The sequence below is a fragment of the Panicum virgatum genome, chromosome 1K (assembly GCF_016808335.1).
Source record: "Panicum virgatum strain AP13 chromosome 1K, P.virgatum_v5, whole genome shotgun sequence".
Taxonomy (NCBI): Eukaryota; Viridiplantae; Streptophyta; class Magnoliopsida; order Poales; family Poaceae; genus Panicum; species Panicum virgatum.
The window spans coordinates 14,997,109-15,058,056 of NC_053136.1; the positions used below are offsets into that span (position 1 = coordinate 14,997,109).

Genomic DNA, 60,948 nt, shown 5'->3' on the forward strand with positions numbered 1-60,948 from the left:
GGTTGCGGCGTCAGGGGGAAGGGGGCTCCTTACCTGGGGCGCGAATGGCGGGGCGGGACGGGGATGGGGAGAGGAGCGGGGAGGCGGCGGCGCGGGGGCGGAAGAAATAGAGGAAGGGGAGCAGGAGTGGCGGGCGCCGCGCCACGCCGGTGGACGGTGGGGGTGGGGGTGTATTCTCTTTTCTCTGCAACCCCTGCGTCGCCCCTCTCTCTTCCCCTCTTTCCTTTTTGTGGGGGTCTCTAGGAATCTGTGCTCTGTTTGCGGCGGGGAGGAGAGGAGATGGAGAGCATCGTGTGGATACGTGGAGGAATAGAGGCCGTCGGATGGTGAATGGGGTTCCTCGAATGAAAATTTTTGCAAAGGTTTTTCTTGCGAAACCATCAAGGTAGGTAGGGGGGACTCTAGTTTGCAGTCGCACACGAGCAGCCTTGCGTACCGTCAATTTCCGACCGGCTGTCGTCTTTCACAGCAGCCTCTTTTCCCGATTCGTTAATTTCAAAAGATATATACATATAAATATTATATCCAAAATATTTTAAACACAAAAACTATGTTGCAAATTATTCATACAAATTTATTGAAACAGAAAAAATTTTGCGTATACATTTTTTTGAAACACAAAATTTTGTAGAAAAAAGGAAACAAAAACAAATCGCGGATAAACTTTTTCAAATTAGGAGAACAAAAAATTGGGAGCAAAATAAATTTTGGAGAAAAACTCTTCAAATAAAAGGACGAAAAAAAACTGGAAACAAAAATTAGGATCAGACTCAAAAAAAAAAGTGCAGAGCCAAAAATTTCAAAGAAAAATATGAACAAACAAAATTTATGAAACAGCAAAAGTTTTATGTACAACTTTTACAAAAAGAAAATATAAAATAGTAAAGAGAAAAAAAATTAGCTAGTCGCTGCCGTGCTCACCGGCATGGCGGACGAGCGTAGCGCCGTCGCAGCTGCTTTGGGCTATGCCGCTATCGCCCACCGTTGGAGCCGCCGCGCCCATGCATTGATCTTTGCCTCCTCGCTCCCTGTGGGCTTGCGCCTGCTCGCATCAAGCTTCGCCTCCTCGCTCGTTGCAGGCTCGCGCCTACTCACATCCTCCGTAAGCTTGGATCCAGCAAAGAGAAGAGAGAGCGAAGAGGAAAAGGAAACAGAGAAGAGAAGGTCTAGATGGATGAGGACGGAGGACGATGGGAGGAGATGTCGTGGTGTGGGACCAACCTTGTGATTTGGCTCTGCGCCTCCGCGGACTGCGCGGATTGGGTGGATCGACCGGCGGTTCGCTTCCGAACGGGCGACTGTAGAAACAGTATTGGGTAGGGGATCCTGTTTGATTTGTGCTAGACTAAAGTTTAGGGGAATATATCTAGGGAAAACCCATGCAAACTACGGTAAAAAGTCATCTAAATTCAAAAAAAACCACACATCTAAATAATATAATGATACATAACCTTATAAAATATTTTGTCCAAACTCGACTTCGTCTGTGAGATATAAAAAGAACAAATTTCAAGCCAAAAGTTGTCCAGATAATTTGCTAGAAATTTGTTATTTTATATCTTATAGACGAAGTCGAGTTTGGACAAGATATTTTACAATATTGTGTATCATCATATCATCTAGATGCGTGATTTTTTTGTGAATTTAGATGACTTTTTTCCTGTGGTTTGCACGGGTTTTCACGAAGTTGTGGTTTGTACTAAATATGTTCCCAAAGTTTAGCACAACTTTGATCGTTAATTATGGTGTCAAACAAAACTAATTTAAAAAACCAACTCCAGAACCCTGCGCTAGGAACCCTAAATAATATAATGAGATTTTTGACCGCGTGTTTAGAGGATGGTTACTGTAGTATCACTGTAGTCAATCATCAATTAATTATCGTTATTAGATTCGTCGTGAAAAATTACACTCATCTTTGAAAAAGTTTTGCAAATAGACTTCATTTAATACTCCATACATATGAGATTCTCTTCTCGGTAAGGACATTCTAGAATGGGGTAGCGCGATCCAAATAAGGCCATTGGTACGTTGGTCAGATACAACAACAGTTTGATTGGTTGTATATTTATGATTAGACAGATCATGATAGATGGGATTACCAACATGAGAATATATTGTATAAGTGCGAAGAATATTAGGGGACGTATCTTCTCTTTCTTCTTCCTCCTCCACTTTGTCTTCCTCCTTTTCAACCATAGCTGGAAAAGTGTAGAGAGAGTTGGAGCCCAATCAGCCCCCTAGTGGATCCGTCCTAGATAAAATGCTAAAAACAATTGTGGTTTCATGTTATTTTGTATAGAGATATTTTAGTAGCTCTTAATTTACCTCATTAAACCTTAATTATCTTGAAACACTAATATCACTTATTAATATTAATACCATCATTGATGTCGTCTAATAGCTAGTGTCACGTAAGTTTAAAACAACTTATTAGACAACTTATATAATAGATTGTTTTATAGGTTGTCTCGTAGAAACTCTTTAATTTCTTAATTTGTGTAAATAAAAAAAAATGTTGTATGTTGCAAGACAACTAAAACTCATACAATGGTGGTCTAACTATCTCATAGTTCTAAAATTTTAGCTTATGAGGCGGCTGTCTCGCGAAACAACGACCTCTTTCTCTCACCTCGCTCTCTCTCCTCCACATCACTAAAAATTCTATGTGGCATTGCATGAGACGAGCTATAAAACTACTGACGTGTAGCTGTGGGACCACTAAGTGACCCAAAAACTGCGGGAAACAAACTTCATTCATGTTTCATGAGTCAAGCGCAGTGCTGCTTTTTGCATTTGCCGGACCACGCCAGGCTAGGTCAATCTGTAGGGAACCAAACATCCACAAGCTGCAGCAAAAACGAACCATCAGTGCTACTGCGAGATTCCTAGTAAAAACGTATCCAAGTAAAAAACGTGAAAAGAACATCATATTAGATTCCTAATAAACTTGCTTTTATTCTAGAAGTGAGCTTTCGCTTGACATGAAAAATAAATAATGTAAAAATCCAACAACACACTTATTGAATCTATCCTAAATAACTTATTTTAAAAAAAAAAGTGAGCTACGTGTTCACGGGGTCCTTTTATTTTCCTTTTCATTCTTCTTCGTTTTATACTAGTGGTGGATGTAGTTTCACACAAGTCCTGACTTAAATGCAAAATATTTGTCATCTATCTCTGTTAAGTTCGTGGCAAAATAAAAGTTAACTGCTCAGCACCAACGATGCTCAACGTGCGTTGACCTCATGTAAGATATGAGTGAGGCCGTTGTTGCCTATTTGCTCGCATACCGTGAGTGGTAATATACGCGCTGGATCATTCTTGCTACAATGCTGGAAGAGGAAACCATTGCAAAGAAGAAATAATCTGCCACAATCTAATAAACAGTTGTGTAACCCTAGCAATAACCAGCAACCGTGTACTCTTCTGCACATTCAGCAAAGATCGCACTCTTCTGTATTAAATCCACCATCTGCACATTCAGCAAGTTCAGCAAAGATAGAAGAAACTTTTGCTATCCTTTACATGTGGGATCAACAGCAATCCACCAAATTGAGAAGCAGGGACTGCAAAGCCGCGTGATCCGCGTGCTGCGGCATTTCCTCATGTGGCAGCATGCCAACAACCGCAACAACTCCAAGGGAGGGACGAAGGCAAGTCACCCAGTAGTAGGGATGAAAGCAGAAATGATAATTTTTGATTTTCGATGATCGTTTTCGAAGTTTTATTGACTTTTAAGGCTAAACTAAAATGAAAATAATTACCGAAAAAACAAAAACGAAAATGGTAAAATAATATGAAAGTGAAAACGAAAATGATTTAAGCATCTTCCGATCGTTTTCGTAAAATATCATATTTTTGCAGTATTCTACTGTATTTTACCGATAGAAATATTGTATTTATGTACATTACCAGTGCACCTTACTATCTATATTATATTTTTAGAATGTCATATCTATATTTTTAGAGAGTCAAGACTCATTCATCCTAACTCTAAATCATAACCTAGTGATCTGAATTTATGGGACTATGGATAGTTTTATGGATGCCGAGATTAATGTCTAAACTTTACATGTCACAGATGGATGTATACTTGGATTAATATCGTCTTAACAAGCAGTACTTGCGTATGAAATGTGTCAAGTCATATGGTTAGTGTTGTGCTATATGGTTTGCCATATTTATCGTTTTTTAAAATATCGTTTCCATGAGTTTTGATCGTTATCAATGTGTTCTCGATCGTATATTTTCGTTTTCGAAATTACTGTAATGCTGATGCCGTTTTCATTTAGGATAATATCGTATCGCTTTCGTTTCAAATAAAAAATTGCGAAAGTGAAAGTGATGGAGCCTTTTGCCGATCATTTCCGACCGTTTTCATCCCTACCCAGTAGAGATTGTAGTAGTTTAATTAGATTCTTACCAAGTGCGTACCTTCTTCGTAATCCCAAAGTGTGGAACATTCAGAGAGCCTGTTCGTTTCAGCAGCAGGAGCTCATCATTCGATCAACGTCACCATGCGAATAACAAATCAAGCCATCAACTAAGGGCTCATTTGGCATAGCTTCAGCTTCTTCTAAAGTAGCTTCTGAAGCAGCTTTGTTGGTGAAGCAGCTTCTCTGGTGAAGCTGAAGCTGTTTTGAAAATCGTTTGGCAAAAGAGCTTATTCCTGTTTTTCTTGAATGGATTGGAAATGTCAAATGTTTGGATACATGCTATAGTAACCATCCGCTAATTATGCATTAATCATGGATTAATTAGGCTCATTAGATTCGTCTCGTGATTTACAACTTATCCGTGTAAAAAAATTTATAAATAGATTTTATTTAATACTACTAAATAGCAAGATTCTCTTTTAAAAAATCTAGCAAAGTTTCCTAAACACAGCCTAATAATCATTTCTTTGTTATATTAGTGGGGAAGTTACGCTGGAGAAGCATGTCGAAGCTAGGATTCCAGGCTTCACCTTCCCAGTGCATTTTGGAGGTTGCTTCAACATTAGCTTCTTGCATGAAGTTGTGGCCAAAAAATGTGTTTGGCACAGCTTCGGCTGAAGCTGCCCACGAAGCACTTCACACAGCTATGCCAAACGAGCCCTAACTCTCATGAGAATATATGCAGACAACTTTATTTGCAATAGCCTCTTTATTCTAGGGAATATGTATCTATCAGTCTTGATTATTTTCTGCTTTCGTTCTGTTATCTACCCATGACGTAAGGATTGATTCCTACTGTTATGTTTTTTATTGAAAAAAACCATCTTTGAAAGCCCCACCTTGACTTTGAGGCTAAGGCCTTGCGGAATTGAAGTATTATGTTAAAATTCCTGTACAACTCATACATTCCACTCCATGTGGTTACAGTCTCACAAAATCACCTGACTCATGGCAAAGAGAATGGATTCTTCAGATTTGATTGCACTTCCCCAAACCTGTTCAAGCCCTTGTTTGGATGGCGAACCAAAGGAGTATCAAAGAAGTGTGATCAAGGGATAGGATAGCAAAAAAGAGATTATTCCCAAAAGTGAAGCACCCTAAAAAAGGAGATGCTCCCATGGAGAGGGGATTGGGGGGGGGGGGGGGGGGGGGGAGAGATTGCAGGAAAAATAGACTATCTCTCTCAAAGCTCGATGGAGGAATAAAGCACAAAGTTTCGGCATCTTAGAAGAGACCACTAAGATAAGCTGAACAATTAACACTATCTGTAGCTGTCTACCAAAGGCATATGTGGTCTGAAGCTTGGCAGAAATTTGACTTTTGTACATGCCGTTCTTTTGTACCACTAGGCTATCAACCGAGCACGAGATACTTAGAATTATTATAACCTCTTTCATCTATTAAATGTTCTAACACAAACTCTAAAATATGTATTTATCATTATCTAGTTGCAATATATTTAATTTTTCATCACAACTCCATGTGTGTTTAATATATTAATTGAACTATTTGTTTGTGAATTGGTATTCTTATCCCTTCCATCATATATGAATATATGATTACACATATCATGAGTAGTAATTTTATATAAATAATAACATAAATAATATATTAATAATGATAGAAATAGTAATCTAAAATATTATAATGGTGCATTTTAATATTTTATTATAATTATATAAATTATATTTAGGGGTTACTTTAACTTTTAATAATGAAATAATTGGATAATTTATATGAAAATTTAGTGTGTTATTTCTGTTATTTTTTATAGTGGTATAGGTGGGTAATTAACACAAAAAATTGATGGTTACTTTAGATTTTTTTTACAATGGCGGTGGGTAACTTAGATACATGTTTAGGAGTTACTTTAGTTTATTTTTAATAATGGTAGAGATAGGTAATTTATTAGAAAAGATAACAAATTCAACGACTATTATGATTAGAGTTGTCATATTGATGGCCGGATGTTTCTGATTTTTGTGAGAATTTCTATGATTTCTCTACATTATGGAGTGTCCACCTATGATTATAGGTGGCTTCATGTGAAGGCTTTAAAAGATCTTGCAACTAGTAATGTGAAGGCTTAAAAAGAGCCTGCAATTAGTAATAGTAAGATAAGATGTCATTCACATCTGACATAACCAAGATCAGATGTGTGGTCCAAAGATTCCGACATTAGGTTATTCCTTAATGCCATACAACTATACAGGAACGCTAATGCATAGCATTTTATCCTCTCAGCGTGAACTTCAAAATCCAATGGATGAATATGTTTGTGAGAGAGTTAACACGACTTGATGTTCCATCCATTCTAAATTATAAGTTTTTTTTTACCTTTGTTCTAAGTCAACTTTTTCTAATTTTGACCAACTTCATAGGGAAAAAATATATTAGCATCTATGATATCAAATGAATGCACTTGAGAGGCAGTGGAGGCCTGCTCCTTGGTGTGATGAGTGATTGCCAACACGTGGAGTGGACTAACTGTGTGTAGTCGCGACTCTGTGGAGATTGCGCCAGTTCTTGGTCTGTGGTGTGCAGGTACACGGATGGCGCGGTGGCAGCGAGATGGTTTGGACAAGAGCGAGGCACGTGCCGATGCACCATGCGGCGGCGTTGCGGTGGCAGGGAGCTCGACGACCATGCGGAGGCGGGAGACCTTGCGGTGGCGTTGGAGGCCCGACCGGATGACCGTGCGGTGGAGAAGGGCGGCCCAGATGCTTGGGCCACTGCTGGGCCGCGTTGCGATCCACTCCTGGTGCCAAGGCGGGACGGCGTGGAGTTTGTTGGTAGCTCGGGAAAAACCAACGGCTGGGATGCGTCGACGTCGGCCGAGTCGGAGAGAGGGCGATGGCATCATGGATGACGAAGGCGCTAGGGTTCCGGCGGGAGGTCGGACACGTGGCGACATCGGGCTTGGCGGGTGTGCCGGAAACATCGCGCGGGAAGGCTTGGCGGGTCCTCCAAAACCGCCCCCGAACTTGGATTCGGCAGTTTTCCCAAAACTGCCCCTGTGAAGATTCCAGAAGGATGCGTGGCGACATCGGGAAGATTGCGTCGGGTCGAAGCAAATATCTCCAAGTCGTCGCAGCCGTCGGATGGTCTTCCATGTATCTTTTCCGGTTTTGCCCCTAAGGGCCCTCTAGTTTAATTCTAGCACTTAGGGGTAGTTTAGTCTTTTAGTGGAAGACTTAGAGGAGAAGCATTGGGAGTGGGTGGCGTGACCTGGAGGTCACAAAAGGGCTGGCGCCCTCCCCTGGCTGGTGGTGCGCTGGACAGAACAGAACAAAGCAAGCCAGGCGCCATCTTCTCCCTTTCTCTCTCTCAAGTTCTCCCTCTCCTTCTCTAAGGTTTTAGGGATGAATTCTTGAAGTTTTGTACTGAATTTGTGTGGGAAAGGAGGCCCTTTCCTCCTTGTGCCCTCGTGGCTTTTGGATTGAAATCGATCTTGTGTTCGTTTGGAGCTCGTGGTGCATGAATTCCTCGATTTCTTGAGTTCCTTGGTTTCGGGTTTCTTCCACTTGTTTGCTGTGGTACTTGATGCTCTTTTGTGCAACTAGAATCATCCTAACCAAGAGCTAAAACTCATCTAGGTCGCGAGCCATCAAGAACTCAGTTTTTGGAAAATCCTGAAAACCCCGCTTTTGCTCGGTTTTTCGTCGATTCCTGTCAAACCATGGAGTGAATCGTCGTTTCCTTCAGTAGGTAGGTTCACAAGGTCTTTGTGATCATGCCTACAAAATTTGGTAAGGTTTGTACTTGATTTAGTCCCTTGAACCTTGTGTTTTGGATTGAGCCGAGAGGAAAACAGAGTTTCTGCGCTTGGGCTGAATTTCTACCTAACACCGGCTAAACCGACGCTCGAGTTCGTGCTCGTCGGTTCAACTGGTGAGTAGGTTTCTCGCTCATTGGGGTTTTCTGCGTGTTGATGGATTGCACCGGTGCTTTCTCTCTCTAGTGCATCGGTTCATCCGGTGTTATTTCTCTGTGTGCTTCTTTGGCCTGTTTAACCGGCGTATCGAATTTTCTTAGCGCCGGTTGAACCGGTGCTCTGCACTCGGCTTTGTCAGTTGTTGCACGTCGGTTGAACCGACGAAGTGCCTCTGTGCACGTCGGTTTAACCGGTGCACACTGCGCGGATTTGGTGCGTTTTGTTGCCCCTCTGGACAACTGCACCGACGTCAGTTTCTGATTTTGTCGGTTAAACCGGCGTCGCTCACCGGTTGAACCGACGCTATTCAAACCAGGGCGTCGGATCAACCGGTGCTTGCTGTCTGCTGCTGCCAGCTCTGTATCACCGGATAGACCGACGTATTTAAGCTGTATACGTCGGTTCAACCGGTGATAGTATACCGCGCTGTTATCGAGCTGATTTTGTGTGTTTGCTTCCGCGCTCGATTTCACTTGTCCCTAAGGTTTTTAGTGTTCGTGTAGCTCTTCTATAGCTACTCTGCACTACGCCTAGGACTCTAGGGTTGGGGTGCGCTTTTGGATCTTGAGCCGAAGTTTTCGATTGCGATAATTTTCGAAGGCTCCCATTCACCCCCCCCCCCCTCTGGTCGCATTTCTCGGTCCTACAATTTGTATCAGAGCCGGGACGGTTTCTCTATAGCCTTCTCCGGTTCGAAACCATTGTGCGACCATGGGTTCACCGGGCAAACCCCCGATCTTCGATGGATCCGATTACGACTATTGGAAGGTGCGCATGCGTGCCTATCTTTTGAGTCTAGGTTCCGAGGTCTGGGAGATTTGTGTGGACCCTGATTATGTGAACCTTGCGGTCCGCACGACCGATCTTCAGGTTAGTTGACATGAGGTCAATAGCAAGGCGTACAACGCTCTCATAGCCTGTCTCTCTCGTCCTGAGTTCGATCGTGTCAGCGACCTTCTCACAGCCCGGGAGATCTGGACACGGTTGGCCAATTTCCATGAAGGAACCAACCATGTCAAGTCGAGGCTGTATGAGACTCACTGGCGGGAGTACGAGAACTTTTCTCAATTGCCGGGTGAGAGCATCGACACCATGTTCAGTCGTTTTCAGTCGATTGTGAACAAGGTGCATGCGAACCAGCCACAGGGCACCCAGGCCTACTCCGATCATGAGAAGGCTATGAAGCTTCTCTATGCTCTTGATCGCAAGGTCTGGGAGGTGAAGGTCCAGACTATCATAGAGTCTGCTAGCTATGAGACCCTCACCGTGGATGAGCTGTTCAGTAAGCTCAAGGCTTCGGAGGTGGAGAAGCTCTCCCGAGCTAAGATGGAAGGCAATCATGGTGATGCCTCCGCCTCCAAGTCTATGGCCCTGGTAGGCAACTCTGGAGCTAACTCTGACCCCTCTCTTGGAGGTTTTTGCTTGTCTTCACTTGTGTCTGTGACAGATGAGCAGTTGGAGGTGCTTGGGAACGAGGAGCTTGCATTGATCATCCACAAGTTCCAGCGTGCCTTCAACAATAGACAAGCACGAGCGAAGACCTGCTTCAACTGCGGCAAGACCGGCCACTTCGCCGCTGAGTGCCCCAAGAAGAAGGGTTACAGGGATGATGATGACTGCTCCAGGCACGAGGAGTACCGCGAGCACCGCCACAAGCACAAGAGTGGGGACTCCCACAAGAAGAAGGGAGGACGCTCCAAGCGGCACCCCGAGCGAAAGAAGAAGAATGTCGGCAAGTACAAGAGCAAGCAGGCGTTCGTCGCCCAGAGTGAGGATCACTCCTCCACCAGTCAGAGCTCGATGTCTTCGTCTTCATCCAGCTCCAGCGACTCCGACTCACACCACCGCAGTGAGAAGAAGCGGAGCACCAAGAAGAAGGCCACGGAAGGCTTCACTGGCCTTTGCCTCCACACTGGGAAGGCGGCCGGTTTCTGCACCATGGCCAATGACTCCGACGCCGACGGAACTCCTTCCACCACTGTAGAGCCTGCACCTTAGCCAGAGCCAAGCTCTGAGGTACGTCCTGAGCACCCCACTCCTGAGGAGTTGGAGGATCTTTACACTGCTTTAGATAATCAGGACTTGATCATTAAGGATGCTAAGAGGGAGTTTAGAGCTTTGAGACAGGAGCTGAAGGAAGTTAAACTAGCTTTAGAGATTGCTCAGTCTGCACCTATTGTGGAGGATTGTGTTGAGGAGGATGAGTGCAGTCAGTGCATCGGATTGATGTCTGGCCTTTCCGAGCTCAGGAGCAAGTATGATGAGAACTTGCTCAAGCTCGAGGAGGGCAAGAAGGCCTTGGACGAGCTCAAGTCCCGACCTACCCTCTTGGGTGCTTGTAAGGAATGCCCAGTGCTTAGAGAAGAGCTTAAGGAGAAGAATGCTGCTTTGAGGAAGTTGGAGAAATCCGCAGTTCCTAGCTCTTGCTCCGCTGATTGTACTGTGTGCCCAAGCCTGATCTCTGAGCTTGAGGAGGCACGGAAGGACAAGACCCGGATGGAGGAGGAGAATTCCCATCTTCGGGAGATTCTCAGTTGGGTGTCCGCCCGCGAGCCTCAGTTGGGCATGATGGTTCAGCAGTTTAAGCGTCCTGATGGTGTTGGGGTTGGTTTTGCTTTTACTCCTGCTGATTTTGTCCAACCCTATGACAAGATTGGTAAGATGCTTGAGCCGAGTGTGAGTGCACTTTCTTCTTCCACAGCTCCACCAATTCCTAAGCCAGCACCAGTTAAGGATGGAATCCTCACTGAGCCACCCAAAGCTCCACCTAAGAATCCAGTGTGGGTTCCCAAGCCTAACCATCTCAGGAACCGACTGGATACACTCCCTTCTAGTGGTAAGCCAATTCCTAAGCCCAAGGTGAGGACTCAGCCCTCCAGAGTACCTCAGAGAGCCCCAGCACCTACACCACAGCCTACACACAAGAGAGAGTCTTACCAGTGTGAGTGGTGCGAAAGGGAGGGTCACTTGGCCGAATTTTGCTTCCGGAGGTTGAGGTTTGAGCGCAGGCAGTCTGAGAGGCGCGCTCCGGAGGTGTTCCACCAGCCTACAGGTGGACACACTCCAGCTCGACGTGGGCAGAGGCGGGATGCCAGGCCACGTCGTGTAGGTGGAGGAGGGGGAGGCGGTGGTGGTTACCGCGCTCCTGTTGGTGGTTTCACCGACCCTGTTCCACACCGTGCTTTCGGTGGTGGTCAGCGTGGCCGAAGCTTTGGTGGCGGAGGCGCACCACGTTTTCCTCAGCGTGGTGGTCGCCAGCCACAGTTTTCGTTTGAGGATACTTACCCTGCTTTCGAGCAGATGGCACGACACTGGTTTGCTTCTTTCTGTGCTAACCACAGTGTCGGGCTATTTGCCAGCTCTTTCTCTTCTTACTGAGCAGGACACTCGAGGCCTGGAGGGCATATGGCTCATGGACTCCGGTTGTTCGCGCCACATGACCGGAAGTCACAGATGGTTCTCCAGCCTCACCCCGATGAAGGACAAAGAGTACATCACCTTCGGGGATAACAGCAGAGGAAAGGTACGTGGAGTTGGCGCTATTCGGATTTCAGATGACTTCACCTTGAGAGAAGTTGCTCTGTTGATAAGCTGGGTTTTAATCTGCTCTCTGTTTCACAACTTCTTGATGATGGGTTTGAAGTGAGTTTTAAGAGAGGTTGCTCGCGTGTTCTTGATTCCAGAGGAGAGTTTGTGTGCGGCATTGTTCCTTTTGGCCGTGTGTTTCGCATTGACTTTTCTGGATCTTCTTCTAGCACCTCTCACTGTCTGGTGACTGGTCAGTCTTCTGAGCTCTGGAAGTGGCATAGGAGGCTTGGTCACTTGAGTTTTGACCTACTAGTTAGGCTCAGCTCACTTGATTTGATCCGAGGATTGCCCAAGCTCAAGTTGGACAAGGACCTTGTTTGTCACCTGTGTCGTCACGGTAAGATGGTTTCCCTTCCGCACCCACCTGTGAATCAGGTGATGACATCGCACCCAGGCGAGCTTCTTCACATGGACACCGTTGGTCCAGCTCGTGTGCGCTCTGTCGGTGGGAAGTGGTACATTCTTGTGATCGTTGACGACTTCTCTCGATACTCTTGGGTTTTCTTCTTGGAAACTAAGGATGAGGCTTTTCAGTACTTTCGAGACCTTGCTTTGAGGTTACAGAACGAGCTTCCACAGGCCATGAGGGCTATTCGCAGTGATAATGGTACTGAATTTAAGAATGCTCGTTTTGATGACTTCTGTCGTAGCTTTGGTCTCGATCACCAGTACTCCTCTCCTTATGTTCCTCCACAGAATGGCATGGTTGAACGCAAGAACCGGACCCTAGTGGAGATGGCCAGGACGATGCTCGATGAGCATAGGACTCCTAGGCGTTTTTGGGCCGAGGCGATCAACACCGCATGCTATGTTGCCAACCGCATCTTTCTTCGCTCTTTCATGAAAAAGACTTCTTATGAGTTGCGGTTTGGTCGACAGCCCAGAGTGTCCCACCTGCGTGCTTTCGGTTGCAGATGCTTTGTTCTGAAGGAGGGAAATCTTGATAAGTTCGAGTCTAGGAGCTCTGATGGCATTCTTCTTGGCTATGCTCTTCAATCTAGAGGCTATCGTGTTCTTATTCTTGAGACTAACCGGATCATCGAAACTTGTAATGTAACCTTCGACGAGTCTACTCCTTCTTTGTCTGCTTCTTTGGAATGTGCAGGTGATGATGAGTTTGGCCAGGACATCTTCGAGGATGAGGATGAGCCTGAGGCCTTTGAGGGTGATGGTGGTGTCCCTGCGCCGGCTGTAGGCCCACTTCCTGGAGATTCGAGTTCTGACGACGATGGCGGCCCGCTCCCCACAGCTTCGACTACGGCCGATCCACGTCCAGCTCAAGGTTCTTCCTCCGGGACCCATGTTGAGGGCGGTGGCGAGGCGACTTCGTCAAGAGAAGCACCACGACACATTCAGCGTCGTCATCCACCTCAACAAATGTTAGGTGACCTCAACGAGCGAACCACGAGGTCCAAGGTAACAAGTATCGCTGGCTTTGCTCATTCAGTATTTGTTGCCTCCTTTGAGCCCAAAGATGTTGGACATGCTTTATCTGATTCTAACTGGGTCAATGCCATGCATGAGGAGCTAGAAAACTTTGAGCGAAACCAAGTCTGGGTCCTTGTAGAGCCTCCACCAGATTGCCATCCTATACGTACCAAATGGGTTTTCAAGAACAAATAGGGTGAGGATGGGATGGTTGTGAGGAACAAGGCTAGGTTAGTAGCTCAGGGTTACAGCCAGCAGGAGGGGATAAATTATGAGGAGACCTTTGCACCTGTAGCTCGTTTAGAGGCCATCAGGATCTTTTTAGCCTTTGCAGCTTCGAAGGGGTTCAAGCTGTATCAGATGGATGTTAAGAGTGCCTTTTTGAACGGGTTTATAGAGGAGGAGGTCTATGTGAAGCAGCCTCCTGGCTTTGAGAGTCCCAAGTTTCCAGACCGAGTCTTCAAGCTTCAGAAGGCTTTGTATGGTCTGAAGCAAGCCCCTAGAGCCTGGTATGCGAGGTTGAGAGCCTTTTTGCTTAAACAGGGGTTTGTCATGGGATCGGTAGGTAAGACTCTGTTTCTCCTCAGGCGTGGTACTGATTTTCTGTTGGTTCAGATTTACGTGGATGAAATCATCTTTGGTGGCTCCTCTCACTCTCTTGTTTCTAGCTTTTCTGATGATATGAGCAGGGAGTTTGAGATGTCGATGATGGGTGAGCTTCAGTTCTTCCTCGGGTTGCACATCAAGCAAACCCGAGATGGCACCTTCGTCCACCAGGCCAAGTACACCAAGGACATGCTCAAGAAGTTCGACTTCGGGGACCTCAGTCCCATGCCGACTCCTATGAGCACTTCTACGGCGCTGGATGAGGACACTGAAGGTGTTGCAGTGGACCAGAAGGAGTACAGGAGCATGATCGGCTCGCTCCTGTACCTGACGGCCACCAGACCTGACATCCAGTTCGCGGTCTGTCTCTGCGCGAGGTTCCAGGCTTCTCCGCGCACATCTCACAGGAACGTTGTGAAGAGGATCTTCAGGTACCTTCGATACACTCCAGAGTTTGGCTTATGGTACTCTGCTTCCTCTTCTCTTGCGTTGGTTGGCTTTTCTGATGCTGATCATGGTGGGTGTCGGATTGATCGCAAGTCGACTTCAGGCACCTGTCAGTTTCTTGGAACTTCTCTTGTGGCTTGGTCTGCCCGCAAGCAAACTAGTGTAGCTCTTTCCACCACAGAAGCCGAATACATAGCTGCTGCTAGTTGCTGCTCCCAGATCCTTTGGATGAGACACACTCTCAGCGATTTTGGCCTAACCTATGGCAGAGTTCCCATTTTCATTGACATCACCTCAGCCATTAGTTTAGCCAAGAACCCCGTCCTACACTCTCGCTCCAAGCATATAGACGTGAGGTTCCACTTCCTGAGAGATCACTATGAGAAGGGTGATGTCGAGCTGACCCATGTGTCCACTGATAATCAAGTAGCCGACATCTTGACCAAGCCCCTGGAACTAGCCACCTATGCTCGCTTGCGGGGAGAGCTTGGCGTGTGCTACCCATTTTGAGTTGGGTAGTTGTTTTTGTAGTTTAGGATTTGTTTTTCCTTCTTTTTGCTTTTTCTTGCATTTTGTGTACATACCATCTTGCATTGCATTTGCTCATATGCTTTACACTTGTACTAAGCTTCTCATGTATGATATCTGCATTTGCTTGTGCCTTGTGCTATGCTATGAGATGTATATATGCTTTGACCATGTGTAGCTAGCTCCTTTGAATATGTTGTATATTGGCTCTGAGCTTAGCTGTTTTATTCCTTGAAAATCATAAACCATGGTCACCTTCAGGATCTGCTACTAGCATGTGTAGGCTTGTATGCATGTGCTATCTTTTTCATGCTTAGTGGGTAGGTCCTTGTTTCATGCAACATGATGCCCTTTTTCCTGTTGGAATAGTTTAATTGGTATCTAATTTCAAAAAGTCCAACAATCTGGTATATCTTGGGTTGCTTTGAGTGAAAAGATCCAGGTCGGATTGCTTGCACCACTGATCTTGATCCGAGACTGCTCCTCTGGAGAACTTGGACAAGGCTGTGGATGACTGAGAGTGGTGTCTTAAGCTTCTGATGGTCTTTGACCTAGGCTTGGCACATTCGCTAAGTTAAGCACTTGCAAGTTTTCAACCCCTGGCACCAATTCTTTGTGTTTGAGAAATTTTCAATTGGCATCAATGTTGGTTGAGTGGCGGTTGCTATGATATGCTTTGGATAGCTCACCGGTATGTTCTTGCTAGCACTAGCATGCTTGCTTACCTTCTAGTATGCTAAGTCCTTTATGGTGATGCTTTTCTCTTACAAATGACAAATGCTTGCTCATGATCTGTATAGATATATTCTTATGAGCTTCTTCATGCATTGTCTTTGTATATGCACCCTCATATGCTATGCTGTTTCGACCCTTGCAAATGCTTTTGTTCTGTACCTGGAAGCTTTTAGGCACGCATGCACTGCATTTCATGGCATATTTCCAGGGGGAGCATCTAGGCAGGGGGAGTTTCCTTGACGTGTGCTTTGTCAACAAGGGGGAGAGATTGTTGGTTAGTGTCTCACCTTAGGTTGTTGGTTGGAGTCTCACCTTAGGGGTTAGGGGGAGAATTTCTTGATCCTTGTCCTAAGGGGGAGAGATTTTTTTTTGGTCTCAGGGAGAGATTCAGACTTTGAGTGTGCACACATCGGGGGAGAGTTGCATAGTGAGGGGGAGCTGCATTTCAGGGGGAGCTTTTGAGCTTTCTCATGCTCTTTGCTGGTTGCGTTGAGCTTTGCCTCTTTCTGGAGGGACCAGCTTTGCACATGCTTGGCTGTGTTGAGCCTTGCCTCTTTCTTGAGGGGTCAAGCATGTTTTGGAGTCAGTGCGTCGAGCCGTTGCCCTTGTCTTGGGGGCTGACTCTTTTGGCTTTGCTATCTTCAAGTGATCCTTTCTGGCTTTCATTCGCTTTTGATCACTTGAGTTAGCTCCCTTTGTTTTCTATTTCTTTTTCGGTTATCCTTTTCTTTCACCAATGCCCGTGTGGGGTGTGGTGTTGACAATGCACTCATGAAGGGGGAGATTGAGAGGCAGTGGAGGCCTGCTCCTTGGTGTGATGAGTGATTGCCAACACGTGGAGTGGACTAACTGTGTGTAGTCGCGACTCTGTGGAGATTGCGCCAGTTCTTGGTCTGTGGTGTGCAGGTACACGGATGGCGCGGTGGCAGCGAGATGGTTTGGACAAGAGCGAGGCACGTGCCGATGCACCATGCGGCGGCGTTGCGGTGGCAGGGAGCTCGACGACCATGCGGAGGCGGGAGACCTTGCGGTGGCGTTGGAGGCCCGACCGGATGACCGTGCAGTGGAGAAGAGCGGCCCAGATGCTTGGGCCACTGCTGGGCCGCGTTGCGATCCACTCCTGGTGCCAAGGCGGGACGGCGTGGAGTTTGTTGGTAGCTCGGGAAAAACCAACGGCTGGGATGCGTCGACGTCGGCCGAGTCGGAGAGAGGGCGATGGCATCATGGATGACCAAGGCGCTAGGGTTCCGGCGGGAGGTCGGACGCGTGGCGACATCGGTCTTGGCGGGTGTGCCGGAAACATCGTGCGGGAAGGCTTGGCGGGTCCTCCAAAACCGCCCCCGAACTTGGTTTCGGCAGTTTTCCCAAAACTGCCCCTGTGAAGATTCCAGAAGGATGCGTGGCGACATCGGGAAGATTGCGTCGGGTCGAAGCAAATATCTCCAAGTCGTCGCAGCCGTCGGATGGTCTTCAATGTATCTTTTCCGGTTTTGCCCCTAAGGGCCCTCTAGTTTAATTCTAGCACTTAGGGGTAGTTTAGTCTTTTAGTGGAAGACTTAGAGGAGAAGCATTGGGAGTGGGTGGCGTGACCTGGAGGTCACAAAAGGGCTGGCGCCCTCCCCTGGCTGGTGGTGCGCTGGACAGAACAGAACAAAGCAAGCCAGGCGCCATCTTCTCCCTTTTCTCTCTCTCTCAAGTTCTCCCTCTCCTTCTCTAAGGTTTTAGGGATGAATTCTTGAAGTTTTGTACTGAATTTGTGTGGGAAAGGAGGCCCTTTCCTCCTTGTGCCCTCGTGGCTTTTGGATTGAAATCGATCTTGTGTTCGTTTGGAGCTCGTGGTGCATGAATTCCTCGATTTCTTGAGTTCCTTGGTTTCGGGTTTCTTCCACTTGTTGCTGTGGTACTTGATGCTCTTTTGTGCGACTAGAATCATCCTAACCAAGAGCTAAAACTCATCTAGGTCGCGAGCCATCAAGAACTTAGTTTTTGGAAAATCCTGAAAACCCCGCTTTTGCTCGGTTTTTCGTCGATTCCTGTCAAACCATGGAGTGAATCGTCGTTTCCTTCAGTAGGTAGGTTCACAAGGTCTTTGTGATCATGCCTACAAAATTTGGTAAGGTTTGGACTTGATTTAATCCCTTGAACCTTGTGTTTTGGATCGAGCCGAGAGGAAAACAGAGTTTCTGCGCTTGGGCTGAATTTCTACCTAACACCGGCTAAACCGACGCTCGAGTTCGTGCTCGTCGGTTCAACCGGTGAGTAGGTTTCTTGCTCATTGGGGTTTTCTGCGTGTTGATGGATTGCACCAGTGCTTTCTCTCTCTAGTGCATCGGTTCATCCGGTGTTATTTCTCTGTGTGCTTCTTTGGCCTGTTTAACCGGCGTATCGAATTTTCTTAGCGCCGGTTGAACCGGTGCTCTGCACTCGGCTTTGTCAGTTGTTGCACGTCGGTTGAACCGACGAAGTGCTTCTGTGCACGTCAGTTTAACCGGTGCACACTGCGCGGATTTGGTGCGTTTTGTTGCCCCTCTGGACAACTGCACCGACGTCAGTTTCTGATTTTGTCGGTTAAACCGGCGTCGCTCACCGGTTGAACCGACGCTATTCAAACCAGGGCGTCGGATCAACCGGTGCTTGCTGTCTGCTGCTGCCAGCTCTGTATCACCGGATAGACCGACGTATTTAAGCTGTATACGTCGGTTCAACCGGTGATAGTATACCGCGCTGTTATCGAGCTGATTTTGTGTGTTTGCTTCCGCGCTCGATTTCACTTGTCCCTAAGGTTTTTAGTGTTCGTGTAGCTCTTCTATAGCTACTCTGCACTACGCCTAGGACTCTAGGGTTGGGGTGCGCTTTTGGATCTTGAGCCGAAGTTTTCGATTGCGATAATTTTCGAAGGCTCCCATTCACCCCCCCTCTGGTCGCATTTCTCGGTCCTACAGCACTATCATTCTATCAATACATATACTATATAGCTCGCCTAATGGAAACTAGTTTGATATTGATGTAGATATTTCTGTATTTTTCTATAAATCAAAATGACTTACAGTTTAGAATGTACGGAATAGCATTTACAGTGTCTTTAGTTTTCAAAGTTCACAAGTGGTAGGATTGCAGAGTGGAAGTGGAATGCATATAATTTGGTACATTGTATAGAGCCCTTGCCAATGTCATAGAAGCATCAGCCCATTTGGTGACTATGTACAACATCTAGAGATGGTAAATGGCCTTAAAATTTAGCCGGGGTCAAAAAACGCCAGGCTTTTATATTATACAATTTTAAGTTAAAAATATATAAAGGTAAAGTTGGATCGTGAAGAGAGCATTAGGGCCATATGATCCATTACCACCCTAACAGCATCCAGTTCAGACCACATATTAACAAGCACATCACCTGAGGGTTGTAACAAATTACAGGTTGCCTGAGATGAACGTTGTTTAACAACAGCGCACGGAAAAGATCACTCTTCTTCAGTGAAAAAGTTGGGTTCTGCTGGCTTCAGCAGCAGCCTTGAAGGCACCTTTCCAAGCAAACGGACCTTTCTGGCGGCACTTCTCCGTAAGATCCGCACCATGTTACAGGCGAAATGTGCGGCATAGAGCGCTGCACCAAGACTGCAAGAAGTAGAGCCGTCACTCACAATGGCCGCTTGGAACCTCATCTTCTTTTCATACAAACTATCCTCCATCTTCTTCCTGCAGTACCTGTGCCAAGCTGCCTGTATGAAGCAAGCAGCCCAGGTCCTCCACTGCTGTGAGTAAAATCTGAAGGTGTGCCGGAGCTGTTTGCTGTGGAGCCTCCGGTACTGGGTGGCCACAAACCTCAAGTGATCAGCCCTTAGGGAGAAACCTTCGACTTCCGACAGCGTCTTCACTGTCCTGGTGGAGCTGGGAAGGTTTGAGCCTGATGTGGGATCCAGAGCCCAAGTGAGGAGCTCCTCGCCGCAGAAGTCGCCGCCTCTGAGAACATTGGAGTTGAAGAAGCCCATTCGCCCACCATCTGTAGTCATGCTCTCAAGCGTTCCTCTCATGAGGAAGAACATCTCATTCACTGGGCCGCCTTCGTGAATGATGCAGCTTCCTTCTGTGTAGAGCATGGGCTTTAGACGATCACACATGGCGTCCAAGAGCTGGTCATCCATCTTTTCAAACATTGGGACCTGCAAAAGTAGTTGGAACTAGTGCTAGTTAACTAAATTAATTAATTAAGGGATAATATGTATCGATGAAAGCACAAAACTGATAGAAAGTTGTAGCTATGGACTGCGCATGAAAATTTAGATCTCCTTAGAATCCATATAAACCTCCATCGGAATATATATGTATTTCACACGTGAGCTTCCAAAAGTTATTAACTGCCATTCAACTTCATAGTGTTAATTATTAATCGAAAAGAAAAACTTCGTCGGATAAGTATATATACTGAAAAGGAAGAAAATTTCATAGGGTTAATTAAGTAAATCAAAGCAGATTCTTTAAATTTTCTAAAATACATACAGGAACTTAAACAGATATAGAAGGGAACCAACATTACTATGAAAGCACCTGACTTCGTTGAATAACTTGATTTTCATATTACCCAAACTGTCCTAGAAAAATTTAAGGGAACAAGGTTTATTTGACTGTCTGATCTATGTTTGCTTAGCATATAGTATATAATAGAGTTCAGATATCAAGATCGGGGGATAGAGTCTCAAGGGTTCCTTTTTCCATATATCTTCGGATGGGACAAGAAGCAAATAAATGACCATTCCTTCTCACTATGGGTACAACCTAAAGGTATAGGAAAATACCCTCATGAGAAGTGATAGACAAAGATGACGCTTTACATCTCTCCTGAGATCCTTAGGAAGTTTTGTAAGAAGGTCCTCTTCATCAACCCCTTGCGTCTCCTGCCATTTATATCGATCGTGATGCAGTATTCGTTCCTTGATATGCTCAGGAAGTAGTCTGTGTGCCATCCATTGCTGCATGTCACGTCTTTTCACTCTCATTTCTTCTATATGCCCAGAGGCTGATTGTAAATAGGTCTGCAATAATTCAACCAATAAAATTGGAAAAATTGATCAAGTCACACATCTCCACTGATTATGTAATTCAATTTATGATTCCTACTTTCATAATAAACAATAAGCTCTTGGGTTGATATACAGCATAAATACATTGAAGTACTAAACACATGGAAAAGTTTTATGGGTAAAATCTTATATGATAATTCATATAGATAAAACTGATTGCCATTGCTCGTGAATGTCAAAGGTTGACGCTACTAGGAGCAGCAGCATCTCTAGTCAGTAGCAAATACAAGCCTATAATATATGAGTTTAATTAGCTGTTTGGTGCTAATGCCAATATTGTTTTGTGAAGCCAGGATGGTGGTCCTGCAATGTGTTTTTCATTTTCAGAGTTTTTAGTGTAACTACTGTTTTTCTTCATGCGAATCTATTTCCTCTAGAACATCAATATCTAACTACAACAGAATTAAGTAAACAATGTACAATGTTGTGGCCATCTAGCTATATGGTCTTCAATGTTCAAATCTTACGCTACTAGTTCTACGATGTGCTAGTAAAAAATATATTAGGCAATGACATTGTGAAAGTACTTTTTAGGACAAATATTATAACATTTTTGGATAACTCATACAAATGGCTCACTGTATTTTAGTGGTCAAAGCTGGAGAGGTTTACTTTTCATTTTTCAAGGGAAATGACTCCTGTTGAAGGGCTGCTTTCATTTCACATTGTTGAATCAATTGGAGTTCTGTTTTACAAAAACAATACTATAAATCTGCAGGTGCACAATTTGCACCTCCAGAAAAATAAATCCTTGGCGCATATTGTACTTATAAATAAATTGCCACTTAATCTAACAGGACATATAGCAATAAATTGCACACATGCTTAAAACTGTACCTGCACATTACCAATAAGGAGCGCCAATAATACTAAACCTGAAGTTGAGACAAAAACAGCAAACAGATTCTCCCATATATAAGTGCTTGTTTTCAGGTTTTGACCATAAGAACTGCAATACAAAAAGTAACACATGAATACAGGACCCAGGTACTATTCTTTGGTGAGGAAAAAATGGTTTCAATTACAGACGCACCATAGACTTTGTAGCCCCCACCAAAAGCAGTAGAATAATTTTTCGAAGAAACCTGTCGACTGTGAAACATTCTGGAGAACTGGTAGGTAAATTCCATAGATTGGATCTATATCGGCATCACCATCTGTTGGGCAAGCATCTTGTAAGAAAGTATTATTTCCATATACAGTACTTCCACAATATAAAGATGCATGTTCACAATCATCTTGGCCATTACAAGCTTCGATCCAACAGGTTTCTTCTCGTTGAATGGCAAGAATGTACCAGAGAGCTCCAATGACCTATGAGAAGTCAATGCTTCGGTTATAATAAACTAATGTTTTGACCGTGCACAATGATATGTGGCAAATTAATTGTATTAATTGAGATTAGCTTGTGTGGATCAAGAATAGACAAAAAGAAAACAGTTTCAGAGATGGAAAGCACGAGATCTAAAACTTATACTCTCGTATCAACAAATGAATGGAGGACTTACATGGCTAGCAAGTATATAAACTAGAAGGTTAAAGGCAGCACCCGGCCATGCTGTATCCATAACTGTACCAGCTGATCTTGTGATTTGAATGTAGAGTGGTATTATTCGGATCAGTCGAGGCACATATTGACATATGACTATTAGCAATAGTACATTTTTCTCTGTCATAACCTTCGAACCTAGGAGATGGGGTCGCACTAGCAGTACAAACACCTGATAATCAAACATATCAATGTCAGCTACAAACTTACAATACTATAAGACAAGGAATCATTGAAATGAAAATAATGGTTTGCAATAGTTCTAATTTAAGAACAGTGACTCCTATACATGAAAAATCAGGTTTTCGTGTATCCTAGGAAAACCATCAGAATTACAAGGTTTGCATGATGTAGATTCAGAGCTCCATACTTGAAGGTTAACTAAGTAAAGTGGCATAAAAAATACCTGAGGGAGGGGCAGAACAGCTAAGAAATCAATCAGAAAATATGTTGTCAAATACCGCTTTGCTATTTCAAATGTGTCCTCAACCAATACACCACGACCAAACACTCTAGAGGAGGAAGCAATAAAGCCTGTCCTGAACTGAAAAATTATACGGAGTAAATAGAAGATATCCGTAAGAGAACGCAGGATGCTTGCTATATTTTCCAATTTATGATCCAGGTACAAGCAGTTGTCGTCACCATCAATCGCTGGGGCGTAGAAAAACAGTGAGTCCACAGAAACTGAAATAAGACATGATATCATAAATATCTTGTTCCATGTCTGCAGGAATTGCCCCTGAGGATCAAGAACCCTCCCCTTGGACCCCATTCGGACCGAAGCTTATTTGTTCAGAGTTTTAGAATGACATGTGTATTACTATCCTCCAGGCTCCAGCTAGCCGAAGTTGTTAAAACAATGTTATCTGATCCAATACATTGCTCTGATAGTCTGATCTCCAGTCTGATGAGTGCAATACATGTTATACGTTTTCGCATTGATTCATACTGTGGTGACTTATGGGTTCAATCGGATGGACTTGATCAAGCTGGCATCACACTATTTCCAATGAAGCAGGCTTTCCTCTGAAAAAGATACAAGTTTTTATTCAAGAAAAAGATACCACCACTGTAATGTGTGATGTGTGTAGCGTCTGCAGTACACTTTTGAGCCTTGCAATACATAGCTATGTGTTTCATGTGAGCTATGTCATTTACAATGCGAGGATAGAAGGACAAGCTTGAAGAGCTTACCTCTCTGACTGTGACTGGTTCCGGCCACGACGCAGACACAGTTAATCTGTTCTTGGGTGCGCCATGGCAGCATCAACCTAGCTCTCCGATAAGCAATAGAACTGGTTTTGTTTGCCCGGCAGGAATTAAGCAAGAATGCCGCCCGGCTACCACCGCTAATCGAAAAGGGCACAAAGCTCCTTGTCGGATCGTGAAATCGTGAGGAGGAGGCGGCGGCGGCGCGGCGTGGCGGGCGAGGAGGTGGAGACGGGAACGACAAGGGTGAGTGAGAGGATCGATGTGGATTGATATTTACGAGGGTCGAGGAGGTGGCGGAGAAGGCCAAGCGCAGCTGCGAGCTTGGAGACTCCGCTTGGTCCGGCATATGGTCGAGTGGTGGACTCGATTCAATAGGGTACCCAAGCCGGTGGGAATAAATTGGGGGGTAGACCTACCATCTTTTATGTTGACATTTGAGATTTTTACTTTAAAATAAATATTTATATATTTAATATATAATTCTTGGCCAGCTATGTATATTTTTTATTTTTAAATTATTCCTTAGACTTTAAAAAGATCTAGATGAGTGTATACTGTACATAATAATTATAATTTGGTTTTGAATTTGAATCGAAACATTAATAAGAATTGGATGCGCCCTCTCAAATCACGTATCTAAATGTCTCTTTTATTTTCTTTGTTCTCCAAGTTCCAATTGCTACATCTCCATACATACAGCTTTTCTTGTCTCATAGTTGCAGCACTTTTTCCTCACTGAGAATCGTGCACCACCACCAACAATTTTGTTGTTACACTTGCAAAAAAAAACTCTCATCTAGACACTTCACATTTGTAGTCTATACCTTCCCAAATACCCAATTACAGCCCTATCATTTATCATTTGTTCTCTAAATTTTTCGTTCTCGGACAACCATTGATCACAATTCTATGCAGGAAGACATCACCGTCTCACCGCTTTTCATTATTATTAGTGGTAATCACCATACCTCAATGGCAATGACAGTGCATACTAAGTTAGGGTGATAGTCGTCCCAACAACTATGTTGGATCATGTCGTAGTTATGATGTAGTGCTATCATTTGATTTTTATCTCCGTAACTTTGTAGATCGAAGTCTCTTCTTAGTTGTTGTTGCTTTTCCTTCTATTTGTTGTGTATTTATTTTCTATTTCCTCATATGAAGCTACACTTCTTAGCAAAGCGAACCTATGATTCGTAGTTGACATCACCTTCTTAGAATAATATGACTAATTCTACCTTTTTTTTCTCTCCCTTTGTTTTGGTAATACTTTTTCTCTGTAAGTTTTTGTTATTAAGTTATGATGCTTTTATCCATGGTTGTCCTGATTCTCTCTAAATTGCACACTATCCTATTTTTTTTAGTTTAGAATTACTCCACGAAAAGCTAGATCGCCATCAATCTAACTACAGTTAGAGTCATTTCTTTGCGGCATCACCATCCGCAGTGGTGTTTGAGATATTAACATTATGATGAAGGGCACATCTAGGCTCAGCAGACGCTATGGTTTAGCTGCTACTTTGCTGCCAATCCAAACTGAATTATTTGTAACATTTATTCTTCATTTATTTGTCGGTAGCTTGATCAGAAGAAAAACCATGCATCTTTGCACTGTTCTTCAAATTCACAATTTAGTAAATTGTAACACTCGTGTTTTGTTTCATATGTTTGTTTTAGCTTGAGCTGTTTGATGTTGCACCCGCATGTGAAGGTCTTTAGCTTGCTACTTCCAGTCCTGATGTTGGACATCACTATCTAGTGAATTCCTCTACCATAAAGGTGAAAATTTTTATGCAGTTTGTTGTTTTCTGCGACACCAACAACTACTCATGCAAGACTAGACCTATGCGGTAAACTGAATATAAAAGCAGCAAAATAAGGTGCACCAGTAGTAGTTGTGCCCGAAGATATGGAAGTGCAAATAGGGTGACGTGGTTGCTGTAAGGATCACCGGGGTGTCCGACCCTAGAGGGGGAGGGGGTGAATAGGGTCGCTAATCGCTTTCTATCCTAGGGCTTAATCTATTTGCATAAGATAAACCTAACACGTCCTATACATGCTAGTTATGACTAAGGTTTATCTATGCTACTCTCTACTTACCCCTAAAAGATTTGCAACCTAGCCAATCCTAATCAAACTAACTAGGAAAGTAAAGGCACGCAAGATAGAGTAAATGCGGAAATGTAATATGGTAAGTAAAGAGGTAAAGGAGAGAATATGCAAACTCCCGTGAAGACACCAAGACACACGATTTAACGTGGTTCGGTTAGGACACCAAGTCCCTCCCTACGTCCACGGCCACTTGTCCAACACGAACAAGTGTGATGCCAAGTCTCTTCGCTTGATCACCGTCTTGCGTTCGCCACCAAAGCTCCCGGCAAGCAAAGGCTAAGTGACCCCAAGTCACCAAGACAAGGCCACCGCCACCGTCTCTCTCGAAGCATCACCACGCGCACTGTCTTCACTATCGGAGCTTCTCACCAAGAGGGGTCTCCTTCCCCGCACAAAGTGTTGTTGCCGCTCCACACCAAGTCGGAGGGTCACACGACGAGTACACAAGATGCTTGCCGCAGCAAGACTTTCTCTCAAGCTAGTTCTCTCAAGAACTAAGCCTAAACAAGCACTAAGCACTCTCACAAGTGTGCTTAAGCCTATATGATGTACAATGAAGCTCTATGGTGGTTGGAGATGATCTTGAACTCTTGTATGCTTGCTTAGTCTCCAGCAACCTCAAATGACCCGGCCTTGGGGGTATATATAGGCAGCCCAAGCAAATATAGCCGTTGGAGAAAAGCTGCCAGAAAAACAATTAACGCCGGTTAATCTGACGTACCTCCAAATGCCATCGTCGGTTCAACCGGTGATACTAAACTGCCCTTCTCAAAAACTAGCCGTTATGTGCACGGGCAATCAACCGATGCTGCGTCGGTTTAACCGGTGAGTGCAGTTGTCCTGTGAACTCTGAAAAACAAACTCTCTGGACAACTGCACCGACGTTCACCAAGACCCTATCGTCGGTTTATCCGGTGTATAGAATTTCCTCTGTCTTCATATGTCAATGCACCGACGTATGCAATTTCTTCAACGTCGGTTCAACCGGTGTAAAACCCTAGCCTGGTGTGCTCCAAGTCAATGCACCGACGTATGTAATTTCTTCAGCGTCGGTTCAACCAGTGTAAAACCCTAGCCCGCAGGCCTTCTCTGTTATTGCACCGGTGAGTTCATTTTGCCCTACGTCGGTTCAACCGGTGATAGCAAAATGCCTCTGTTTTGATTTCTTTGACTTGGATTTCTTCACGGTCTCTTCAATTCTTGTCCTTTGGACCGAAGAGGCTTCAGGGCGCTGCCCTAAGACCCCCGAGGGGCGGCTTCCCCTCGACCCCCGTCCGCTAATCGGTTAGCGGAACCACCGTAGGGGCGGCCCTTCGGGCCTAGCTACGCCTTTCTTCTCTTTGTCATCACTTGAACCTAAAAGCCTAAGAATGATAATCTTAACAATCATATTAGTCCAAGTGTTGTGTTGTCTATATCAATCATCAAAACATTATATTGAAATATGGCATGAGAGGCCATTTTCGCTACAGTTGCCCTATTCTTTGAGCACATTATTGTAAACATCGGACTAGATGCATATGACACTTTGATTACACCATTGCCACATCTCTATTTCATGTTACTTTGCTAGATCATCGGTACGCCGTATCCTAGATCCATGTTATTTGAATAGGTGGACAGACTAATGGCTCTGTATTCTTGTCAGCCGGCCATATGCATGTCATATATAGATGGAGATACATGCATACATTTCATCAATTGGCTATTGCCACTATATACATAGATCAAAAGTGTATCATGTAGAGAATTATTGGCTAGGCTAGTTCTAACAACTCTAGTGAGGCAACAATATGTGCTTTGCTTTAACTGCTTGCAGCCTACTTTGAACACTTTTGCATTGGGGTTTCCAAGCTCTATGGTTCGATATACAATTTTTTAACTTTTCTCCTATGCATTTACTTGCAATTCAGCGGCATCGAAGCCTGCTAAAATATAGTAGCAGGTGATATTGATAAAAAGAATAATGGTAGGTGATATCTAGTCCTATCGGATCTCCTCAACATGGAAAGTAATCTGATTAGAAACTAAGTTTATATAATTGCATGCCTCCTCTCTCATCATCAACGTGGAATGTAATCTAATTAGAAAATAATCTTTACATAATTTCTAGTCTCTCTCCTGTTGTTGTAACGGACATGTACCTTTTATTTCTTTTTCTTCTAATTTATAAATATTTAGTAGAATTCCTTATTATATATTTATCAGTTTTATTTGACATCAACTCTTTAGATTAATCTAGACCGTTAGATATTTATTAGTTTTATTTGACATCAACTCTTTAGATTAATCTAGACCGTTAGATCTTCATAAAATCCAACGGTGTATATTCTTCTCTTTTTTAGATTAACGTGAGAATTTCTAGAACTTCTTGACGAACGTGGTGGTTTATTTTAACACTATTGTATTAAGATAAGAGATGGAAGTAACATTGTGGTATCATGAGCATTAAATTTGCTAACATGATAGAGTTAGGGATACTCAAAATGTGAGACAAGTTGTCGGGTACTCCCTCCATTCAGTTTTGATTGATATATTTCCATATGACACAATGACCAAGGACACCACAAGTGAGCTTATCAATCTAATAAATGTAATAGACTTTTTTGTTGGTCCCCTAATATTTTAACTGGGAACTTCTTGTAACTAGTGCTAATTATTGCCACATCTCATGCCAATAGTAAATATAGCTATCATTTTTTAACATTCAAGTTTTTGAAATATAGCTATCAAAAGTGAATGAAGGGAATATAATATTAGAGATACTCAAAGACGCAACTCGGTTAAACTAAAAGGCGATCGCGCTAAGACGGATGGTACAACCTCTGTGAAAAGACTCGGCCTCGCTCGACCAGCGGGAGGAGGCTCCGCCTCACCCGATCGATGACCAGCGAAGGAAATGCGCCCGACCAACGGGAAGGCCCACCACGGCCTGCACCGCACGGAGACTAACAACAACTTGGGCGGACAGGCAACAAGATGAGCCCTAACATGACAAACAGTGGAACGCACCCCGTCGTGGCCTATGACGGCATAGGCCGTAGGGTAGGGGCATGCTGAGCCACAGCAGGGGCGTCCCCACGTTCTCCGCTCCGCAGACCGCGCGATGGGACAGACCCGGCCGCGGAGGAGGAGTGTGGCGATGATAGGCTCGGGAGGGCCCATGGCGACTCGAGCCTAGGAAGCTCACCGAGACTCTCTCTATCTCTCTCTCTATCTCTATCTCTGTTGTAATTCGTCCCCTTCCTTGTCGTATAAAAGGGAGAGGACTGCCCCCCTGCAGGGGGGACTCTCTCTTTTGGAACCTAGACACTCCTCTCTAGAAAGGGCGCCACGGAACTCTGGCTAGTTGGGGACGTGCGGCTGTCCCAACCAGACAAGCGCTTAGTTTTCCACATTTGCACACACTAGATATTTGGGGCACCCATCCCTCTCTCTACCGTTTGTACACCCCTATTGCAAACTGATGCAAGATACACGAGCCACCGCGAACTGCACATAGGGTGTTACGCTTCCGTGCGGCCCGAACCAGTATAATTCTTGTGTCATCTCGCATACTATCCGTCCCTAAACGCGCAATCCACGAGAATCACTAGCTGGTGGTAAAAAAACAACGACAGTTGGCGCGCCAGGTAGGGAACTTTGTGCATTTCATTCGTCTCTTCACCAGGTGGCGGATGGCCATCGACGCTGGAGGATGGGTCCCGGGCGCGCTCGTGCGCTTCGGTGACCTGCGCTTCATCACCAACCCAGAGTGCGGACTGGAGCGGGTCTGCGCTCCTGTTCGGCCCACCGACATCACCTGTACCGACCTCGCCGTTAACTCCTTGCATGGACTATGGCTGGACGCGCCGGAAGCCGCCGCCCCCACACGCCCAGTGACCCGCCGTCAATCACGGGAGCATGGAGCAGCAGCTCGGCGCATTTCTGGGTAACCGACCAGTACAGGATGGCTTGCGTTCTGTTCTCTTCTATTTCACCAACATCATGGTGCAACTCTCCGAAAGAGAACTGATCTCCCCAGGGATTCTCGCCAGGGGCGCCCCAACAGTGTTCCTCTTTGGCCCGCACGATGCTGCTCGTAGCCTCCGAGCCAGTGGACATTCAGTTCATAGGCATGGTAGATTATGTGTTCGAATCCATCCATGACCTCCTCGCCGGAGCGTCGGAGAGTCTCTCTAACTCCGGTTCCAGTTAGGCAAGTCACCACTCATCGCGCAAGTGTTTCGTGGTGAACACTCCCAATGGGCACGTGAGTGACAACAAAGGGGAGGCTACTCCCCTGGGCAACTCTAGCGATGAGGCTAGAGGAGGCGCCAACGCACTGTCGGTTCCATGGCTTAACCAAATGCGAGACTGGCAAAAGGAAATTGACGAGGCCCTGCGCTAGCTGGAGCAGGAACGCGCCGAAATCGGTCGTCAATTGGGACACCATGGGGACTGCAGGCGCACACGCCGACACCCATGAGGTGAACTAGTGCATCACAGACGACCATGGAGGTCTCCCCAACTTCGATCAGGCAAGCCAGAACATCGCCACAGCGGCGGCGGTGCTCGCCGGGCTCCCCGAGCTCGCAACGTCGGAGGAACGTTGTGACCGCGATAAACTGAGCATCTTCCTAGAACGCGTGGCACTGCGATAGGCTGAGAGCTTGATCTAACGTTGTGCCCTGAGCTAGGCCCTGCGCCCAGGCTAGGATCCAGGAGCATCACCGTCAACCAGGTGCAGCCCAACAACCAGGTGCCTCCGAAGGCGCCGGTCAAAGTCCACCTCGGTTCGGACTGCAGCGTAACGCACGCCACACCATTGATGCCCGCAGACGCGGACGCGAGCAGGACGATCCGACAATGTAGAGGACCGGAGGTCAAGCACCGATGCGTCGGGGGCCGAGGGTGTTCAGTTCGCGAATCTGCAACGCCACATTCCCGCAGCGGTACCAAACGCCGACTAACATCATGAGGTATGCCGGGAGCCGAACTCCGGCCTTTGGCTCGAAGACTACCGGCTCACCTGCCGAGCCGGTGGCATGGATAATGACTACTTAATCATCCGCAACCTGCCACTGGTCCTGGCCGACACGGCGCGAACGTGGCTCAAGCATCTTCTTGCCGATCGGATCCAGAACTAGTCGGACCTCAAGGAGGTGTCGGCGGGGAACTTTTAGGGCACATACGAATGCCCTGGCAATCCCTGAGATCTTAGAAGCTGTAGGCAGAAGCACGGGGAGTCTCTACGCGAGTACATCCGACGATGCTTGGAGTACATCCGACGATTCTCCAAGTAGTGCAATGTGCTGCCCGACATCACCGATGCCGATGTCATTGGAGCTTTCCTGTCTGGGACCACTTGCAAGTCTTTGGTTCACAAACTCGGACAGAAAAATCTGAGGACCACCAAGAAGCTCCTTTACATTGCCACGAGTCAAGCGTCGGGCAAGGAAGTAGTCGGAGCCATCTTCGACCGTAAGAAGGGCAAGGATAATGCACTGCAGCACTACAAAGTTATTGCAGAGTTGACATTGGTACATATATATGAAGCCATGTTTAATTTTCTACTAATGATTATTATCCACACTTCATTGTGCATTACATATATGTTCTTGCGCTATGCATGCAGGGACTGTATTGGGAAATAGGAAAGGAAATCCCAGAGAATGCATTGCAATGCCTATCACCTGCCCAAGCAATTGTGAGTATTTATATCGCTTTCTTGCATTCTGACTCAAGGACATCTCTCTGTACAGGTAGAAAATATAGAAAATATTAGGAAACATTTATTCTAATGCTGAATATTTTGCAAGATATATTCTTACAGTTGGGCAACCGTGTGCATACATAGTCCCTTGGAAGCTAACTGTAACTTTGCGGTATTCAAAATGGATACACACAGTGCAGTAGTAAGGAAGTGGCCTCATGTTGATTCTTTCATAGCATCTAGACATAATTTGCATTAGTTCAGATCATATGGTCAGATAGATAGATCTCATGGCTCCAATTTGAACTAGTTTTAGTAGTCTGTCTTAGGTGCTAGGGGGTAAGTCTACAATAACTTATTGTTCTCAGTTGCACATACCGTTTCATAATTTTTGGAGAACTGTTTCACACTAGTCACGATAAAAAATGTTAGTTAGAAATTACCATTCAGCTTATATATCTCATTCACGTGCAGGCAACTGCTTCATCTCATATTGGCTCGGAGTCCACTAATAATAGTATTGATGATGATGATGATGATGATGATGATGATGATGATGATGATGATGATGATGATGATGATGATGATGATGATGATGATGATGATGATGGCCATGATGTTGAGAACCTCAGCGGAACACATTGACAACAACATTGATGCGAGCAACCAGCAGAGCAGAAACAATGCATCTGTGTGATGGTGCGCTTGTTTTCTTTTGTAGAGTTGACAACTTCATCTCTTGTAGAGTTGTGCATATTATTAATTAGTAGGAGAATGATAGTATGACTCCATTTAGCCATCTCTGGCTAGTGTTGTGCTAGAAGTTTATGGTGATAATTTTGTGGGCTCCTTATTAGGTTGGTAGGAATATGGTAGTATGACCCAGTTTACTCATCTCTAACTATGCTAGAAGTTCAATATTGTGTTAGGTCACTGCTTAAAATAGCGGGCTAAAGCATTTAACAGTTGGTGTTTGTAGAGGCTAGAAAAGGCTATAGCCCTAGCTAACCCATTTAGCGGTTATATAAATACCATGTGTTCAGAAATCACCCACTAATCTTGACACCAACTTTTTTTTGGACATTATACCCACACTATACTAAAGAAACCTTCGCATAGATACTAATATGAGAGACCAACTCCATATGGGAACTCAAGTCTTTATTCACCATAAATTACTACAATGCAAGACTCTTGCTCTCTTTATCTGGCTACCCTACCATGACACTACTGTACTACATGGCAACCTTGTCATCTCCTACTTGAGACCTCTTATGCCATTATGTGGTAACAGGGGAGGGGAGCATCCCTATTTGTAGGACTCTATGCCTCATATGGTTTTACCATGTATCTATTTTCTACACACTTTTTTACAAAATATCTACCTCTAAAATTTTCTCGTACTTATCTAATCATACAAATATCTAATTTTTAGAGTATTTCATATTTCACCATGAAGCATGGTAACCATGGTTCATGCTATAGATGTTCAGAAAGCACGAGGACCGATAGCACGGCATGAAGCACGACTTTTTGGCTACCGTCTCAGCCTGTCGGCGACACGGGCCCGGCCCGATTAAAAAGAACAGGCCCGAACATGGCCCGTTAATTTCTCAAACAGGTAACAGCCCACATAAGCGTCCGGCCCACAAACTCACTAACTCACCTTTTGCCCTAAATCCTAATGCACGCACGCCACCTGGCCACGGAATTCCTATCCATCTTCCGGTAGATTTTTGCCTATCCACCTACCAGTGTTTGAGATTCGTGCAAATGAACTACAACCCTTGGATCCCACGCAAACCCTAACCTCCCACTCCTTCTTCCTTCTCCCTCCTCCCACCCACCCCACTACCCGCCGCCACCTGCCACCGGTGGCCGCGTCGCCGCCCGCAGCCCTGACGGTCGTTCGCCGCCAACCCGCAGCCCCGACGGCCCTGCGCCACCGCGTCCACGGCCCTGACGGCCGCCGCTTCCATCTCCCTCCTTGCTTCCACTGCCCGCCGCCACAAGTCGACAGTGGCCGCACCGCCGCCCCCGACCCCAAAGGCCATGTGCTGCTGCGTCCGCGGCCTTTACGGCCGCCGCTTCCTTCTCCCTCCTTCCTCCCACGGCCCGCCGCCTCCCATCTCTGCCCGCCGCCACCTGCAGCCGATGGCCGCGCCGCCGCCCCGACGGCCGTGCGTCGACGCGCCTGCGGCCCCGCCGGGGAAGATGCTCATCAAAGGAGCTGCGGACAGTTCAACATTTCGATTTTACTATTTCAATATTTTGTTATTCTAGTTTCAACATTTTATCTTCACAATTTCAACATTTTGAACATTAAATGTTGAACGTATTTAATAAAAATGTTGAATCAATTCTATCAAATTGTTAAAACTAATTGGGTAGATAGGAAGCCCCACCCGGCCACCAGCACCAGGCAGGTAGGCACCACGCCGCCGCTCGCACCCCCTCCCTCGACTCTTCCCTGTTCCCTCACGAGTCCCCATCCTTCCCCTTCTTCGGTCCTCCCCCTCCTCCGGTCCAACCCTCCCCTAGAATTCGAGCTCTGGCGAGCAGACGCAGGTGGCGGTGGTCCGCGGGCGCAATTGGCAGGAGGAGTAGGGCACGGCGCCGACGGGCCCAACACGCGGGAGGCGCGGGGACGGCACCGGCGGGGCTGCAGCGGGAGGAGCGCGAGATGGCCAGCACGCGCGGCGGCGGGGCCAGGTGTGGCCGCCGCTTGGGTGGCGCTGCGGCGGCGACAGACGCGGCTCCAGGGAGCATGCGGGCGGCGGGCGGCACGGACACGACGGAATCCACAGGCTTTTCGGACCGGCACGGCACGAAATGGGCCTGTGGGCTCGTGCTTGGGCCGAGGATGCGGCACAACGGGCAGCACGGCACAACCCGTTAGTCCGGTCGTGCCGGCCTGGACCCGATCGGTTCGGGTTCGGGCCCGAACCAACCCGGGCTCGAGCTCGAGCCGGGCCGGGCAGCCCAAATGTCTATCTATAGTTCATGCATACTCTTTAATCTTCTAGAAGCCCTGAATATCCATCTATAGTTCATGCATACTCTTTAATCTTCTAGAAGCTTCTCACAGTTATGCATTTCTACTTCAACACCATGCTAGAATCTATGAATAATTTTACATATAAACATGAAATAAAGAAAAATTTATATATTGAAGTACGTCTTGGACTTCATTCCCTCGTCACATCATCGACAAAATACTAAATTTTATAAATGACGAAGTTCAATACTAAACTAACAATAAATAAAGAATAATTTATATGGTTTAGCTGGCTAAATAACTCTTAATTTAGCAGCTATAGCGGAATATAGCTGTCTATTAGCATATTTAGCATTTTAGAGCTAAGAGATGGATATCCTAGCTTTCTCCTCTCTCAAAAGCTATAGTAGGCTATAGCCGGTTATTTAGAACTTTATTGGTTGAGGTCTTATTTTGCTAACTTTATGGATGATATTTGGAACTGATATTTGCTAACCTTGCGATTTGATTCTGAACATGGATGTGGTTTGAAATTTGTATCAAATTCAATTTGATTTGGTTTGTGATCAATTTTCCCGTCGGCTAGATAATAGTGACAGGAAATTAACTCGACAGAAAAATTCTCATTTCCCCGTCAGAACATGCATTTTTGTGTCAGTTTACTTTTGACAGGAAAGTATTTTTGTTTTGACGGGGTGTGCTTGACAGAATATTTTTTGACAGAAAAATGCTTTTCTCTGTGGGGAAACTTAGCTTTTTCTGTCAGGAAGGTATGATAGGAATATGAAAACCCGTGTCAGAGTTTCTAATTCCCCGTCAGGTTTTCACGCAAAGGAAAATCATGTTTTCAAGTAGTGCATGGCGGAGGTGGGCACCATCGGCCGCACCCACGACGTCAACCTGGTCCGCGCGCCTCTTCTTCGACGACGCCGTGCGTGCGCTGGTCATATGGAAGGCGGCGCGCTCGACGCGTACCTCCTGGTGGGCCGCAGCGCTGCCGCCCTCCCGGCGCTGAGCGACATCGCTGTCGGCGTGGCCAGGGGCGTCCGGTACCTGCACGAGGAATGCCAGCAGAGATGATCGTGCCCTACGACATCAAGCCTGAGAACGTGCTCCTCGACGCCGCGCTGACGCCCAAGGTCGCCGACTTCGGGCTGGCGCGGCTGGTGAACCGCGCCGACACGCACGTCTCTGTCTCCCGCATGCGGGGCACCCCCGGTACGCCGCGCCGGAGATGTGGATGCAAGTCCGGCGTCACCGAGAAGTGCGACGGGTACAGCTTCGATCGGCATGCTCCTCCTCGAGATGGCCGGCCGGCGGAGGAACGTTGACGGCGCCACGCCGGAGAGCCAGCAGTGGTTCCCGAGGCTGGCGTGGGCCAATGCAAGTACGAGTACGAGCGCGGCGAGCTCATGCCTCATGGACCTCGTCGCCGCCGCGCCGAGCAGTGGTGCGGCCGAGCAGGCGGAGCAGCAGCGGTGCGAGGAGATGGTGGAGCTGATGTGCAAGGTGGCGTTCTGGTGCGTGCAGCAGCAGCCGGAGGCGAGGCCGGGCCGCCCATGGGCGTGGTGGTGAAGATGCTGGAGGGCGAGGATGGAGATCGCTCCTCCGGTGAACCCGTTCGCGCCATCTCATGACCACGCCGGTGACCGTGAACCCACAGACGACGATGACGAGTAGCACGAACACGGTATCGGCAAATGACATCTCCGAGGGTAGCATTGAGACGGGTAGCCAGAGTCCACAAGCGCTCTTCAACTAGTAGTATAGCTAGTATAATTACTGTAACTACTCTTTGTTACACAGACAGACTAGAATATAATATAGTAGAATTATCGTAAATCAAAACATGTACATAAGGCTAATCTCATTGTAAGTTTCATAGAGGTTTCATGCACATTAAATGAAGTGACACAAAGGCAAAAATGATGACATACCAAGAAATTTATGAAGAGAGAGGAGAAATGGGTTTCATCTAAGGTTTTAAATAGCGTGCTAAGTGGTTTAGCGGCTGGACTCTGAAAACAGCTAATAGCGGGCTAAATGGGGCTATAGCGGCTAAATTACACGTGAGTTCAAATAGCGGCACCATGCATAAACAGCTATAGCGGTCTATAGCGGAAGCTATAGTGGGAGATTTAAAACTTTTCATCTAGATGAAACTTGGCTTACATTGTTTCCATGACTATGATACTTGATGAAACTACCATTGGGGGCTAGAGAGTTTCATCTCATCTAATTTCATCCAATCACGTTCATAGTAATTGAATGCAATGAATCGTTTATGAAAATTGTGAAATGAAACTATGCATTGGAAGACCCCATTTCATCCATAGTTTCAAAAGTCTTTTGATGACGTGTTACTTTTCGTAATCGTGTATTAAAACTTTGAACTGGGATTAGCCTAATAAAACTTTGATAATAGAATACAATTCTAGCCTCAAAATAAATAAATAAATAAATAAAATGGACATATCGGGGGTTGGGTTCATTTCTGCACCGAGATGATGAGATCGCTTCCGGAAGCGGAAGAAGACGACCATGATGAGGCGCCTTTAGTGGGAGGTCCAGGGTTCATCCAACCGAAGGGAAACGCCGGCGCAGGAACGTCGGAGTGCCCTTCCAGCATGCTCACCACCACGCTCATCGCCGGCCTCTCCTCCGGCCGCTGCTGCACGCACAGGAACGCCACCTTGCACATCCTCTCCGCCGCCTCCCTCCACTGCTCCTCGTCCGCCGCCGCCACGGCGTGGCACTCCCTGACGAGGTCCATCAGCTCGCCGCGCTCGTACCTGGTCCACGCAATCAGCGGCAGCCACCCGTCGAGGCCGCCGCTGTCGTCCCCCGCCGCCGCCGCGTTGTTGTCCATGTTCTTCCTCCGGCCGACCACCTCGAACAGCAGCATGCCGAAGCTGTAGACGTCGCACTTCTCGGTGACCGGCGCCGCCGTGCCGACGCGGACCACCTCGGGCGCCATGTACCCGAGGGTGCCCCGCGCGCCGTGCACGGAGGCGTGCGTGGCGGCGCGGCTGAGCAGCTGCGCCACCCCGAAGTCGGTGAGCTTCGGGGTGAGCGCGCCGTCGAGGAGCACGTTGCCGGCCTTGACGTCGTAGTGGATGATCTTCTTCTGGCACTCCTCGTGGAGGTACCGCAGGCCCCTGGCGACGCCGGCGGCGACGGCGAGCAGCGCGGCGGGGCCGACGGCCGCGGCGCGGCTCCGGTCGTCGAAGAGGAACCTGTCGAGCGAGCGGTTGGGCATGAACTCGTAGACGAGCGCGCGGGTGCCGTCGGCGTCGGAGCAGAAGCCGATGAGGCGGATGAGGTTGGCGTGGTTGGTCCGCCACAGCGTGCCCACCTCCGCCATGAACTGCTGCTCCGTGACCTCGCCGCCCATGTGCTCGTGCAGCACCTTGACGGCGACGTCGAGGCCGTTGGGGAGCATGCCCTTGTACACGGCGCCGAAGCCGCCGGCGCCGAGCTCCGCCGCGCGGCGCTGCGTGTACCCGTCCAGCTGCTGCGCGCTGAAGCGGACGGGCTTCTCGCGGGCGATCTCGTTGAGGAAGTTCTCGATGGTGGTGCTCCGGATCACCGAGTCCGGCAGCGACGGCGGCTCGCCCGCGCCGCCGTCGCGGCCGGTGCTGGTCGTCTTGACGTTGATGGACGGGAGGCCGTTCTTGCGGAAGCATCGGTAGACCAAGTAGACTATCAGGCAGGTCGCTCCGAGACTGATTATCCCAATAACTGCACCAATTAATCAATGTTCATGCATTCATCTGTAATTACATTGAAGAAGACGAAGAAGCCGGAAATGATCGAGAAGTTGTAATAATCGATCACGCACCTACGGCATAGATCATGAAGGAGTTGAACGTGTGTGACGCTTGTTTACCGAAATCGTCGGTTGATGAGCTTCCACCATCAGCAGGAATGCCGCTAAATGACATTGTCAAGAACTGAAGGAACCTGACGAATTAAAGGATTATTGATGAACGAGTGGGAGCAGATCGATGGGTCGAGCAGCCACGCACTACTCGTACTATATATACTACTCCGTACATGTTATACGACACAACTAATTCTTCGGACCTACTAGAGGGAGTACAGGTGTAGCGATTGTACGTTTTGTCTCTTTCAAGCATGCACTGCAACGAACTTTCCGATATCAAACATCATCAAAGTTGAAGACCGTGTCAATGTACAAAATCGTCGGTTAGTGTTGTCACAGCACGCAAAGTCGCTTAATGTACGCGTCGATCTTGACTGAAGTCGGGTCGTCGCGCGGGCGTGATGAAAGTTAAAGAAGAAATCCGGAAATGATGATGATGGAGAGAAACAACGACAACAAGCTCTACGCGCACCGTGGAATTCACGGCACACGGCAACAACAGTGTCTCTTTCTTGTTTGAAAGAGACAGACAGGCAGGCAACAACAAGCTCTACGCGCACCGTGAAATTCACGGCACGACGTACGTCCTTGTGTAACAACTAACAAGTATGTATACGAGTAGTCCACATCATCATATCGATCCGTGCCTCAAATTAAAACTTAATAGCTTAATAGCTTGTTGTTTGACAACTAACCAGCTGTGACGGAACCGCCAAATTAAAATTCTAAATTAAGCGTAATGGTCGTCATTTGAACACATCGGGTGCATTAGCTTAATAGCTTAATTTGGCAATCCTTTCCCAACCCTCGGCCCGATCGAAACAACACTCATAGTCTCACGCGAGGGTGGGCGCAGATGGTACAAGCACGACAAATACTTGAAAATATATCAAGGTGACAAACTAGGATACAAGAGTTTTCACAAACCGAGTTCAAATATACAATAGCTTATATAATGTACATAAATTACATGGTTTACAAATTTTACAGCGGAAATAACCAAGTTCCAAAGAAAAAAGCACCTACATTACATCTACACTAGTGTGCTGCCTCTGCCCAACCGGTCAGACCGGTTCCTCCAACCGGTCAGACCGGTCTGCATGGAAACCCTACGCGAACACCGGTCAGACCGGTACACAGACCGGTCAAACCGGTCCGGCAAAAACAGAGGGCTGCACACTTAGCCATCAAGTGTGCAACCCGCCGACTCCCTAACCTAAGGGTCTCGCTCCACGACCTGCCACCCCTCTGCATCCCGGCGGATGAACTTGACACAACAGGGGCAGAAGTCGACGTCTTGGGGTTCTGAAATAATTTGGGTAACAACAAACCCTGAGCATCTAATACTCAGCAAGACATACCCGACCAGTGGGTATAACTTAGCCCACATACCTAGACATACAAGGCTTTTGGCTGGTGGTTATTTTACAGAAAAACGACTAAAGTAATTCCTTACTTTTATTATTTTAGCCCCAGATTCTATGTAAATTATCTCTAATCTAATATTTGCCTGAACCAACTATAGCAAATATGGTGGTGCAATCAATAATAATTCAATGTGTTCTACATCATATGTATATAAATATACTCATTATCCGTCATAACACTACGATGCGACGCAGTGATCAAGGTGTTCATATCCGAGAGCGACTGACGGCGAATCGGTTCGATTTAACCTTGCAAGGTAGACCTAACCAACACGGCACGCGTATGCCCCGTCGGACCACACGCACCAACCCTTCCCCTCCCCGCCTCGAACTACAGAACCACCCCACCTTCATATAGTCAGCCGAGCTCAACGTGAGACCACCAAAAGTAAACATATGCATCCCATTTCTCCGCGACTACTCGACTCGTCCTAAGGGGTGGTGATGCAGTTCTGTACTTTCGAAGCGAGGCAGTACTAGACTTACCGGTTTCGACTACCTCCTACTCCCGGCATGCGGTTAGTACAGTTCAAACATGATCAGCAGGACCAACAATGGTACGGTCCTTAACCGACTCAGACGGGACTAAGACACCCAGGAACCCTGTCCTGCTGATATACCTATACATCATCATCAATTCCCGTCCAGTCTCAAATTTCCATGCATTCTATATCCATTTCAACAACTCATGTGTCGAAATATAAATAAATCTCATATCTCGCGTGTAACCGGAAATTACTCGACTTTTAAACATCTATATCTCGCGAGTGACAAGAAGTCACTCGACTTCTACCGAGAACTCTTAAGCATAGCATTACTACCATCCTAACATACTAGTATAAACTCAAGAAAACCTAGGGATCATGCAACTAGGGTTTCAACCAATTCCTATACGTAATGCACAAGTAATATATATATATATATATATATATATATATATATATATATATATATATATATGTGTGTGTGTGTGTGTGTGTCATAATTTAAATTAATAGGTTGTGCACCGGGGCTTCCCTTGCGTCTGCTGCTCAGTGCTAGGGTGGATTGGGCCTTGGGCCGGCTCCTCACGATCCTCCTGCTGCAGGGCTTGCCCCTGTGGCTCCTGTGGCTCCGCAACCACCTCATACACAATTTCCTCCACCGCGGCTGCTACACGTATGCATATGCATATGATATGAGAGAATGCATGCATGATTTATAAAAATTACAAGTAACCAACAACCTAATTAATTTCTATTCAATTGTGCTAACTAACCCTAATTGAACCCTCTCAGCCCTGCTAGCACCGGTCAGACCGGTATACCAAACCGGTCAGACCGGTCTGGCCTGTGTACGACTCGAGACCAAAAATCCGGAGTATCCGGACGTATTCTCGGAGTATCCGGACTCCCAAGACCGGAGAATCCGGACCTAAACCCGGAATGTCCAGACTACCACAAACCCGGAGTATCCGAACACATGGCCGGACTGTCCGGACCCCTACCGGTTAGACCGGTCCCTCCGACCGGTCAGACCGGTCCAACCCAGACCAAAAGCTGGAATCTAAGTCGCGGCTAAACTAGCCCACAACTTTTAAATCCCTTCTAGGCCCTAATTCAGAGATGAATATAGATGATCTTGACCCAAGAAAATCGACTAAAACCTTTCCAAAAAGGTGAATTCACCCAACCCTAGGTGACTTACCTTGAATGAGTTATCTAGCCCACCAAATCTAAATTCCTTCTAGGCTTTAGTTCAGGGATGTAAGCGGACACGTTTGACCAAAGGAAATCAATTAGAACCACCTAGAAAAGGAGATCAATCCACCCAAGCTTGATTACCTTGAATGGCTTCTTCCCCACGAAGAACTTGGAATCCACAGCACCCCAGGAAGGAGCACGTGGAGGAGATGATCACCTACACAAATCCGAAGCTCCCATGGCCTCGAAATCAAGGGAGAGGGAGGATTGAGGAGCTTAGGGCTTGGGTAGGGAATGAGAGGGAGAGAGCTCGGGAAAGAGTGGCTTGAGCATGGTGAGGATGAGTGATTTGTTGGGAGAGAGAGAAGAGTGGCTTAAATGATGTGGGCCCAAAACCCACAAAACAGGTTCAACCGGTCAGACCGGTCGCCCCGACCGGTCAGACCGGTCCAACTGAACTGAGCCAAGAAATTTGATCAGTGAGTTTTATCGTTTAGGTTTTTCTCAAAACTAATGGCTGGGCTTAGTCTTAATTATGGATGATTAATACCTGAGGTGTTACACAAATGCACAATGTCATCTAGCGGTAATAATCCTGGGAGCTCATTCGATGATTTCAACAAACAAGCATCAAAGATCAAACCAGTTCAACTCCTTCATGATATATGTTGTAGCTTATACTATTAAGAAAGAGAGCACGTTACATTCCTTTCTTACAAAAAGGTCCCTGAGTAACATAAGAATTACAGCAAGGTCCTCCCCGCCGTTGGTCATCGTCTTCCTCAGTAGAGCCTGCCGTCAATGCTTCACCGCCAGGTCGTGAGCAACAAGGGCGGAGCCAGCAGACGAAGCCACTGATGTCAGCTCTATGTCACAACGTTGTCAGCTCCGCACATAAACAGCGCAAAACAATGATTAGTCACTGATTTTGCATAAAATCATCGATGTCAACTGACATCAGTAAATACATGTAGCTCCGTCCCTAGTGAGCGACGCACCTAATCTTTTAACCTTCCATCTTCACCTTTCGAAAATAGAGAGCGGACTCCAATTTTTGGAAAATTGCAAGAGACTCTCGAGGAAAGATCATCAGTCGTCGGCTCCCCTGATTCTGCCCCTCTTCCGCCTGCTTCCACCTTCCTAGACCTAGAGCACCAGGTCGCCACCCCAAAACCAGCGAACAGAACGCCGGAAGCAATGCCAAGGAAGAAGAAACTCACTCCTGTACAACTCACAGGTTCGATGCCGGCACCGGAGTACACATCGACGAAGGAGAGAGAAATATGGAGTACCTTATTCCACGAAGCCTCTGTCGTCTCCCCCAATGAATCGCGGTGGGGACCCCTGACCTCACACGACGGCCAGAGCACAAGACATCGGAGCCACCTTGGAGGAAGCAAAACTCCTCCCCAACGGCGATGCATGAAGCAATGCCGAAACGAAGGAGAAGGAAGAGCCATATATGCGTGACGCCGGGGGAAGCACCAACCGAGCCGCAGCCGCCACCGGATAAGCACATATGGGGACCTAAACCTAGATGGGGACACATCCACCGCCGGGATAAACAAGCTAGAAGGCCTAGATCTACAGCTAATCTACATCCACCCGCCGAGCCAGCTACCCTCTCATCTCCAACGGACCGAGGCCTTCGGAGGAGAGGGGGCCGGCGGATCGCCGCGGGAAAAGGAGGCCTCTCTCAAAATCGCCATGGGAGTCCTGTAGAAAGGGGAAAATGAGGGAGCGAGCAACGAGAATTTTTCCCATGTGATGAAGTACTCCTAGTTTGAGAAGGATGACTTGGCTATAGTCATGGTCTTCCTTGTGGTCAATGGGTTTTAGGAGTTGGGCACGGGAATTAAGGGTCTATTTTGGAGGGCTCCGACTCCTCCAAAAATGGATATGGTCTTCACTAGCAGAGCGGCTTTACTGGTGGAGCTGAAACTGTTTTGAAAACATTTGACAAAACGGCTTCTCCATTTTGGCTTTGCTTCCACCTCGGTGGAAGCAAACGTCTATGAAGCTAGTGAAGCCATGATTTTGCGGCTTCACCACACCAGTGGAAGCCGAAAACGGCTTCATGGCCAGCTTCACCACTATAGCCGGTCAAAAAAAAACTGTTTGGGAGGGCTTCAGCTGAAGCCGGAGTTGCTTTTGAAGTCCTCCCAAACACGAGAAAGAATGAAAAAATAGAGAGTGCACAAGAAACGAGGAGTGACGGAGGAGAGAGATAGAGATAGAGTTGTACTAAAAAATGAGAATTATATTTATTTTGGAATAAATTCGAAAAGATAAAACCATATATAGTACTTGTTTAGGAATGGAGGGAACAGGAGCCATCGGTGGAGGAATAGATCGACGACTCAGCTGTATAATGTTGTCCACTCGGCTATACTCCTACCAACGTTAATGTTGTCAGAGCACACGCAAGGGCGCTTTAATGTATGTGTGTCTTTTTTTTTACGACCCATATTGATTACTGAGAAGAGAGTACAGAGTCAACGGGACTAAAGTCCCAGTTACTACAATTAAGCTCCGAAGATGCACCGTCTAAAAGCGGCGGAAGAACTTTTTGCACCACTGTCGGCGCAGTGAGGACCTGTTTGGAACCGCGAGTGAAAAAATCGCTGGGCTCGGTGGGCTTATAAGCGATAGGCAGTCAAGGAGTCGCTTCTGCGATTTGGCTGCGCGTAGTTCACTTTCTGTGTTTTGCTATCGTGGGCGGTGGGCTGAAGCGCGTCCGCCAGGGGTTCGGCAGGACTATTTTGCTTCTTGTGCTTATAAGCTAAGCAAACTCTGTCCCAAACAGGCCCCCGAGTCTGGTCACTGAGTAGTACAGAAGACTTCTAGGGGCCTGCCTGGCACTCAGGTGCTGGAGGTTCAGAAGCAGTGCCGCACGCAAGGTCGCTTGGTCAAATATGGGAGGCGCGATCGAGTCAAATTAATGAAAATCTTGCAACCGCCCATGTCGTCGTGTAAGTAGAACTTTTTTTCAGCACTTTTTGCAGCTCTAGCTTCTTTCTTTCTTTTTTTTTTGTTCCTATAGTATGTTTTGTTTTCGTTTTCAAAACGGTAGACTTGGTGGGTAACATAGAAATGAATACTAGGTACTTTAGACTGAAATTTCTGGTGATTCTTATTACCTTTCCAAAGAAGGCGGCCGAAGTGTAGGTCGGACCAGGCCTATATTATGCTCTCTTTTATGGATTCTTCGCTTTTCTTTAGAATAGCTCTTCCGCTGTATGTACACCCAATATGAAAATCCTGCGTCCGCCACTGCTGGTAGGAGAAAATAGGAACAGACATGCAATGCTTTATGGATCATGATTCATGAAACAAGCCAGCGATGACAACTCTGGATCAGTAGTGTCATGCTCCTTAAGCAGCAGTATCTTTGACAGTAGTGATACGCAACTTAAGTAGCACTATCTTTGAAGCAACAGTATCCTCCTTTTTTTGCAACAGAGGAGCAGTTCTCTCTTATTTGAAAAGTGCAGACACAGATGAGTTAACTCTAAAATGCTATATTGCCCACAGCAGTTACGACTGATATAACTCTACATCATTTCACGGACCCTTTTTCAGTTCATATTAATCGCTTCCTCTCACAGTTCACATGCGAGCACATCCCAAAATCAACAAACTATTGATCAGTTACATTTACAGTATCTTCTGTTTTCGAGATTCACAAGAGGTAAAATCTGGTATGCTAATAAAATATAAATACATGCATCTTGTATGCAGAATTAATAATTTAATATGGTGTGTCTGATAAAAGAATCGTAGATACACATTGAATTCCGTGATTCAAACCAGACGGCTTTAGACCACCTGGTCCATCTATGTACACTTGTGCAGCATCCAATCACGTGAGTTTTGTACCGGTTTGATCATGAATAATTTCTGCTTGTTACAGGGTGCCCCCAAAGACGTGAGTTTTGTACCGGTTTGATCATGAATAATTTCTGCTTGTTACAGGGTGCCCCCAAAGATGAGATCACTGATCTTCAACAAAAAAGTTGGGTTCTGCTGGCTTCTGTAATAATCTTACAGGCACTCTTTCCTGCAAACGGGCCTTTCGGGTGGCATTTTTCCGCAAGATCCGCATCATGTTACCAGCAAAACGCGAAGCGTAGAGCGCTGCACCAAGACTGAGCGAAGTAGTGCCGTCGCATACAATTGCTGCCTGCAACCTCTTTTCCTTTTCGTACAAAGTCTCTTCAAGCTTCTTTCTGCAGTATCTGTGCCATGCTGCCTGTATGAAGCAAGCAGCCCAAGTTCTCCATTGCTGTGAGTAGAATCTGAAGGTATGCTGGAGCTGTTTGCTGTGAAGCCTCCTGAATTGGGTGGCAACAAACTTCAAGTCGTCAGCCCTCAAAGCAAAAGCTTCGACTTCAGTCAGCGTCCTCACTGTCCTAGTTGAGCCAGGGAGATTCGATGCTGAAGTGGGGTCAAGGGCCCATGTGAGGAGCTCTTCACCACAGAAGTCGCCACCTTTTAGAACATTAGAGTTGAAGAAGCCAGTCTGTCCACCATTTGTTGTCGTACTCTCTAGTGTTCCCCTCATGATGAAGAGCATTTCATTCACTGGGTCACCTTCACGAACGATGCAGCTTCCTTCCGTGTACAGCATGGGCTTTAGACGATCACACATAGCATCCAAGAGCTGCTCATCCATGTTTTCAAACATTGGAACCTGCAAATAGAAAAGGAATGGGTTAAAGATGGAAATGCTAACAACAAATAGCATCTGTTGATCAAAGAACAAAAATAAAAAGAAAGAAGTATATACGAACTCAAAGTATCAGATGTATAGGTCCCTCAAGTAACCTAAAGATCTCCATCAGAATCTTTTCTGCTCAATAAGGTCTTTGGAAAGTTATTAACTGCCTTTCAACTTGTTAGGGGTAAATCTAAGCTCAGTGCATTTTATGGCAATTCAGAGTTCAGACACATTATGAAGGGACTTGACATTGCGGTGATAGCATGCAACTTTCTAGAGCTTAGTTTTCCTACTGCTTAATTTCCTTTAAACAGTTGACGAAGTGTGGCTAGCTTTGCTGAGTTTCAAGAGAGAAAAAAAGAGAACATAAATGGTGAATAAGCTAGCTAAAGAGTCTAATTTCCAGATATTGTCGTTTCAGTCAATATTCGGGGTGCGAATGGATGGCCCTAAGGGTCTCCACCAACCCTATTTAGCTTAATTAGGGTGCTAGTTTCTCAAAAATGTGAACCACAAATCCACACCCCTAGTCAATATCAATTACCCAATAACATTATGTAACTGTTTTTTTTCTTTCCACCTCTCTTTAGCAATCAGCATATAAATTGAATCAAGCTCTGTCCTAGTTTAGCAATGCTGTAAGAGCAGATGAAGATGATCAAATGATAGGACAATATTGCTTGTCCATGAGGCAAGACCGCAAGAGTGGTGTAGAACCTTATCACATACATAGTTCAAAGCATCCATTCAGGGGCAAAGCAAGACAAGAAGGTCACCGGGGTCTTGCGTAAAATATGATGGGGTCATTAAGAACAATTGTAGCTATCTACAGTGATTGTCCATTAAAATCTTCTAAGTTCGTCGGGGTCGGCAGACCCCAGTACCAAGCTGTAACTCTGCCACTGCATTCATTAGGCCTATACCAAATAATACATGGGGCATATGATTGCATCAACCATTCTGCTTGCTAACACATACATTCCAACCAGAGAGGTGTCAAACTTTAGGCACTGCCAGAGTTGCGCTAAAGCCCAGATGAGAACCTACCTGATGCAGAACAGAACCACAGCCACTATCTGCTAACACAATGCATACTAAACTTGGCTGGTGGGGGAAAACCGACCCCGCAGTATTACAAATGAGAAGGAACCTCAGCCAAGATGGCAGAGAAAACCCTGAAACTCTGGCTTCACCCTATAGGGCTGCACCATAACCTCGGACGACCACAACCCATTGGGCTGGCGACCACCGCAACTGCCTCTGGTAGGAGGGCCCAAAACAACCACAGGTGACACTATTTTTTTAGGTTGCAAGAGAGGGGATTTTTTTAAATAAAAAAAAACTGTACAGCAGGGGAAGCCCCCGCTCCAGCGGGGATTTTTTTGGTGCTACCAGGATTTGAACCCTCATTGGTGTCTCCCTCAACTGGGGAGCTTACCACTACACTACAAGAGTGTCGGCACCGACTACTTAAATAACTTACAGTTCTTGGGAAATAAAGTTAGGCATATCAGCATATGTATATATAATTATATATTATCACTACATGTCTACATGGAAAGGGGTCAAATATCCGGTCTGTATGGAAACAGTAGATAAATGCTATCTCAAGGAATGTGCTTGGGAGTATGTGTATGCATCCATTTCCATATACCAAATGATGGGACACGAGAGAAGATGAGACAAAAGTTTTAAGTACCTTCATCAGAAGAGACAAACAAAGATGTCTCTTTATCTCTCTTCGAAGATCCTTGGGAAGATTTGTAAGAAGGCCCTCTTCATCGACACCTCTTGTTTCTTGCCACCTATATTGTTCATGGCGCATAATCCGCTCCTTAAGATTTTCAGGAAGTAGCCTATGTGCCATCCACTGCTCTGTATCACGCCTTTTCATTCTCATTTCTTCTATACGCACAGAGGCTGACTGTAAATAGGTCTGTAATTCACCAACCATAAAGAAAAGAAAATTAGGATAATATGGTACGTATACAACTTAGCTGCCTAGTTAATAACTAAATAATTAAATTAATAATCCCTGATTTTGACTGAAATAATGAGCTTCTGTCTTTAAAAAAACATGATACACTGCAGGGTAAATGTTTGGTAAATCAGAGATGCTGATATATAAAGGAAAATGGACTCGTCTAGCTTGTTATTTGTATTGAAATGAAGATCGTTTAAGATCATTAAGGAATGAAGAAAATTTTATGTAAGCTTATTTTACTTTTTTTTAAAGCAACCAAGCCTTTACAGGTGTGGTGCTTTTTCCATAAATTACCACAGTGGGGGCCTCCCCGCTGTACAGTTTCAAAAAAAAATTACAGGTGTGGTGTCTTGTAAATCTTTTGCTCTTCTTCTTAATGCAATGATACGCAGTTCTCCTGCTTATTCAAGGGGGAAAAAACAAGCCATTACAAGCATCAGTTCTGATTAGAGACACATGATTGTGGTGTCCACCATAACACCAGTAACTCTTGCATACATACTACAGGGCTTGGCCCCATATCTAGGACTAGAATCACAGTTGATACTTTTCTCGGTGTAAAACAGTAACATCAGAGCTAATACAGATATACAGAATATGGAGTTAGCTGCTTGAGGAAAATGTATGGAGTTAGCTGTTTGAGGAAAATGTTAATATTAAAGATAAATAAAAGAGACTTATTCTCTTTTAAAGAAATAACTTTTATAATGCTTTCATTTCCAGGTTTTCCATCAGTGTAGTTCCTTTTTTTTTACTCAAGGTATGTATTTACTGTTGGTGTATATGAGAGCCCATGTATAGAGGCTCATCTAGAGGCCCATGTATAGGAACTATGTATCCCACCCTTCTAGGGTTTGGAGGAATATATCACATTATTCTCTCCTACATGGTATCATAGTCTCTCTTCTCTTCTCCCTCTCCAGCCGCCGCCGGCCGCCGCCGCAGCCATGGCTGGCCGCCGGCAGCCGGCGCCTCCTCCTCTCTCCTCCTTCCCTCCCCTCCCCTCCTCTGCCGCCGCCCCTGCGCCGGGTCCCCGTCCCGCCGAGCCGGCCGCCGGCTCCTCTGCTGCCACCGCCGCCTGGCCCTCACCGGCATGGCACGGCCCGACCGCCGCGCTGGCTCTCCTTGAGCCGGTGCCGGACACCGCAGCAGGCGCCGCCGCTGGGGGGCCGCGGGCGCATCCGCCGCCGCCGGGCACCTGCAGCAGGGCCCCCTGCCCGACGCCGCCGCCGATCCCGCCGCCCTGCAGCTGCTGCAGGCCGCGGGCGCCGATCCAGCCGCCCTGCAGCCCCTGCTGCAAGCGCCGGCTGTAGATCCCGCCGCCGCCGCTGCGGCCCACCGCGCCGATGTCGATGCGGGCAAGCAGCCCGCCGCCAACGCCGCTGCCGCCGATCCCGCGTGGCCTGGCCTCGGGATGGCCCCCGCGGATGCGCCGCTCGCCGCCGCTGCACTCCGTGGGCAGCAGGCCGACGCGGCTCTCGCCGCGGCTCTCCTCGCCGCCAAGTCCGAGGCTTCGGCGGCTCAGGAGCGGGTCCGCGTGGCTGCCCTCACTTGGGAGCGCGAGCGCGCCACAGCCGACGCCCTCGCTCTCCGGGTCGCCGAGGCGGAGCACTACCTCCGTGTCTCCACCGGCCAGCTGTCCGTCGTCCCCGAACACGGCGCCTCTTCCTCCCACCAGACCCCGCCCGCTGGATCTGGACCCCGGCACGCCCCGACCGACCCCATGGTCGCCTAGCTCCACCTCCAGGCCGCCGGCGTCCAGAACATCAGGGCCCTGGTCACCGTCCTCCTCGACCCCACGTCCTCCTCCTACGGACGCTGGCGAGACCAGGTCCTCCTCGCCCTCCGCCGCTACGCCCTCGACGACCACGTCCTCCTCGACATGCCGATCGAGGCGCGGGGCGTGGTGTGGCTGCGCCTCGACAGCGTCGCCATGTCCTGGATCTTTGGGACCATCTCCCTAGATCTTCAGGACATCGTCAGGACCCACGGCGGCACCGCGCGACAGGCCTGGGTGGCGCTCGAGGGGCAGTTCCTCGGCAACGCCGAGTTCCGCGCTCTCCAGCTCGACGCCACCTTCCTCACCTTCAAGCAGGGGACCTCTCCGTTGGTGAGTTCTGCAGGAGGATGAAGGGCATAGCTGATGCTCTTCACGACCTCGGGTGTCCGGTGTCTGATCGGGTCTTGGTGCTCAATGTCCTGCGGGGCCTGAGCAGCACCTATGTCCACCTGAAGACATGGATCACCCGCCAGAGGCCCTTCCCCTCCTTCCTGCAGGTCCGGGACGACCTCGTCCTCGAGGAGATCACCAGGGGTCTCGCGCCCGGATCGTCCTCATCCACCCCCACCGCGGTCGTTGTTGCTCCACCGGCTTCCTCCGCCGCTCCTGCCACCTCCCTCCTTGGTGCTGCTCCCGCCGGGCAGACCGGAGGTGGGGAGGGGCCGTGGACGTCGTCGGCTGGGGGGACGGAGTGGTGGTGGTATTGGTGGCCCTGCTTCTGGGGGTACTGGTACCGGTGGCGGTGCTGGGGGCCGTGGGGCGCGCCGACTCCGGCTCCTGCTCCTGCCCCTGCCCCTGGAGGTACGCCCTGGCCATCCTTCAGCAACCCATGGTCAGGGCGCATCTCGATGTGGCCCTTTCAGGGTCCGGGAGGAGGGAGGGGGGCTCGTCCTTAGCTCCAGCCGGCTGCCATGTTCACCGGTGCTGCTCCCCTATTCGCGCCGTCCTGGATCCTGCCCGCTCAGCCCAGCCAGCAGCCGACCTGGCCTGAGGGGTGGGACCAGGCCGCTCTGGCGCAGTCCTTCAACATCATGGGACTGACGCCGCCGGTCAGCACTGAGTGGATCGCCGACTCGGGTGCCTCCTTCCACACCACCCCTGATGCCGGTATCCTCTCTTTTGTCCGACCCCCACACCCCTCTTGTCCTTCTTCCATCATGGTTGGTGATGGGTCTTGCCTTCCTGTCACTGCCGTGGATTCTGCTCCTGGTTCTTTTCGTCTTCCTAATGTCCTTGTTGCTCCTCAGATGGTTCACAACCTTCTTTCCATTCACCAGTTTACTACTGACAATTCTTGTTCTATCGAATTTGACTCTTCTAGTCTTACTGTGAAGGATTCGGCTTCCCGACGTCCGCTCCTCCGATGTGACATCTCGGGGCCCCTTTAGACCCTTCGTCTTCCTGCTTCCGCTGCTCCTCCTTCGACTTCTTCTTCTTCGTCTGCTGCTTTTGCCGCGACGCCGTCTTCCACCACCCGGCACCGCCGGCTTGGACACCCCGGCCGCGACGTTTTGGCTCAGCTCAGTCGTAGTACCGATGTTCCATGTACCAGGGCTCCTGCTGAGCACCTCTGTCATGTGTGCCAGTTAGGTCGTCATGTTAGACTTCATTTTTCTTCTTCTTCTTCGCATGTTGCGCATGCCGTTGATCTTGTTCACTGTAACATGTGGACATCTCCTGTACTCAGCATTTCTGGCTATAAATAATATCTGGTGGTGGTGGATGATTTTTATCATTACTCTTGGACTTTTCCTCTGCGCGCCAAGTCTGAGACCTCCCCTACCCTCCTCCACTTCTTTACCTGGGTGTCCACTCAGTTCGGCCTCACCATTAAGGCCGTTCAGTGTGACAACGGGCGTGAGTTCGATAACTCCACCTCCCGTTCCTTCTTCCTCTCTCGGGGGTGTTCAGCTGCGTATGTCTTGTCCGTATACCTCTTCCCAGAACGGCAAGACTGAGCGGATGATTCGCACGACGAACGACGTCATGCGCACCCTTCTGATCCAGGCCTCTCTACCACCGCGCTTCTGGGCTGAGAGCCTCCACACCGCCACCTACTTGCTTAACCGCCTTCCGTCCACTGCTTCTCCTACTCCCACTCCACACCACGCTCTTTTCGGTACCCCTCCTCGCTACGACCACCTTCGGGTCTTCGGGTGTGCATGTTACCCTAACATCTCCGCCACTGCTCCACACAAGCTGGCGCCCCGCTCAACTCGTTGTGTGTTCCTTGATTACTCTCCTGACCATAAGGGGTACCGATGCTTTGACCTCACCTCTCGCCGAGTCCTCATCTCCCGACACATTGTGTTTGACGAGTCGGATTTCCCCACCTCCTCCACACCTTCTCCTGACCCCGAGTTAGTCCCTGTTTTCGACTGACCTGATGGTTCAACCACCTTTACCTGTCTGTCCTTTCCCTGCAGGTTTTCCCGGTACGCCGGCACCGCTTCCGGTGATCCCTGCTGCGCCAAGCGCGGCCCCGGTGCCCACTGTCGCGCCACGCGTGTCCCCCAGACCTCCGGTCGTGCCGTGTGCGGACCCGGTGTCTCCTGCTGCGCCACGCGCAGCCCCGGTGCCTTCCCCTACACCTGCGCGGTACGCTCAGCCGATGCAGGTGTACCGGAGTTGTTCGGCGCCGAAACCGGCGCCGCCTCCGGCTCCGACACCGGCGCTGCCTCCGGCTCCGGAGGCTCTGGCGGCGCCTACACCGAAGCCGTCGCCGCCGCCTCCGCCGACTCGCTCTCGTGTCAAGCCGGTGGTGTACCACCCGCCAGTCATCCATCGGAATCCTCGGCATATCCATCTCATGGTGACTCGGCGGATGGCGTCTCAGGCCGCGACTCTCTCCGCCACCGAGGGGGAGCCGCAGGTCTCTCCAGTACCCTCCTATGTCCGTGACGCCTTAGCGGACCCTCACTGGCATCGCGCGATGGAAGAGGAGTACGCGGCTCTTCTTGCCAACCAGACGTGGGACCTCGTGCCGCGTCCATCTAGTTGCAATGTGGTCACAGGCAAGTGGATCTGGACGCATAAGCGTCGGGCTGACGGCACACTGGAGCGCTACAAGGCTCGCTGGGTTCTCCGGGGTTTTACCCAGCGGCCTGATGTGGACTATGATGGGACATTCAGTCCAGTGGTGAAGCCTACTACTGTAAGCACAGTTCTCTCGCTTGCGCTCTCTCGCTCTTGGCCTGTGCACCAGCTGGATGTGAAGAATGTGTTTCTTCATGGCACTCTGTCAGAGACAGTCTACTGCTCTCAGCCAGCGGGATTTGTGGACTCCAGTCGTCCGGACATGGTCTGCCGGCTCAACAAGTCTCTCTATGGTCTGAAGCAGGCTCCTCGGGCTTGGTATTCTCGGTTCGCCACGTTCTTGCTGACATTAGGGTTCACCGAGGCCAAGTCTGACACGTCTCTCTTCATCTACCGCCGTGGGGATGAGACTGTCTATCTGCTGCTCTATGTCGATGATATCGTGCTCACAGCCTCCAGTCAGCAGTTGCTTCAGCGCGTCATCTCCTCTCTGCAGCAGGAGTTTGCTATGAAGGATCTTGGTCAACTCCACCACTTCTTGGACGTCACTGTTGAGCCTCGCCCGTCTGGCCTTCTCCTTCACCAGCGGCAGTATGCACTCGATATTCTGGAGCGGGCTGGAATGACTGATTGCAAGCCCTGCTCCACTCCTGTCGACACTCAGTCGAAGCTGTCTGCTGATCTAGGTGATCCTGTGGCTGATCGTACTGTCTACCGGAGTCTGGCCGGTGCCTTGCAATACCTCACCTTCACCAGGCCGGATCTCACCTACGTTGTTCAGTAGGTTTGTCTCCATATGCATGATCCCCGGGAGTCACACCTTGCTGCGCTGAAACGTCTCCTCCGCTACGTCCATGGCACTGTGGACCTCGGCCTGGTTCTTCACCGCTCGTCCTCTGCTGAGCTGGTTGTCTACACCGACGCTAACTGGGCTGGCTGTCCGGACACTCGCCGCTCCACTTCCGGCTACGCCGTCTTCCTAGGCGGCAACCTGGTCTCCTAGTCATCCAAGCAACAGCCGGTTGTCTCCCGCTCCAGTTCCGAGGCGGAGTACCGTGCTGTCGCTAACGGCGTAGCGGAGGCGTCCTGGCTACGACAGCTCTTGGCGGAGCTCCACAGCCCACTCGCCAAAAGCACGCTCGTCTACTACGACAACGTCAGCGCCGTGTATCTCTCCACCAACCCCGTTCAGCATCAGCTGACGAAGCATGTGGAGATCGACTTGCACTTCGTGCGCGACAGGGTCGCCATCGGCGATGTTCGGGTACTTCATGTCCCGACCACCTCCCGGTTTGCCAACATCTTCACCAAGGGACTACCCTCCTCGACCTTCTCGGAGTTTCGCTCCAGCCTCAACGTAGCAGGTGGATAGTGTGGCTGTGGGGGAGTATTTGCCCTGCGTGTACTTTCTCGTTGTCTAGTCTTGAACACCGCTGCGCCGGTTGTTCAGACTGCGGGGGGGGTGTTGGCTTTCTTGTTGTCCAGTCTTGAACACCGCTGCGCCGGTAGTTCAGACTGCGGGGGGGTGTTGGTGTATATGAGAGCCCATGTATAGAGGCCCATATATAGGAATTATATATCCCACCCTTCTAGAGTTTGGAGGAATACATCACATTATTCTCTCCTACATTTACAGAGCACTCAACTTCATAGAATCATGTAAACACAGTGTTCCTGTACAGTCAGTATTGGTTTATGTGATTTTATCAAGTGAATCCATAGGCAGTTTTATTTACAAATGTGATATGTCCATTCGTTCAATTTACTAAAATCAAGTGAATATACATCAACAATATGCCACGAGATATTAGCACAATCAATTAAAATTGCAGGCGCAGAATTTTGGATATCCAAAACATCCTTCACATAGGTTGACCTTTTTTAATAGCTAATTAGCTGACACTTAATGCAGCAACACATGAATGACAAGACAATGCCATCAATGACAAAAAAAAAACACTGTCTGTACCTGCACATTACCAATAAGTAGTGCAAATAGAACCAAGCCTGATGTTGAGACAAAAACCGCAAACAGATTCTCCAATGTATTAGTGCTTGTAATCATGTTCTGACCAAGAGAACTGCAATAGATGAACCAATAAACAAATGCATGTTGAAGAAAAAGAAGGTGGAAGTTAAACTTTTTGTAAGCAAACCTTAGATTTTGTAGCCCCCACCAAAAGCAATAGAATAGTTTCTCGAAGAAATTATTTGAACTTGAAACATTCTGGAGAGCTGGTAGAAAAATTCCAAATGTCGGGTCTGGCTTGGCATCGCTATTTGTTGCGCAAACATGTTGCAAGAAAGCATTATTTCCAAATGTATTAGTCTCACAATATAAAGATGTAGGATGACAGCCAGTCTGATTGCTGCATGCTTGTCTCCAACAGGAGTCTAATCGTTGGATGGAAAGCATGTACCAAAGAGCTCCAAAGCCCTGTAATCAGTTGTAGCATCAGACAACAAAATTGCGGAAATTAAATGCATTTATCAGGAGGTTAGCCATCTCATCGAGTTATATGGAGTTGAGCCATATAATGGAGCACTTCATTATATGATGACAAACTGGGTGGTTTACATATTACATTCTCTAGTATTTGTTTTTCTTCTTGGTTACTGAACTAGTAACTTTTTACGATGTTGCGCATTCCCAAATTTGTGACTAGAAATGTGTACTCATATTGTAAGGCAACTGATGGTTGCCACTTTGATTTTAATAGGTATCCAAATATTTTTTACAATTATGCAAATATTTTTACAATCGTTTAGTGTAGGCATCTCTAGTTGTATGTTTCGAATTCTTCTCAGATTCATTTCCTGACAGGCAGATTCTGCATCAGAATGCCACCAGAACATGCAAAAATTGTAAGAAGCGTCCCATAAACCTTTGCTCTTTGTCCATAGATACGAATATATGATTAAGGTTTAGGAATTGTCCCCAACCTGGTGAAAGGTATGGGTGCACACATTGTCTTACAGCTTACAACCAAGGCAGAAGATAAGGTTTTAGTGAGCAAGTGCAAACACTAAATAATGTTTTCTTGCCAATAATGTGTCAAGGGGACTTACATGACTGGCAAGCATATAAATTATCAGGTTGAAAGCAGCACCAGCCCATGCTGTCTCTGTAAGTATGCCAGCAGATCTTGTGATTTGAAGGTAAAGTGGTATTATTCGGAGCAGTCGAGGCACATATTGACATATAATAATAATCAGTAGTACAATTTTTGCCTTCATAATTTCAGAACCTTCGAGATGAGGCAGCACCACCAACACAAATACCTGATAGTGAAAACATCACAGGTAGTTACAACTACATGGAATTTAAGGATAGCAAACATCAATGAGTAACAGGGACTTATGAAGAAAAAGGAGAATCAAATCTAAACCATTTAATGGAGAGATCTAAAGTTATAAACTGGGAAACAAAAGCAATCCCTTCTATTTTTTCTCTAACAATGGAGGAGAGTTGTGTGCCATTTCACTAAAAAGTCAGAAATATATATACAGAGGAGAGATCAAAGAGGCCTTCCCCAACACACCCAACATGAAGGAAATAAGGTTACATTCGCACCACACTGTATAATCTAGGCGACCACGACCAGCCACCTCGCAAAAACAGATTAACAATCCGGAGCGAGCACCAATAAATGGAGGCAATTCTATATGAATTTACAGATTTTCACTTTGTTGCCCAACTTGCACCAATTTACATATATGTCAGTCTTCTGGGCCATTGGTGCATTGAAGCTTAGTAAAGTATCCTAAAATTGGTAACAACAGCATTTTCTTGCAGCTTCTCATTAAGTCATCATTGTGTATGAGTGAACTAGACCTGAAGTGCGTGCACATTAATAATTCTACAAGTTTTCATGTATCCTAGCAAAAAAAAAAGACAACTGCATGTTGCTGGATACTCCGTACACTCAAAAGCACTCAATGTTTTGGACATGACAAAGTGTCTCATATGTATCTTTTATTCTTTGACAACTAATTTCTACTAGAATATATTTATAAAATCTGAAAAGCATTATGAGAATAGGAAACATTTTCAAGACATATCTACACACATGTTTTTTTTTATTACAAACTACTACCTACGTCCCAAAATATAGCAACTTTTAGACTTGGACAAAGTCAAACATTTCCATCTTTGACCAATAATATCTCCAAAAATAATTACTTTTAAATAGAAAATATTACATGTTATGATAGTTGGTTTCGGTATGAATAAACTAATATCATTTTCATAGTATCAATGTTTATGATTTTTAAATCATCTATAGTAAATTTTTAAAAGGTTTGACTTGGAAAAAAACCTAAAAATAGCTATATTCTGGGACAGAAGGAGTAACACGTAGTCGAAGCTTCAAAAGTTTGACTGGATCTTTTCCGAAACATCAAGTGAGACTAGAGGGAGTAACTCAATTATGAAACACTAAGTAGATGGTATGTCATTTACCTGAGGGAGGGGTAGAACAGCTAAGAAATCAACCAGAAAAAATGTTGACATATACCGCTTCGCTATTGCAAACGTGTCCTCAACCAAGACACCCCGACCAAACACTCTAGAAGAAGGAGCAATAAAGCCCGTCCTGAACTGAAACATTATATGGAGTAAATAGAAGATATCTGTGAAAAAGCGCAGGATACTTGCTGCGGTTTCCAACTTCTTGTCCAAGTGAATGCATTTTTTGTCACCATTGATTACCGGGATATACAAGAACAATGGGTCCACAAAAACTGCAAAAAGACATGATATCACAAATATTTTGTTCCATCTCTGCAGAAATGGCCCTTGGGGATCAAGAACTCTTGTTTTGCGCTTCCTTTCCTCCGAAGCAGATTTGTTTAGAGTTTCAGAATGTGAAGAGTTCCCTAGGAATGAAAAGGCCCCTGCAGTTCTGCCCTTTAGCAACCCAAAGACGTTATGCCCTTTTTCTGAAACTACCCTATCCGAAACAACAGAAACAGATTGCTCTGATCTCCAGTCCTGAAACCTGGGCATAACAAAAGCAATAGAAAAGGTAGCACTCAGAATATGTGAATTTTCTGCAGACCATAGAATGAATCTGGCACCACACATTTCCACTGAAGCAGGGTTTCCTTCAAACAATGGAAAGATTTTCTTTCAAAATAAGACAGCAGGTCGCTAAGATATTTATGATGCAAACTAAACTTGTGGCACTATGATGCAATTTTTCACAACAGTTCTGATGCCATGTAGAATCAGAGGATAAAACAAGAGGCTGACCTCACATATCTCTCCTCTCGGCCTGCCATGGTTTCCTTCTAATCCCAGAGGAGAAACAGCGCCAGCAAGGCGTCAACAGCTGACCAAATCTTCAAGTGCAGCATGGAAGCATCAACCTCCCTGGAGATCACCAACCATATACACGTAAGAACCTTCAAAAGGCATAGAGAGCAAAGCAATCATCAAACTGTGCAGATTCTCATTTAGTGGTAACAGTCTAGTAAGTAAAATGAACAAGAATCCTCAGGCCTAAGCATGACGCCAACAGATGAGCTGCAGATTAGGCACCAGGCGTAAGTAACCAAGGGCAATCCAATGGACCGATTAAGGAATTAGAAAGCTTATGCTAATAGGGACAGTTTTTTCCTATTATTACTGAGATGATAAAGGTGGCGTTCCCAATTCCCTCGGCTGCCACCCCCCCCCCCCCCCCAAAAAAAAGTTCCAGCGCTAAACCGAATCAACAAGGCTGTAATCCCCGATCCTTTGGGCAGAGGCAAGGTTGGCTTAGACGAAGCACCCTACCAGGACGCCGAATCCGCATTCCAAGCATGAGAGTAGCTCCGCATCACGACAGGCCACAATTCGCAGCTGAGCAGGCCCGGAAGCGGAGCAAAATCGCCGGAGCGAGGCGGAAGCAGCCGGGAACCGGAACGGATCTGAACCGGACCAGACCGAGAGGCAGCAGGGTAGATCGGGGGGGTCGGGGCGGAGCAAGAGCAGCAGGCAGCAGGGGCGAGCTTACCGGAGCGAAGGGTCCGGCCGAGGGCGGCGCCGCTGGCCGGGCCGGGGAGGACGGAGGGGGCGAGTTCGTGGGGGCGTGGTGGGGTAGCGGCTAGTAGTAGTATTCACGAATTACGAGACGGCGGCGGCGGCCGCGGCGGCGAGCGACGGGAATGGCAAGGTTACCGGCGGTTTCCACGGGCCGGGTCGGGACGGCTGGTCCGTGCATGACGGGGACACGTTCCTCGCGTGGGTGGGGGTGGGCTCCACCTACCAGCTCGACCAGAACCTAGGCGTGTTTGGTTGTGCTCCGTAAAATTTTTAAAAATGCATATTTCTATATTTGAAGTACTAAACATAAATTAATCACAAAAATAATTACAGAACTCGTCTGTAAATCGCGAAACGAATCTAATGAGACTAATGAATCTGTCATTAGAGGTTATTTACTGTAGCATTATTGTAGTAATTTAGCATCTAATTACAGCCTAATTAGATTCATTAGATTCGTCTCGCCATTTACAGACAGCAGTCGCAATGCGTTTTTTATTTCGTCTAGATTTAAGTCTTCATGCAAGTGTGGGAAAAAAAATTTAAAATTTTGGTTTATGCAACCAAACACGGCCCCTACTCTACCTGCCAGCCCAGTCGCCAACAGCCGCGGTCACACGCTCACACACACTACCCCAATTGGAGGTCAAGGGTTTGAGATTGGAGTTCGGTTGTAGAAAGTTGTAACACTGAGTATTTAGGGCAGTCTTAAAGAAGTTTTATATGCATGGTTATCTAGATTGAAAACTAGTTAGTTGTGCTAGATGATTTTATAGTGATAAAATAATCTTCGCATCTCATGAAACTTCATCCTTCTCTCTCCTTACCATGTCAGCAAAATGGATGATATTTAATATCATGAATCACTCCATAAAATCCCATTAAGACTGACATTATATACTTCAAACCAAAATACTACTGCTAAAAAGAACTTAAATAGTCATAAACTCATGATATGCGTATACAAAGATATGCGTTATTAGTGAAAAAGTAAAATGAAAAGGATATTGAATAAAACCTATGCATGTAATTGATATATTGGTATTAAACAAATGACAGAGAGATTGGTATTTTAATTGAAATTCTCTATTTGGAACATATATACATGTTTGTTTCCAAAGATTGTTGGACAGATTTCATGAAAAAAATGTTATACGGTATCAAAACTGATTGACGGTTTCACTTTTTTATGCTTTTATTCGTTGCTAAGCTTAATTTTAGATCAAAATGCATGGTTATTTGATGCAAAATATATCCTCACTGTTTATGATATTGAAATTGATGTTTATTTATCATGGATTCATGAGCTACTAAAATTTGGTGAACAAACAATACTCTCTCCATTTCAAATTAGAGTTCGTTTAACTTTTTATCTCAAATTTCATCACTCATATTATTCAAAACATTTATGCAAACATAGTCAAATTTAGATTATTCTTGAAGATCTTGTATTGATAAAAGCAATCCACAACGAAAGAAGTAATATTTTGCACAATCTATTATCTTATTATTTGGCCAACAAACGGACCTTCCACGTTCACTCTCAATGCCTAGAAATTCTCACGTTAATCGAAGAAAATAAAATTAAATTAAATTACCCACCACTGCCATTATAATAAAATTAGTCAAAAATACCCATTATCTTATTGGCCAGGCTCACCGCAGCCAATGTACCTTTCCATAAATAAGATAGATTTACTTTTAAAAAAATCTAAACAGAATCCATATGAGGAAAACAAGTTAACTTCATCATCACGTTTCCATAAATGAGACAGATTTACTTTTTAAAAAAAATCTAAACAGAAATCTATTATCTTATTATTTGGCGAACAAACAGGAGCCTCCACATTCCCTCTCATTTCCCCGTTAATAAGAGAAAATAAAAAATTAAATTATCCACCACTTCCATTATAATAAAATTAGTCAAAAGCATACCTTATGTTATTAGTCAGGCTCATCGCAACCAATGTACCTTTCCATAAATGAGATAGATTTACTTTTAAAAAAATCTAATCAGAATTCATACGAGCAAAACAGGTTAACGTCATCATCA

General features: G+C 46.7%; 4 protein-coding genes and 1 pseudogene across 9 annotated transcripts in view; 1 reads left to right on the plus strand and 4 right to left on the minus strand.

Annotated features, from left to right (window-relative positions):
- LOC120696718 (spermine synthase-like) overlaps positions 1-1,197 on the minus strand; it is a 6,848-nt gene extending 5,651 nt beyond the window's left edge. The window contains exon 1 of one of the 4 annotated variants that reach the window (XR_005684277.1): positions 922-1,186. The gene's annotated coding sequence lies outside the window, so the exon portion shown is untranslated. Of the gene's footprint in view, positions 1-33; positions 199-921 lie in introns of those variants that run through there. The other 3 variants (XR_005684276.1, XM_039979713.1, XM_039979706.1) reach the window with 3 other exon arrangements.
- Positions 1,198-19,131: 17,934 nt separating this feature from the next.
- Positions 19,132-20,753, minus strand: LOC120652971 (cyclic nucleotide-gated ion channel 1-like; the record flags this gene model as incomplete). Its single annotated transcript, XM_039930948.1, has 2 exons — positions 19,132-19,865; positions 20,499-20,753. Coding segments are annotated over 2 exons (954 nt in total), but the record flags the coding sequence as incomplete, so codon positions are not given.
- A 14,348-nt stretch (positions 20,754-35,101) lies between these two features.
- Positions 35,102-36,141, plus strand: LOC120696761 (annotated as a pseudogene).
- A 522-nt stretch (positions 36,142-36,663) lies between these two features.
- LOC120696751 (rust resistance kinase Lr10-like) lies at positions 36,664-38,385 on the minus strand. The gene is made up of 2 exons (XM_039979733.1): positions 38,194-38,385; positions 36,664-38,093 (listed from the first exon to the last, which is right to left on the minus strand). The coding sequence occupies exons 1-2, from the start codon at positions 38,294-38,296 to the stop codon at positions 36,841-36,843; spliced, it is 1,356 nt and encodes a 451-aa protein (XP_039835667.1). The 5' UTR covers positions 38,297-38,385; the 3' UTR covers positions 36,664-36,840.
- A 6,467-nt stretch (positions 38,386-44,852) lies between these two features.
- LOC120696770 (cyclic nucleotide-gated ion channel 1-like) lies at positions 44,853-59,088 on the minus strand. 3 transcript variants are annotated; one of them, XM_039979769.1, is made up of 9 exons: positions 58,867-59,021; positions 58,122-58,273; positions 57,330-57,867; positions 55,937-56,149; positions 55,024-55,304; positions 54,837-54,948; positions 47,767-48,003; positions 45,308-46,040; positions 44,853-45,245 (listed from the first exon to the last, which is right to left on the minus strand). In XM_039979769.1, the coding sequence occupies exons 2-8, from the start codon at positions 58,148-58,150 to the stop codon at positions 45,342-45,344; spliced, it is 2,109 nt and encodes a 702-aa protein (XP_039835703.1). In that variant the 5' UTR covers positions 58,151-58,273; positions 58,867-59,021; the 3' UTR covers positions 44,853-45,245; positions 45,308-45,341. The 3 variants fall into 3 exon arrangements, with proteins under 3 accessions (XP_039835703.1, XP_039835695.1, XP_039835688.1); XM_039979761.1 differs by having other exon boundaries at positions 44,853-46,040; positions 58,122-58,241; positions 58,867-59,088; XM_039979754.1 differs by having other exon boundaries at positions 44,853-46,040; positions 58,867-59,043.
- Positions 59,089-60,948: the final 1,860 nt, after the last annotated feature.

Excerpts from the sequence above, each read along its gene's own strand:
- LOC120696770 (XM_039979761.1), bottom strand. The coding sequence starts at position 58,150 with ATGGCAGGCCGAGAGGAGAGATATGTGAG. Across the intron at positions 55,305-55,936 it reads TTTATATGCTTGCCAGTCAT|GGCTTTGGAGCTCTTTGGTA; the intron begins GTAAGTCCCCTT and ends AACTGATTACAG. Across the intron at positions 46,041-47,766 it reads GTTTGTCTCTTCTGATGAAG|GTTCCAATGTTTGAAAACAT; the intron begins GTACTTAAAACT and ends TTCTATTTGCAG.
- LOC120696751 (XM_039979733.1), bottom strand. The coding sequence starts at position 38,296 with ATGTCATTTAGCGGCATTCCTGCTGATGGTGGAAGCTCATCAACCGAC. Across the intron at positions 38,094-38,193 it reads CTTCATGATCTATGCCGTAG|TTATTGGGATAATCAGTCTC; the intron begins GTGCGTGATCGA and ends TAATTGGTGCAG.